This window comes from Adiantum capillus-veneris, chromosome 13 (genome assembly GCF_014529385.1).
Source record: "Adiantum capillus-veneris isolate H3 chromosome 13, ASM1452938v2, whole genome shotgun sequence".
NCBI classification, from domain to species: Eukaryota; Viridiplantae; Streptophyta; class Polypodiopsida; order Polypodiales; family Pteridaceae; genus Adiantum; species Adiantum capillus-veneris.
The window spans coordinates 157,113,062-157,185,150 of record NC_140943.1 but is presented as its reverse complement, the minus strand read 5'-3'; the positions used below and the strand labels follow the sequence as shown (position 1 = coordinate 157,185,150).

Sequence of the window (72,089 nt, the reverse complement as noted above, 5' to 3'; positions counted from 1 at the left end):
ATGCCATTTTCTTGCTATGTTTGCTACCATCGTCATGGGATACTTTTAACATAGCCATAAGTAATTCTACACCCAATGGCAAGCTAGATTTCAGTAGTGTTGTTGGTGCATTGTTCACTGAGGAGATTCAATGTCAATCTCTTGATGCAAGTGGGCATGGTGATGCATATGTGGCTAGTGGCAATCGTGACAAACAAAAGCAGCGTGGTCGTAGCCGCATTCGCTCATAGGATCGCAGGCAAGCTTGTAGCAAAAGTCACGACAAAGACATGCAAAATGTAGAGTGTTACTACTGCCATAAAAAGGGACACTTGAAGAAAGATTGCCGCACAATGCAGCGTGATAAGGGCAAAGAGAAAGCAAAGTCTGACAAACCTAAAAGCTGCGTGAAAATTGAAGAGCTTAATGTGGTTGAGTATCCAACCATTGAGATAGTTTCTAAATGTTGATCTTCACATCGGATTTGAGTCATGATGCATTGTTAGCTCATGATGAGTGTTATGCGCAGAATTGGATTGTGGACTCAAGTGCTAGCTTCCATGTGACTACTCACAAGGAGTGGTTTTCTACATACACCGCCACATGGCACGGTGAAGCTATGAAATTCTTACGAGCTTGATGTATGCGGTGTGGGGAACGTCAAGTTTTCTATGCGTAATGGCACTGAGTTTATGCTACACAATGTCAGACATGTACCCAAATTGATAAAGAGTTTGGACAGCTGGATGATTCGGGTTACACTACCATATTTGCTCATGGTTCTTGGATCATCAAGAAGGGAAATCTGGTCATGCTTAAAGGCCAAAATTTTGGCTCATTGTACTCACTTTATGTCTCTTTTGTGAAAGAGCATTCTATTTGTGTAGCCAAGCTGTCGTCTACAGCGTTGTGGCATAGCTGGCTAGCACATATGAGTCAAAAGGGAATGAAAATCTTGCAGCGTTCTGGTAATATCCTTGTGTTAGATTACTCTTTATGTGAGCATTGTATCTATGGAAAACAGACTAGGTTGACATCAACGCCTTGGGACAAGGAGTTAGGGAGTCCTCTAGATATCATTCATAGCGACTTGTGCGGACCTATGCTTATACTTCCTAACATTCGTAGACAACTCTACTAGAAAGGTGTGTGTTTATCTCTTGAAGCAAAAGAGCGACATCTTTAGTGTCTTTCAGAAGTTCTTAGCATTGGTAGAGAGCTAGTCGGGTAGAAAGCTTAAAGCTTTGCACAGTGGCAATGGAGGCGAGTACATCTCCTCTGAGTTCAAGGACTTTTGTAGTAAAAGAGGCATTACAAGATAGTTTATCACGCCTTACACACCCGCCTAAAATGATGTGGCTGAGAGAATGAATATAACCATTCAAGAACGGGTCAATTCTATGTTGTCTACGGCCAACTTACCTCAAGAATTTTGGGGAGAAGTTGTTACGACGGCTACTTACTTGATCAATCGGTCACCTAGCACACCACTAAAGTACAAGGTTCAGTAGGAGATGTGGACGGGCAAAGAGCCCAATCATGACAGATTATGTGTATTTGGGTGTGAGACATTCTCACATGTGCCAAAAGCGCTTAGACAAAAGTTGGACCCCAAATCACACAAGTGCATCTTCATTGGATATGGTGTAGACGGAGAGATGGAATATCGTCTCTGGCACCCAAAATCTAAGAAGGTTATATGCAGCTCACATGTGATATTCAACGAGTCTAAGATGCATAAAAAGCTCGTGAGAGACATTATTGCAGAGTACGGTTTGAGGATGCTTCCTCACCGCCAATTCCATAGAATGTTGGACGTGCTAGTGATGCACCTTCCACTAGTACACACACAAATGTTGCTCCAGAGAGAGCAGAATCTAGCAGTCAGGCACTTCATAGGTCTACTCGTACATCTCGTGCACCTAAGCGTTTTGAGCCAAGATTGAACTGCTTGCTAGTTCACTGATTGTGGTGAACCCACTTGCTACAAAGAGGCCATTCAAATGGACGATAGTGTGAAGTGGGAGGAGGCTATGCAATGTGATTATAACTCAATTTTAGCCAATGAAACGTGGGATTTGATAGAGTTACCTGCGGGTAAACAGGTATTGCCATGCAAATGGGTGTACAAGAAGAAGTATATCACAAATGATCTCGAGCCTAAGTATAAGGCCAGATTGTTTGCTAAAGGGTTCAAGCAAACTAAAGGCGTGGATTTGGATGAAATATTTTCTGTAGTAGCCATCGAGGATTTGGAATTAGTCTAAATGGATGTGAAGACATCGTTTCTTCATGGGAATCTTGAAGAGGATGTTTACATGAAACAGCCAGAGGGTTTTGCGATAAAGCCTGAGAAGCCAACACGGGCAGAACTGGTGTGTAGACTCAAGAAAGCTTTGTATGGATTAAAGCAAGGCTCACGGCAATGGTACATCAAGTTTGATAAGTACTTTTGGTCCCAAGGTTACGTAAGGAGCCAAGAGGATCACTGCTTGTACACGAAGAGGTTGACGATGGTTCCCTCATCATTCTGATTTTGTACGTGGATGATATGCTCACAGCCGGGAAGTCAAAAGATGAGATTGCACTTCTCAAGGATGCCTTAAGCAAGCAGTTTGCTATTAAAGATTTGGGCGATGCACATCACTTTCTTGGTATGTGTATCGCAAATGTGGTATACTTGAACTTTCGCAGAAGGAGTATATTCACAAAGTCTTGCAACGTTTTCATATGCAAGGAATGGCAGCATACAAAAAACTTAGCAAGCATGATTGTCCCAAATCGGATGTTGAAAAGCCAGAGATGGCAAAGGTGCCGTATTCTTCAGTAGTTGGCAGTCTTATGTTTGCCATGGTTAGCACGAACCAAACATTGCATATGCAATGGGAGTGGTCAGCAGGTTTTAGTAAATCCAAGTAGAAAGCATTGGAAAGCAGTGAAGCACATCTTGAGATATGTCAAGGGCTCAGCTGACAAGTGCTTACGCTTTGGGAACAGTGATGCATCCATAGTTGGATACACTGATTCAGATTATGCAGGTTGTGTGGACACTAGGTGATCCACATCTGGCTACGTTTTCTTCTTCGTTGGAGCGGTAATTTCTTGGAGATCATGTACCCAAAATTGCACTTTGTCTTCCACCATGAGACAGACTATGTTGCAGGTTCTAGTTCCAGTAAGGAAGCTGTGTGGTTATCTCGTCTCGTGGGAGATTTTGGTATACACCAGACTCCAATGCTACATTGTGACAGTCAGAGTGCGATTGCATTAGCAAAGAACCCCGTGTTTCACTTCAAGTCAAAACACATAGAGGTCAGGTATCATGTGGTACATGATATTTTGGTTAGCAAACGCATTGAGTTAGTCAAAGTTCACACGGATGAAAACCTAGCGGATGCTCTAACCAAGAGCCTAGCCTCAGAGCGGTTTGCACATTGCATAGAAATGATGGGAGTAGGGTGAAGCTACGGTCATGCTTCACGGTTTTCTACATTTGTGCATAATAGCCCCTACATTGTTTAGCCACTTGGGCCACGTTGGCCTTCAAGTGGGAGATTGTTGGGTTTCACGCCCGTGGCCGCGGGCGCCTGTTGACCGCTGGGTCAACAACACAACATAACTCAAGTTTCGTACCGAAGTCTTATCTTTTGCGAGTTATGAAATGCTGCGGATTATGGCTATAAACGTCATTTGTAATGAGTAGTTATTCTAGTTTCAGAAGCCGGGGTGCAATGGCACTTCTAGATTGTAAATACAAAGCCATTTGACCTTTTCAACCCCATTTTTGGTTAAACCTAAGGTAGCCTTAGTATATAAGGTACCTAGGTCATTTTGTAAAGGAGACTTTTATCATAATCAAACTTTAGCGCTGCCATCTACTGTGTGTGAGAGAGATAGAGAGTGAGTGTGAGCTTCATCCTCCCGCTACGCCCGGCTCGCTCAACACATTGGAGATCCGATTGCACCATTGCGGTAGGCTCGAGGAGAGCTACACGACAACGCCAAGCATTCCACGCGAGACGAAGCGCACACGCCGACGCATCTACGAGCTATTTGTGGCCGTAAGTGTATCAAACGATGTCTGTTTTCTGTGTGCTAGTAGTCTATAGAATCGTGGCGACATAAGCTACGCACAGGTACTCATAAATTTCACTTTCGGGCACTTTCGAAATTCAGCTCTGTCATCCTACGCGTTTTCCGCAGATGGGTTTAGAGTGAGGGTTTTGAGTGTAGAAGCTTAGGGATAGGTGTATCCTAGTGAGGGAATGGTGTTCCTTAAGTTTCGTATGAATCTGGCATGATTAGGTGAGTTACCTTCCGCATGTGTGTATGTGGCTAGGTGGTGTAGTTGAGAGCAGTGATGTCCTTGATTGTGGTTTAGTTGGCCTTCCAGAGTGTTGTATGTATAGGATGATCTCAGCCTGACAAGCTAAAGAGATTTCCTCTGTGTGCCTATCATGTCATCTGTGTCCTCGATTGACATTATGTTGATCTAGGTAGTGTTTACATGCACTTCATGGGTGTGTGAGTAGCTTCCCGTCCAACATTGGTGCCGTTGCCGGGGACACAAGGACCTAAGTAGGTTTCCTACTAACACTCGTGTGATGGTTGCTTGATTTAGTTTCGGCTAAAGAAAGCGTTTTTCTTAAGTGGGTCCGGAAGAGGATATTCCGTGATCAAGTGGATAGCCAGGAAGCGTGTGTCTTGCCGGGGTCTGCGACTAAATAGGTTTAGTTAGGATCTGTGGATTAGAGTAGTTGTTGGTGGTCGAGTGATTTGTGAGGTGATAAAAGCGTTTACTAGTCCGTGTGTGGCAGTGAAGCGTTTTTCTACTCATAGATGCAAAACCCCATATGATTTGTAGGAGTAGCTTTAGGTAAGTGACCCGATTCTGATCTAGAGCTATTCAACACTGAATTATTTGCTAAAGTGCTTGATTGCATTTGAAATCACGAAAAAGTGTGCTTTTGAGGGTAAAAATGCATTAAACAAGTTTTTCAGGACATTTTTGTATGACTAATTGATGTTGTGCATATAAAAGAGCATTTGCAAGGGTTCTGTGAAGAAAACCTACAATTCTGTAAACATAGACATCCTACGCGTATGTTGTCTCAAGGGGATTGTGGAGACCAAATTTGAAAATTCTGACTGAACCAGTGTGTTCAGAGGGTAGGTTTTACCCTATTTTCATATTGACTTGGGTGTTTTTCCCTATTTTTGTTGACCAAAAGCCAAAAGGCTGAGTCAAAAAACGTAAAATTTCAGAAAAAGCTTAAATTGAGTGATTTTTGCATGTTTTTGCAATTGTGAAGCGTGCTTGCGCTTGCTGAGAGCATAAGGAAGCATCAGGGACACTTCAGTCTAAAAAAATCAATAGTAGACATACTACGCGTAGGATGTCTACAGGGTGATCTGGTGAAAATTTTGAAAATCTGAGGTTACCAGTGTGTTTAGAAGGTAGGTTTTACCCTATTTTCACCTGGAAAGTGAAAATTTGACCAAATTTTGACAGATCAAAGCCAAAAGACGAGAATTGCCAGACATCCTACCCAAATTGTGCCCAAGGCATAATTTTAGAGACCAAACCATAGGATGACTTCATGTGCATATTATACATGATGTTTTGAGTGCCTGTGGGAGTTTTCAGCTCATTTGGGTGAGAAAATAGGGTTCAAAGCAGACTTTAGCACTTTTGACTGAAAAAGGAAAGAATAGCTAGTCTCAAGGCCATTTTTAAATCCAAACCAAAATCTAAGCATACCACTGGGTTGCTGACATCAAGGGGAAGCTTTGGGTCAAGTCTTGGGTCAAACAGGCTAAAAAGACATCCTACGCGTAGGATGTCATATGTGTGATTTTGCACTCCAAACATAATTTTGAGCATACCACAGTGATCAGCACCTTAAGGAGAGTCTGTGGTTCAAATTTGGGGCAATTCTGAGCAGTTAGACATCCTACGCGTAGGATGTCTAAGGCATGATTTAGAGGCCAAATTCAAAATGTGGACATAGCAGGGTGTTGTATAGCCTTAGGCAAGCCTCCTAGTCAAATTTGGTCCAATTTGGAGTTGATTTGACTTGGGAATTCATCAGAACAGACATCAGGCTTTTGGAACAGATTCTTGATCATTTGACCAACCTATAGGTGTCAGACAAAAAAATAAAAATAGTTGTGAGTTGAGCACATCAAGGGGAAGCTACAGTGCAAGTTTGAGCTGAAACAGAGCAAAAAGACATCCTACGCGTAGGATGTCTCCAGCTTGATTTAGGACTCCAAACCAACTTATGAGCACACCACTATGATCATCACATCAAGGAGAAGCTAGGGTGAAAATTTCAAGTCATTCTGAGCAAAAAGACATCCTACGCGTAGGATGTCTTAGGGCCATTTTTAGGCCCAAATGAAATTATGAGCATACCATTGTGTTGTTGGACTTAAGGGGAGTCTCTGGACCAAATTTTGTTAAATTTTGAGCATATAGACATACTACGCGTAGGATGTCTCTATGCCAGTTTTAGGGTCCAATTGTACTTTTGACCATACAGGAGTGTTCACACTCTCACAGAGATCCCAAATCTTTTTTCAAAATTGAATTTGGACTCATTTTGACCAGTCCAAACTGCATTTCACTATTTTGGCCATAACTTTCACAAACGGTATCGGATCGGAAAAGTATTTATATCAAAACGTAGCTTGAGAGCGGCTCTACAGATCTTAGAGCAAAACATGAACTAAATGTATGCCTATGGCAACCATTTTGTTCAATTTTGAAAAAAACATCGTTTAAGGCCTCAAAATTCATCCGGAAGTCAAGGGTGTCTGAAAGCGACAATTTGCGAGAATTGTGACGAAACGATTGCGGTTTTGGACATAGTTTCGACTTTTCCCTAACCAAAGAACTTGAACACAGTGGACTAAGTCTACTTGAACCAAGCAAAAGCTCTTAAGCCCAGAAATCATGTCTACCCTAGATTCAAACGCAGCTTACACAAGCTTGGAGATCCCGACGATAGAGGAATATCCTCCCACAATGGATCTTCCAAACTTGCAATTGATAAAGATCCATTTTGTTGAGAGAGTTTGGATGATTGGTCATGAGAGTGAAGGACTATATAGATACATTGACGACAATGAGGTCAATCTTTATAGGTGCTCAGATCCATACCTAGAAGAGATAACGGATTACAAGCTCTTATATGTCTACACATACGGAGTCGACTATCAATGGAGATCTATAGTTGTCGACAAGTATGGACGAGAATACAGAGTTGTAGAAAGCACAAATCCACAAAATGTACTAGAAAGAGGTGGATATTTGGTCAATGAAGGACCACAAATGCCTCCACCAAACACGAGAATTCCTATAGGAGTTCCTAGAAGCGAGCCACTAGGATTCCCTTCAAGAGCGATAACGAGAGAAGGATTGAGAGAGTCTCTGGTTAGACTTGTAGACAATCGACGAGTTAGACCATCCCAAGTCCAGAAATGGGTAAACAAAAAATACTCCGGAGATAAAGATCCGAGAGATCACGTAGCGGCTTTTAGAAGAGTGATTAGAGCAGAGGAAGTTTCAGATTTTGCGACACAGTTTGCATGATTTGGATTGACTCTAGAAGATGATGCAGCTACATGGTTCGACTCGGTGGAAATATGGAATTTTGAGACCCTAGATGAGCTGTTTGAGGAGTTTATTGAAGAATTCTCGCCAAAAGGCATTGCTCACAACACGGTCTCGCAAATCCATAGATTCAAATAGAAAGAGGATGAATCAGTACGCAAAGCATCATTACGGCTCAAGAGATATGTTAAGCTCTATTCGAGAGCGGAATTACCTACGCAAGCACGACTGATGCTGATCTTTATCCAGGGAATGAGACATGCGGGCCTTCAGAAGGATCTGCATATGATAAGGAGGATGGCGCTAAACGAGTTGATCAAAGAAGCTCTTTATCTAGTGGATAATTGTGAGGCATACAAAGAAACGGACTTAAAGAGTCAAGGAGATGACACATCCTCTCAGCACAGTGTTTCACAGATAAGTGAGTCCATTGCCGAGCCAACGGCACCTATTGATCAAGAAAAGCTTATCGACAACTTGGTCAAGAGGTTGATTCCTCTTGTAAGGTCTGATTCGGGAGAGCCGAAGTGGTGTGAAATTGAGAGAAAATGGACGAACCATACGGGGGAAGAGTGCTATTATAGCATGGAAAATGCTAGGGAGAGGTATGTACAACTTGTTCCAGAAGGACCTACTCCACCTAGATACATTACGAGGAATGCGCCAGGACCAGTAGGAGTTTTAAGGCCACAGCTTGTATTAGGACAACAACCTCCACTGCCAGGTGCTAGGATGCCGGTAGACATTAGATACATGCCAATGATGGAAGCATCAAATAAACCAACGCCAGTACCAGCTACAATGTGGTATAGAAACCAAAGTGAGTACTACCCTTCGGAGCAACAAAATGTGAGAGAAACACATGGAGTGGTGAGGCCGGTACAACCTCCCCCTCCTGGGTTTCAATCGAAAGAAAGAAGGTATGAAATGGACGAAAGGACGTTGCGATTCATTGCAAATAGCGGCTTATCTAGGTCAAAGCTTGCTTATAGCCAAGAGGAAATGCTAAAAGAATCTCCTCAACCAGAGACAGATTGTCACAAAAGTCGTGACAACCACTTGGTCAAACAATGTCCTCATACGGAGATCACTGAAGTAAATGCCTATTGTCTTGAGTGTGGCATCACTCACTTGATCCCCGATTGCCCAAAAAACCCAAACCAAATCAGGAAAATCATGACAAATGTATCAGGGATTGTTCACCTCCCTAGTAGCTCAGAAAATGAAAATGTTGTACCAGTTCAAGTGGTTACGAGAGCACAAGCTCAAAAGAAAGCTGATGAGAATCCAGAGACAAAGAACACGGAAAGTGACACCAGTCCAAAGACAGATGATGGACCAAAGACAGACGCACCTAGTCAGAAAACCAAGAGCAAACGAAATAGTTGGAAAGCTAAAAAGACTAGGATGAAAGCACGCAGGGAACGAGAGAAAAAATCCTTAGCTGAGAAGCTTACCGAAGCTCAGGAGAAGATAAAACAACATGAGGAAAAGGAGGCACCTTCTCTTACACAGATGGTTAAACCTCTAGAAGAACCATCCACGGATGAGAAACCGAGAAGGTCTAGTTCAGGAGGATCTGTGTTGATAGAGAAGGTTAATGAGACATTAGATGCCCTTTTGAAAGCCTATGATGCGAGGCTCAAAAACAACCAAACCCAAGAACACAGGTGGATGACATATCCCTATACGGAACTAGAAAAGCAAAGGTTTGAAATGTGCCATAAAATGATTCAAACAGCCCAAGCTTTACTAGAACCACCAGGTGCAAAACCTGAGGATGTGATCCATGTCATGCCTACACAAGCAATCCCACCAAACCAGGAACTAAAAGAGCCAGATTCTAGTCATGAGAACAGACCAAACCTCAAAGACCCAGCATTAGAACCAAGGATAGTACTGAATACCACGGATAACTCTTTCGAGTGATTTCACCAAGCTATACCTGAGGATTGTAAAGAGGTAGATGGTCTTGACGAATTGTCGAAACAAGTCAGAGAGTCCAATGAAGCTGATGACCTAAGAAGACGAGTAGACAAGACTGGTGATGAACGAGGAGTGTTTCTACCACCAATAGAGGAATTTGAGACTGGATCTCAAATGGATCTAGACGTACAATCGTGTTGGAGGGACAAAGGATCTGTACAATCTATGGATAGTCAACCCCATTCACTGAGAACACTACCGTCCTACATGGGAGAGTACGAGACTAAGTCAGATGTGGTTGCAGTCCCATCAAGGAGACTGTCTCCCAACAAGACCATCGATTCAAAGGGGCTAGTAGATATTCTATCTACCCCAGTCACCTGTACAATAATGTTAGCTGAGTTGCTCAGAATAAGACCACACATGTGGGCTAATGTGGGTAAATGTCTAGAGAAATTTGGTGTAAAAACTCCAATGACTCAAATCGAGGAAGGCATCAAAGAGCTTGAAATGCCTCAACTAAATACTAGGCCAGTGCCATTAAACAAGGTAGGCGAGTATTACGAGGGAGAAGATGGAAACACCACCCTTCCTGTGGAATTCAATGGTGTAAAAACCATGGCAATCCTTGACAGTGGAGCTGGTGTGGCCATTGCAACCAAAGAGGTTTGGAAAAAATGGGGAAAACATGCCTTGATATCCACACGAATGACCCTACAGCTTGCAGACGGACACAAGGAAAAGCCCCTAGGACTGCTAGAAAAAGTAATTGTTACTTCTTGTGGCATTGAATATGAACACACTTTTGCTGTTGTCGACTTTGGCAAGAAGAACAACTATGAAATCATTCTAGGAAGACCATTCATGCGACAATTGAAAATGGTCCAAGATTGGGGTTATGACCATATATACCTGAGACATATGGAAACCATAACAAAGATAAACTTGAGGGACCATAGCTATAGGGATGTAACGAGAACACCGGTTGAGGAGTTTGATTCCGCCACAGTAGCGGGATCAAAACTTCCAGCTTGGTTAGGTAAGCCTAAAGAATTGTGAATGTGTGGAGCTTCACAATGTGGTAGCTTGAAACGTGAGGAGTGTATCCTAGAGCGAGCCATGGAGGATAGGGACTATATCCCAGAACCATTTCCTGAAGAAGAGTTAGAGCCTTTTGGATGGGAACACATCTTGGCTACTCTGGACGTGTGCGCCGTGGTGGATGCTCCCACAACAAAGTTTTGTGATGAAAATGGCTATGATGTCGTTCCTTATTTTGCAGTGAGTGTAATCCAGGAAAACAAAGAGAACCAGAAATCAACAAGCTCTCGAAATAAGGAGCAAACAAAGAAATGTGGAGAATCAAAAGTTGAAGAAGACGACAAGTTCTATGGCTCTGTAGAACACTTCGAGCTTCAAGAAGATCAACGACCCTGGAATCAATGTCATCGCTACACGAATAAAGTGCATCAAAAGTGGATTCCAAAGTTCTCCGTGAAGGCACAGCCACCACAAGCATCCTCATACATGGCTCCTAATAAGGATGCAAAGACTCAGCTAGGAAGAATACGACCAGAGCAACGAGCTAACAATGCTCTAATCAATGGGCTAGAAAAGTCCTCCAAGAAACTACCACCCACGAGCAAACAGACAGTAACTTTCCACTACTAGCCAAAAAATCAAGGGAAAGTACAAGAAGTCAACCTTGTTGAGGATAGTAGCGATAGTGATGAATCTTACGACATCCCCTATCATCAACTCAGGCCATCACTATCACCAACCCCTTCAACAACAACCATGACAGGTCAAAAGAACGGGACAACAAGTCAAAGCCAAAAAGCTCGACAAATCTGGATACCAAAAAGCCAGATTGGCCAAAAACAGATATGGATCAAGAAGACAAAGATCTCTAATGACAAATCACAAGATCCAACACCAAAACAAAAACAAGGAAAGCGTGCACGAACGGGTAAGAATATCACAAAGTCGCAAGCTTTCACAAATCAGGTTTGGGCTCCAAAGAAGTTGATTCAAGCACAAAAAAAGTCAGGAATTCATTTGGATTCCAAAACAACCACAGTATCAACTTTCAAAGCCTGAATCCTGTCCCCAACCAAGTGTACAAGGGTTGAAGCAAAGACCACTATTGACTCACACAACAAAAAGGTGGATCCCAAAGAAGTCTCTTCAAACACAAATAAAGCACGGGCAAGTATGGGTTCCCAAACGAGCGTCAGCAACAAAACAACCAATAATCGCAAAGAAATGGGTCCCAAAGAAGAACAACAAAACTGTTGTCAGCGCATCTCCGCTTGAATTCTTACAATTCTTCCTACGATTACAGTACAGTTAGAAGAGAGCAAGTCGCTTCAATCAAGCAACGATACAGGAGCTTCAAAGACCATTACATTGCTTAGAATATGAAGCCTCACCAACAAATGCCAATAAGCAAATTGCTTATACCCACATCTTGCACAACATAAATCTATTCCATGTATTGACTGTGTATGCATAATAGGCTACATTACAAGGCCTGCATAGGCACAACTTTTAATTTCCCAAGCACAACACATACCCTTTGCGATACCCTGTCGTAAAGGATGACTCCAAATAGGAGGGGGGGGGGGGGGGGGGGGGGGGGGGTATTCTGAATGCGGACCTAACATTATGACTATTAGAGGGCAATGTTTTGTGAGATGCATTGAACTTTTGCGTTTTATTGTGATAATTTTTTGACGAAATTTAGAGTATATGCCCTCATAGTAGTGTTACAGAGGAGTATGGGGACAAAATCCATATATGAGCCCCTAGGGACATGTGTATAGTGTACATAGCATTTAGATTTCTATTTGAATGATTTTTCTTTTGTTGAGTTGTTTTAAGATTTTCTTTTTTTATTATTAAAAAAATAATAATCCATAATCCACATGAAGAAAAGAATGACGAAAGGCCTGAGCACTACAAAGAGAAGAAGGTACAGGAAAACGATGAAACTTCACAAAGTATGTCTCAGCAGCCACTACAACAGCCGAAGAGCTTGTCACAAAGCAGTGTCAACATGCAACCGACAAGTCATAAAAGTCAGAGTCGAGTAGCTAAGCCACAAAATGAGTGAGGTGTTAGTCCCAAAGCTTCAAGTAATATTCTCTGTGGTCTAAGCGTCTTAGCTATTCTAGGTACTGCCAAGCTGGAAGAGTTGAGCATATTTACGTTGTGTCGCTCATGCTGGTATAGGTGAGCAAAAGAGTTGAAGTCTAAGTACTTAAGTCTGGGGAAGTGAAGGAGAAGCTCCAAAAGACACTACCGTACTGAGCACTGTGAGATACGAGTGGAGAAACTTCTACATCGAAAACCCTTCTTGGAAAGGTGGAAGCTATTGAGACATCTTTTGATGTCACATGTGCTACATTTATTCCTCGAAACACCCATCATCTCCTTCTTTCACATTGCATGCTTTTGTTGACAAAATTCTCATATACATATAGAGTGTCCCATAATTGGCACTTGCATCAGGCACTCTTTCCGTGTTTCACCCAAGCACTCAAATTTCATGAACATGTACTTCACATTCAACTGATCAACTCCAATAAGAGCGTATACCAAAGGCATTTTTTTCCCACCGGGTTTTTTTCCCTTTGGTCATCCAGGTTTTAGACCCTAATCTTAGGACACTTATCACCATCCTCTTGTACATATTCCTTCTACATCAACAATAAGGAAATGCTACTCAAATCAATTGACAAATGAATTGGAGCACCAATTTCAGATCATAGCATACTTCTCCTCAATGGCGAGTCGAAGAATGGCCTACAATTACAAAGCTGCAGACAACACTAACAACATGATTGCACAGGAACAAAGAAGTCCCCAATGAAGAAGAGTAGACATAAAAGAAATCAGAGGATCTCAAAAGATGAATGGTTACGATGATAGACGTCCGCTCTAATGGATCATAGTTCTTGTTGTGGTTCGACAAAGATACAAGCAGTGCAACAGATGAAGCCAAAACAACAACAAAGTGTTGACCGCTGGGTCAACAACACAACATAACTCAAGAACAAAGAAGTCCTCAATGACAAAGAACAGACATAAGGGTAATCAGAGGATCACAAAAGCAAGTCCTGGATTCGGCCTGACAGATAGACTTTGCATTGGAGTGCAACTTGGCCTAACGAAGTTAAGGGTTTAGCCATACAATTTCTACAAAATCCTTACAAAGTTGTCATTGGCTCACAAGATCAGAAAGCCAATCACTCAATTCTACAGATTGTAGAAGTTGTTTCTGAGAATCACAAATACTCTGAATTGACAGATTTGCTGGAGCAAGTGATGGATGGAGCTTTCTCTCTCCATGATGATAAGAGTCAAGTTAAACGACATTGGGTTCTTTTGAATTTAGATCTGGTAGTAGACCTATAATGACAGAAACAGATGTTGCAGCTCGGAGCGTGGATGTGAAAGACATAAAGTTCGTCATCAATTATGATTTTCCTGAATCATGTGAAGACTATGTACATCGGATTGGACGAACAAGACAAGCTACTGCAAAGGCTATAGTCTAGACTTTCTTTCCAACAATAAAACGACAGCAAAGACCACATCGCCATCGACAATCAGGTCATGTCGGGGACGGCATGAACGCGAAAGGGGGGAATGTTGACCGCTGGGTCAACAACACAACATAACTCAAGTTTCGTACCAAAGTCTTATCTTTTGCGAGTTATGAAATGCTGCGGATTATGGCTATAAACGTCATTTGTAATGAGTAGTTATTCTAGTTTCAGAAGCCGGGGTGCAATGGCACTTCCAGATTGTAAATACAAAGCCATTTGACCTTTTCAACCCCATTTTTGGTTAAACCTAAGGTAGCCTTAGTATATAAGGTACCTAGGTCATTTTGTAAAGGAGACTTTTATCATAATCAAACTTTAGCGTTGCCGTCTAGTGTGTGTGAGAGAGAAAGAGAGTGAGTGTGAGCTTCATCCTCCCGCTACGCCCGGCTCGCTCAACACATTGGAGATCCAATTGCACCATTGAAGTAGGCTCGAGGAGAGCTACGCGACAACGCCAAGCATTCCACGCGAGATGAAGCGCACACGCCGACGCATCTATGAGCTATTTGTGGCCGTAAGTGTATCAAACGATGTCTGTTTTCTGTGTGCTAGTAGTCTATATAATCGTGGCGACATAAGCTACGCATAGGTACTCATAAATTTCACTTTCGGGCACTTTCGAAATTCAGCTCTGTCATCCTACGCATTTTCCGCAGATGGGTTTAGAGTGAGGGTTTTGAGTGTAGAAGCTTAGGGACAGGTGTATCCTAGTGAGGGAATGGTGTTCCTTAAGTTTCGTATGAATCTGGCATGATTAGGTGAGTTACCTTCCGCATGTGTGTATGTGGCTAGGTGGTGTAGTTGAGAGCAGTGAAGTCCTTGATTGTGGTTTAGTTGGCCTTCCAGAGTGTTGTATGTGTAGGATGATCTCGGCCTGACAAGCTAAAGAGATTTCCTCCGTGTGCCTATCATGTCATCTGTGTCCTCGATTGACATTATGTTGATCTAGGTAGTGTTTGCATGCACTTCATGGGTGTGTGAGTAGCTTCCCGTCCAACAGCGCCCGCCCATTACCTATTATTTGTTCATAATAGAAAATAAGGAGGAGAGAGTTATTACTCTCTCATGCTCCACCAAAGACATGCTCTCCTTCTCCTGTATCCCTTCCTCCCTTCTCTCCATTCCTTCCCTTGCACTCCGCCTCCGTTCCATCACTTGGGTTAGATATGAAACTAAGAGCACAATTGTGGACACAATTACAGATGGTTGCATAGCCACAATCCAAACAGGATGGAACACAATTGTCAATGTCGTGCGCCAAATGATGGAAGCTCAAGTCAGCAGAGAAAGTTATGAAATGGACCAACCAAGGCAATGCTTGGAACAAGAAACCCTTAATGCCAATAAGTGGAGGTCTGAAGTAATCAGGCCTAAAGAGATTTTGATAGATGAGAAAGTAGAAAATGAACAATAGAGAAAAACTATCAAAGAACTGGAGCAGCAAATTGAAGAACTGAAAGTAGAAAATGAACAATAGAGAAAAACTATCAAAGAACTCGAGCAACAAATTGAAGAACTGAAAATTATTAATTCCAATTTTAATGTTGAGAAATGGAACCTAGGGAAAGAGTTGAAAGAGTCACGGTCAATGAGACTAGAAGCAAGCGATGTAGATAGTTTAAATGAGGCCCACAATGTAATGAAGCAGTCCATTCTAGATAAGTATATCTACCAGTATCTGGTAGATATCACAAACTCTAACAACAATTTATCCATGAATCTGGAGGATCTACAAAATCTGGTTATAAACATGAAAGAGGACTTGGAGGATAAATCCACCAAGTATACGAGTGCTTTAGCCAATCAGATACTTCTTAGCCACCTCCAAACCAGCCAGGATGATGAAGAGGAGGAGGAGAATGACTAGGATGACACTACAAAGGTCGAAATAGATACTAAGAAAGATGATGATGATGACGATGATGAATATATAGATGTTCTAGATTAGAGCCAAGGAGTTGGTCAGCCAATCTAAGCAACCCAATTAGACTCTAGACAATCGGCCACATTAAACACCTAGAAGCCATGCAGATTAAACCCCATACCAAACCGATCCTAATCATTATGAGATGGTCTTTACATGTAGGAACAAGGGGAAAGCAGTCTAGGTGGAAACAAACTCAGACCATAACTCATACTTTTCAAATCAATGTCTTTGTCTAAGTAAGAAGTTACGAAAAGAAGAGCAACTCCAGACTAAACTTACCTCCAAGATGACGATGCTTATTTAGATCTGGAGAGGTATGAGATGCTATTTGTCGGTGCTAAAAGGATGGTGAAACAAAGGAAGGCTTTGACCTACCATGAGCAACAATACATGCCAATTTCCTCCTCATCCAAATGTGCTCCAAGTGCTCAGCTAAATGCCTGAATATATGCTTACACAGGCTAACATTGATAGAAATCCTTAGACACAGAAGATGACAATGATGAATGTGCAAAGTCTCGGCATTTAACTAGAAGTACTGCTAGGTAATAGACTAGCTTACAAATGTATGAAGGACATTAGGAATGAGGTCAAAGGGACACTTTTGAAATTATAGATTGCCAAAAGGGTCTTGTACCATAGAGTAGCTGCTTTCCCAAAAAACAATGCATTCAGAAGCAAAGGCAAGCTCACCATGATGACAATCAGAGAGCACGAACAAGCTTTAAAGACTCTATTTCATCTTGTCAGAGTTCTCAGGAAGATGATGTAGTAGGAAATTGAGATTAAGATGAACTATATTGAGGTTGTGTGAGACTCCTCTATTCTAATGTATGCCCTAACCATGAAGGAGGATGAACTACCCAGGTTCTATCCAGCTCTATAATCGATCTATAATGAACCTGTAGACAAAATGAGGTACATTAAAATAGTAGATTAGATTAAGAATGGTATGAGGAAGGCATTGCCTTATGGGTGGCATGGAAGTTAGTGCTTAGTAACACTAAAAAGAAAGACACAGTCTCATAGCTCAAAGATGACCTCATCAATTAGAACATTAGATTAGATTAGAGAATGGTATGAGAAAGGCATTGCCTTATGGGTGGCATGGAAGTTAGTGCTCAAAACACTAAAAAGAAAGACGCATTCTCAAAGCTCAAAGATGACCTCATCAATTTTAGAGGCATGATGAATCAATAAAGATCTCAGGTCAGCCAGCTGATAAGGTACATGAATGAATTGATTTAGTTGTCAGTGCAAGCTTTGAAAATTCTTGAAAACGGACTAGCAACAAAGGTAGCTCAAAGCCACAATTCAGAGAGGTGTTTAAAGTACTATTCGAAGCCTGAATCAAAGCCAACCAACCTTATCTAGTTGGGTGACTACAAACACCTCAAGTATGGCATAAGCTGGCTGAGGCAAGACTGACCAAGGAAAAGAAAACATTATATCATCGAGATACAAAGACGTGGCATGCCTTGACACCTTATGAAGTAGGGATATTAACAGAAAGGAAAGAGAAACTGGAACAAGAAGAAATTTATCAAATTATCATGAAGGAAAACACGACCTTTAGCACTCCCCAACAGCAAATGGTCGCCATACCTTCACAACTAGACAAACCCAAGCGTCAATGGAAAAGGTGATATCTAAAGAAATTTGTACATGGAAAAATTCAAGAAAGAAAAGGAGAATTGTAGGAGGTGGGAAGGTTTTACATAGAAACCATTAAAGTTACCTGGAGTAGTTACCACTAGATTGTTTGTGCGACCAATCTGACTCTAGTGCGGATACCTATAAATAGGACCCATTAGTCCCATTTTGGGGACTCTAGACTTTGACTCTTGACACTCTCACCGCTAGATCTACGCCATCTTCTTATAGCTCATAGAGCTTAGGAGCACTAAGTGCTGAGCTTTGTACCAGTTGTACTTTTCAGTTTAATCATTCCAGAGCTCTATTCTCTAAACTCTTGTACTTTGAATCACTATTTGAATCTAAAGACAATTCCATTTGTCATCTAAAGTCCAGTCATCTGAGTCTGTTATTCAAAGTCTATCATCTGAGTTTGTTATCTAAAGTCTATCATCTGAGTGTGTTATCTGAAGTTTGTCATCTGAATATGCATTCTAAAGTCCTCATCTGATCATCTGAATTTTGCCAGCTACTCTGATTCTAACTCTGGAATAGCTGTCAAGCGATCTAACTCATTCCAACAGCCACTCCAACATATGCATGCAAATAGATAAGTTCAGAATGCTTGGTGTAAGTGATGTGGGAGCCAAAACATAATCCACAATGCCAGCACCATGTGTATGAAAAACAAGTGAAGTTGCTTGAAGAGAAGTATCTATCAAGGCCATTCAAAATGGTGAATCCATGTGTTGTTCAGGTATCTCCCATACTTTGTAAACTCCTCAATATCCTTTGAGGTCTTGAAGAGCCCATCTCTTTGGAGTCTAGCTCTCTCAACATCTCCTCGGAACTGTCAAAGAAGGATTCCTGATGACATGCTGTCCTAGCATTGAAATCCCCGTATAGGATGACATCTCCATTCCTCAGTAACTCCCAAATATCCTCATCTAGTATCAGGTATGGTGATTGCCCCTTAGGCGAAGCATAGTGTGAAGTTCGAGGAGGGAAGTGACATATGGCAATGTAGAGAGCTTTGCCCTCCAATGCTCTAACTCTGACCCAAATATAGCGAGCACTCTCATCTCTACGAATGACCTGAATGATAGGGTGTAACTCCTCCCTAAATAACAGTGATACTCCTCACCATCCTCGGTTATTGTGCTCGTTATGAACCACCTGTCTGCAATCGCTCTCCCATCTTTATCGACTCACCCTCGGGAGTGTGCTCTTTGGGCTCTAATGTGTTGCTAAATAGAAAACGATGTCCCTCCCTCTAAAGGAATCCTCGAATGCTTTGACATCCAATCGTAGTGAGCTGTTGCAATGTGTGTGTGTGTGTGTGTGTGTGTGTGTGTGTGTGTGAGAGAGAGAGAGAGAGAGAGAGAGAGAGAGAGAGAGAGAGAGAGAGAGAGAGAGAGAGTGCCGTGTGAAGATGCTTGAGTGGGCTCAATCAACGAGGCAAGGGACTGCCAACAAATTTATGTAAGGCTGGTTACACAGAACGCCCAAGTTTGGGCATGCTTGCGTGGATTCCAGGTGGCAACGTCGAATTCGATGCGCAAAAAAGTGGAGTGCCCAAGACAAGGGACAGCCAAGCTCCCCTGTCCATTGATGGGCGGGGGTGGAGCTCGCGCCACGACAGCTGGAAGACTCTGACGCAACCAATAGCCTACGCACCAACTGTGCTATTGTGCAGCTTTTATTTTATTTTTATTTGAGGTTGGGCAGGCATGTGTGTAAAGCTCACCCGCCCACCCCAAATTGAACGTGAGGCGGTGCCCATTAGTGTGTAACGGCCTAAATCGCTAAAGCGAAGAGAGTATCTTTTCGGGAGAGGTGAGTTGGCGTGGGTGGGATCGAATGAAGGTACCAGCAAAGACGTGCCTCGTTGGCTCACAGTGCGATTGTATCCCAGGGGGACCAGATTGTCCGCAACCAATAGCCTACGCACCAACTGTGCTATTGTGCAGCTTTTATTTTATTGTTATTTGAGGCTGGGCAGGCATGTGTGTAAAGCTCACCCGCCCACCCCAAATTGACCGTGAGGCGGTGCCCATTAGTGTGTAAACGGCCTAAATCGCTAAAGCGAAGAGAGTATCTTTTCGGGAGAGATGAGTTGGCGTGGGTGGGATCGAATGAAGGTACCAGCAAAGACGTGCCTCGCCGGCTCACAGCGCGATTGTATCCCAGGGGGACCAGATTGTCCATGGCGTCTTGCACTCACTCAGGTAAGCCTCAGCCTCCGATCTGCTTCTATGCTGAGGACAATGGGCGAGATGCGCTTGAAGAAGCGGAAGTGTGTATTCTTTTTCGTGCCTTTCTCAAATTGAAATTACTTACACACAATGTTGGTCCCTTCCTTCATTGAAATCCTAAGACGAACGTCGGTTCAGACCTCTTTACGCAGCCAAAGCTTTAGAGAGGCAGAAAGACAGATTGAAATGGGTTTAAGGTCTCATTACCTGGACGATGACCCAAAAGATTTCTATATCAGCTGTCTGAATTATTGTCAATCTGCTCTTAAATGTGATAAGCCTATGTCCCATCGCTTCAGTTGGCTCCTTTTTTCGTATGGGAGGTACTGTACTTTCAATGTCCTGCTTCGAGGGAATGCAGCATACATACTGTGAAAGGTGATAAAAAGCACACACGATTAGGGTGCGGTACGTTTGCTAGAAAATCGTACAAATGTGCTGACAATGGTAAAAGACGTTCTTTCCAAGAAAATTTTACACATGTGCTTGGGGGACCGACCCTATATCATAGGTGTCATAAAGTGATGATGTGGCTACACCGATCGGATGGGCTGCTGATGTGGCACATAGAAAATGCACTGCATATCGAGTCGCATTTTCCGTCGCGAATCGTGGGCTGATGACGTGGCAGCACTGGGATGCTTTCTCAGCAATTTTGAAAGTAATTGACTTTCTGGGTGCCATGTTTTTAGCTTACGGTGCGAGTTTTTCATAGCTTTTGCTTTTGGGCCATGTGCCTTTAGAAGTGAACCTTGGCGGGCTCTTATGGTAGATTAGTGCATGGTTGCGCAGAGTCCTTCTGGAAGTTGTACTTTGTGACTTTATCTATATGGAAAGAAGTACTGAAAAGAGCGCCAATGCATGTATGGTTGCTCAGAGTCCTCCTGGAAGTTGTACTCTGTGACTTTATCTATATAGAAAGAAGTACCAAAAGGAGCGCCCGACTTAGGGGCCAATGCATGTAGGGTTGGAAATCTGCCACTCTATGTCTCTCTAAAGTTCAAGTGTTAACAATTTTTTTTCAAGTTCAGCCTCCAGTTTGCTTTAGATTCACGGCCTCGCTAGTGGCTTGTCCGGTCAGCTTTTGCGTGGGCGGCTTGAGACATTTTGGTCGGCTGCATTTGGACCTGGTGGTATCATGGAGGGGTATGTATGACTATTGCGGACTCTTGGCAGCACACCATTGTGGGCAGAGGTGTTATTGTGCTTGGCAGGTCTCAGTGGATTACTATGCAGGTTTAGGGCTACCTCTTGGGCTTCCTGAACATCTATGCGTCCGATGTGGCAAGTGCACGTGCAGAGTGTTGGCCTCACATTGTAGAGTCTGCTGCATACAAAGCAATGGTGCATTGGGGGTGGCTTCAACATGTTGGAGGATCCCTCTGACAAGATTGGAGGTAGCCATGCTAGTGTGCATGGAGCTGAGTTGGCAGCCTGGGAGAGACTATGTATGACTTTGGGGGTTTCAGATGTTTGGCAGCACTTTGGCTTTGTGAGGACCCCAGACAGCTTGGCCTTATCTCGCTCGGACCGCAGAGTGGGAGGAGTGAATCTATCTCGGATAGATGATAGATCGCTTCTACGCTACTGACCACATCTGCGACTTAGGTGGGTCAGTTTGCATCTTGATTGGGACATCTTTTTCGGACCATGTATCAGTGATTCACACGGTGATAGATAGACAGAGGATGGGAGCACGATGCTCTGCATCCTTGAGAGGATTTTGTTGGACTCTGAGATTAGAGAGCGAGTGGTGGCTCTTTGGACAGAGGGCTTGGACACGTAGGACTCTCCTGCTGATAGAGTGGCCTATGGACTTGCTCAACTTAGTCGTCTCTTTCTCTAGGAGTCTGCGGCCCGCCCGCCGGCTGCAACGAGGGAAGAGGAGTAGCGTCTCCGACGGGGCATTGCTTCCTTGCAGAGGATGTAGGTGCCACCAGGAGGTGTATTTTTCCTGTTGCCTTCCGTAAATAAGTATTAGATATATTTATTTTATTTTTACTTGTTTGTCTTAAAACCCTTGAAAAGGTGCAAGTGTACATTGCATGGCCAGTGTGAAACGGCTGCAGCCAAATGGGTTTCTCACATCGGGGATCTAGGTCGGTCAGACAGGGACTGCCCGGGCCAGTTAGCACTGAATTCTGATGAGTATGGAAGCTCGTGTGCGCCAAACTGGAATTTGGGCCACTCGTCAAGTCACTGCAACTTTATAAGTTGAAAGGGGCCAGTAAATTAACCCACATTGTAGATGTTGGTCAAATGGTAGTCTTCAATGATGGTCAGGAGACCGATAGGGACGCCATGGAAGCATCTCCTAAAATTTAGGGAACTGCTATTTTTGATCGGAAAATGTGTTCGCGTCATTAGCTCTGGAATGACAAGGGGAACATTTTATTGCTCTGCTTCCAAGTCAACTGACGCACCAGTTGAGATATTTTTAGCAGGGAAAGCCCAAACTCGGAAACTGGGCGACGTGTCAGCCTGTGAGCGATTCTGCCACTCTGGGAGGCAAAAACGAGTTGCATATCAACAAAGGGGGCGCCATTTTCAGCCTCAGGTGGATTGTAGCAGGTACAGAAGCTATAGAATGCTTACCTTGCCCTCTATGCACAGTATGGTGACGGGAGTGATGCCCCGCACGCTATATACTGCTCACTTTCTCCCCTACGTATAGTATGTTATGCCCCATGTAACCGGCCTGTTCAATCCAAAAAGGGCGGTAGACTTTACTTTAAACCTTGATTTAGCTTTCACCCATTATTAGTCGTCTATTATACCTGTACTTTCAAGACACAACAAAGGGGAGAGGGATATAGGCTGCTAGATTGCACCTGTATGAGTAGACCGACACCAGATTGGCCCCTAACTTAGGCGCCCCTTTCGGTATTCCTTTATTGTTCAAAAGAGGGAATAAATGTTGTGGATCCCTACAAGCTGCCCCGCACAAACTTGGCTGAATTTCAACTGTTCCGGCCTGATTTCGGCAGCATAACTGTACTAGGACCCTTCACAGTCAGTATTCCCACGCATTGACTGACTTTTCCGACGCATACAGGCACTTTGCAAAACCTGGCGAGAATCTGCAGCACGCTGAATTCTCTGTTTTCGGCCCTGAAAATGCACCAGATCGCCTGTTCAGCGGTCCCCTTGTGTCCCCGAACCTCTTGGGGGTATTAGGGTCCGTTTAGGGCCAAAACCCTAAACCTGCAAAAATACACCGCAGGCTGTAATTTACTGTTTCGGGCTCCGTTTCGCGTGCCGGTCGCATCCGTATCAAGTCCTCGAGCTCCCGCACCTGTAGGGCTACTTGCCCTTTGAATCGGACGAGATTTCTGGCGTGAAACCTCTTCGAATTCACCTGTACCTGCGAGGGGATTAGCCGCTAGCTAATCCAGTACCTGTGCAAGAGGCTCTTGCCTCGGCAATCGCGCATGAACCCACACAACTGTACATTGGTCAAATGAAGAGCCCACTAGAGGGGCATAACATACTGCCAAAGGGGAGAGAGAGGGCAGTGCGTAGCGTGCAGGGTATCACTCCTGGCACCGCACTGTGCATAAGAGGGAAAGCAAGCACTCCATAGCTCTTAACCTGTGACAAATTCTGCAAAAATAGCCCCTTTCCCCTTCAAATTCAGCGCCCCCTTCTCTTGCATGAGGAAAGTGCACAGAATTGTGCCACTTGGCACATTTACAAGCATTTTCCCGTTTCGGGGTTGCCGCTTAAAAATCTCCCAACCGGTTGCCCAGTTGACTTCACGGCAGAGTAAGAAAATGTTCCCTTTGTCATTCCGGAGGTAATGACGCCAACACATTTTCAGGTCCCAAAATAGTAGTTCCCTAAATTTTAGGAGATGCTGCCATTGTATCTGTCTAGGTCATCCGACCCTCTTTGTACACTGCGGCCACATCCAGAACTGAAATGTAGCCTCTGTAGCAAAGGATTCCACTTTGGCTAGTCAATGACCCCACTTGGCTAACCATAGTCCTTGTCCAACCTTAGTGCTCTCTTGCCCTCAGGCCTGGAGCCCCTCTGAACAGTTCCACACTAGCTATGCAATGCAGGGCAGTTAGATTTCCCGAGGGGTGTTTCCAAAAGGTGAAAGTAAATAAATAATAAGAAAGAAATCAACAAAAAGGATAGGTAGTAGTCACACGTTGGTGACATACCCCCCTCTTGAAATCTCAAACGTCCTCGTTTGCATCTATGTCGTACATGCTCCTAGTCAACACTGATGTATTCAACACCTGTCGACACATGTACGACACATACATGCTCATTGTCAACCCTGGTGTATTCAACACCTCGTCGACACATGTATTGCCGGCGTGTGAACCGTGTTCCAATGACATAGTGGTAGCTTCGCACTCTGCCATTGCTTTGAGTCACTAACTTTCCAATGACAAAATGGTAGCTGCACATTTTGCCACTGTCTTATAGTACACGTTGGATCCCGTAACACTTTCGAGCATACCCAAACCGACAGTTTAAGAATGCAGTTACACATGTACTCTTTAATAGAAGCAACTACTGTATCCTTGACAAACTGACAAGAAATACTCACTTCTATAGCACTAACCAAACTTTTGGACATTCCATAAGAGCAATTGTCAAACTGACAATCTGTACAGCTCTAACATTCATGTAACAGGTATTTCATTTGAGCTCACTTTAAATACCATGTACATCATTTGTTTCAGAAGCCATTGTCACACTGACAATCCATGTAGCTCTGAAACTCATGGGGTCAAGGTAGGTTGCAAACCGAAGGCTTCAAGGTAAAGTGATAACACAGTTGGTGACTCTGCAAGTTCACCTTCTTCCATCCACTTAGCATCCATTGGTGGATAGTTTCTGAACTTTACCAAGTAACGCCTAGCAACCTTGCCTTTCACTTTCCTTTCTTTGTGTGCCAAAATCTGTTCAGGGACCAAGATCTCGTCAAGTTCCTCGACTTCCGGCTGATCTTCAGCTGGCATATCTTCTGGCACATCACCCACATAGGGTCTGAGAAGACTCACATGAAACGCATTGTGAATCTTCCAACTGTCAGGCAATTTCAGCCTATATGCAACATTACTGATTATGTCGCATATTTGAAAAGGCCCATAGTAACGCATGCTGAGCTTTGGAAACAGTCTTTCCTTGCCTTTCATCTTCTTTAACCTTGCCTTTTCAAAGCGTAAAAGCACCCAATCACCAAGTGAATATACCACTTCACGACGGTGACGATCAGCTGCTTTCTTTTGCTTTGCCTGAGTCTTTTCCAAGGCCACTTTGACCTTCTTGTACATGTCTTCCATGTCCTGAACATACTTATCTGCTTCAAATATCTTGTCCTTTGTATGCAGTATGGGAGGAACTTTCTTGCCACCTTCAACTATCTCAAAAGGTGCCTTGCCAGTTGATGAATGCACTGTATTATTGTATGCATACTCCACCAATGGCAAATACTGCTCCCACTTTCCTTTATGCTCTGACACATAGCACTTCAGCAGATCTAGGACAATAGAATTTGCCTCTTCTGACTGCCCATCTGTTTGAGGATGAAATGACGAAGAGAATTTGAGCGTGGTGCCCATATTCTCAAACAAGCCTCTCCAGAACAAACTTGTCATGCGTGGATCACGGTCGTTAACAATCGACTGTTGCATGCCATGATACTTGAAAATATTGCTCATAAACAAGCGCGCCATCTGATCTGGCTTTATCTTCTTCCTGACAGGAATAAAATGAGCCTGTTTGCTGAATCTGCAAATAATGGTCCAAATACCATCGTTTCCTGTCTGCGTTCTCGGAAGATCAAAGATAAAATCCATAGCAATACTTTCCCATGGTTTATCTGGAATAGGTAGTGGTTGCAATAACCCTGGTGCCTTTTGCCTGTCAAACTTGACCTTTTGGCATATTAGGCATTCTCGCACAAAGGCATCCACATCTCTTCTCAATGTAGGCCAATAGAAGAATGTCTCAACCGCTTTAACTGTAGCATCGATACCACGATGCCCTACATACGGTGGGACATGACTCTCTTCCATAACTTTGCGTCGCTATGGCTTTGTGACACACAATTTGCCATGCATCATCATGAACCCGTCTTTAAGAAGATAGTGTTCATGACGTTGTCCACCCATTAGCTGCTCAAAGACCCTTGCAAAATCTTCATCATTTGCATATTGTTCTCTCATATCATCAAGTTCATGATGATAAGGAATTGACACAGCTGAAATTTGTGGCTTCCTTGACAAGGCATCAGCTACAACGTTCTTCTTGCCTTCCACATGGACAATCTGAAAATGGAACATGGACAAGATATTTGCCCATCGCATATGCTTCTCAGATAACTTTGTCTGTGTCAAGAAGTACCGCAAGGTTTGATGGTCCGTTTGGACAACAAAGTCTGCACCTAGCAGGTAGTGTTTCCAACTTAAGAGCGCATAAATCACAGCCAGTAACTCTTTCTCATAGACCTGCATGGTCATCTCTGGCCCTTGCAAAATTCTGCTCTCATAGGCTACTACCCTCCATCTTGCATTAGCACTGCACCAATGCTACTACCGCAGGCGTCACACTGGACCACAAATGACTTCCTAAGATCTGGCAACACAATGACTGGATCTAAAGTCATCTTTTCCTTTAAGAGATTAAAAGCTGAAATCTCTTTCTGTGTCCATCTAAAGGTGACTGCTTTCTTTTGAAGAGCATGTAAAGGTGAAGCAATCTCAGCGAAATTTCGGATAAACCTTCTGTAATAGGAGCATAGTCCCAAGAAGCTTCGGACATCATGCACCGTCTTCAAATCTGGCCATGACTTGATCGCTTCAACTTTTGCAGGATCCATTCTGACACCATCCTTTTAGACAATGTGTCGCAGAAAGTGGATCTCTTCCAGAAAAAATTCACTTTTCTTTGCATTGATGAGCAACCTATGACTGCGTAACTCTTTGAACACAATGGCCAAGTGATGCCTATGCTCCTCTTAATTCTTTGAGTAGACTATCATGTCATCAAAGAATGTACCAACAAACTGCTGGTGTGGACGGAAAATTCTGTCCATCATCCTATTGAACGTAGCAGGAGCATTTGTGAGACCAAAGGGCATCACTAAAAATTCGTAAAGGCCAAACGTCTTTCTAAAAGCAGTCTTGTGCACATCCTCTGATCTAATGCGGATCTGATGGTACCCACTCTTTAGATCTATCCTGCTAAACATAGCTGCTCCTAATTTGTCCATAATATCATCAATTCTAGGTATAGGGAACCTATTCTTGATGTTATTCTTGTTCAGTACACAATAGTCAATGCACATACACCAGGAGCCATCCTTTTTCTGCACCAACAACACTGGAGAACAGAATGGAGATAAACTGGGCTGAATCAGCCCCTTTTCTAACAGCTCCTGTACTTGGCCCATTATCTCTTTCTGCTGAGCTGCAGTAACCCTGTACGGAGGCTTATTTGGTGGGCTACTGCCTGGCACCAAATCTATCGCATGGTCCTCGGGTCTCTCTGGCGGTAATTGAGACTGTAATGAATCGGAAAAGCAGTCACTATACTGTTGTAAAAACATTGACCTTTCTTTATCTAGCACAGATAAATTTGATTCATCACAATCTGACACTTCACGTGCAAAAACCAAGTACGCAGAAAGATGCTTTTTCATTACAGAAGTAATAGCAGAAGCTGATACAGTGGGAATAGACTCCCCTTTAAGCTTTACATCCAGAATGTGAGTCTTTCCCCTGCTCTGTACAGTGACCTTTTTGTTGTAGGCATCCATGATTCCCTGTACACGAAACAACCAAGGAATACCTAGCAACACATCACATCCGTCCAATGGCATGATGTAAAATTCTTCAGCATCTACATAGGACTGGATATGTAGACGCAATTTTCCAATGATGGGTGTCACAGCCTCTGTATAGCCAGGACATGCCAAACGTGCTTCTGCTGTATACCCCATCTCTTCAGGTCTGATTCCCAACTTTGAAGCCAATTCTGGGGAAATGAAGTTGGCTTTGGCACCTGGATCAAAGAAGATAAGCACTGTTTGATCCTTGACCTTTCCCCATGCTCTGCAAAGCTCACTTGCATCTGAATTTGGCTTGTCGCCCACCATATCTGGCACTAGACTAGCCATGGGCTTCTTTCCTTTCCTGTCCTCCTTGTCTTCAGAATTAGCTGTCCTTTTCTTTGTAGGACAGTTGTAAGCAATGTGGCCAGGCTGCTCACAAATAAAGCATTTGTTCTCTGTCCTCAAGACTTTCTTTTGCTCTTCTGACTTGCGAGGAAACCGTCTTTTCCATTTCTTCGCTGGTCCCTTTTCTGATTCAGCCGTAGCTTTATCTTTCCCTACGTTGGCTGACTCCCGAGTCCCTTTAGGAGCCTCATTGGGAATGTGCTTCTTGGCTGAATTTTTCTTGCCTGATCTTGCCTTGACGCCAGTGTTAAATTCACAATCTTCTCCCTTGAGCAAACCATTGCCAGTGTTTGCTACCTCGATGAGCTGCGTCAAAGTAGTGACTTTTGTCTTCGTACAATACTTTCTCAATCCTTTAGGTAGGCCACAACAGTATTTTTCAATCTGTTCTGTCAATGGCACAAACCTATAGGAAGTAGAGCTTTCCAAAACTTCTGATTGTAATCATCCAGATTCTTACAAGTAGCAGCATTAAGCTGGTGCCATTCTGTCATGACATCTGCTTCAAAGTCATCAGATAACCATGCTGCTGCAAAAATCTGCTTGAAGTAAATCCATGTGGACGGAGCTTGCCCTTGAAGCAATAAAGTTGTCCACCATTGTCCCGCATTCCCTGTCAAGAAAGTGGCTGCCTTGCAGACCTTTGAAGCCTCTGTAAAGTTTCCCCCTGCATAGGCCTTGTCAAACTGCTGGAGGAATGAGATAGAGCCTTCTTCCTGTCATCAAACCCTGTAAAGGTCGTGAAAGACACACCTTTGCCACCTTCTTTGTACGGAGTTGGCCTCTCCAGCGGCGTTAAATTGTCATATGGAAGTGACTGAAACATGGGAACACTATTAGGGTTCATCTGTGTTCCTTGGCCGCTATTAACTCGACCTGGAAACGCCATATTTGGCTGCTGATTTGTAATTCCAGCCATACCAAAATTTGTCTGTGGCATCCCAAATTGGCCCTGAGTGCTCTGAAACCCTAGTAGCATGCCCGTGACACCATACATGGGGTTAGGCATCATCGTTTGAGCACCCCCGAACACTGTTCCTGGCGTGTAAAACTGATTTCCAGGTGCATGACTAGCCATGCTCTGGAATACCGATCCACCTCCAAAATAGCCAGGGTGTACTGAAGGTGGTGGGAAGACCTGTTACATAGCCTGTAGGTTGCTTCCCTGCCCATTAGAACCAGCTATAGGCTGCTGAAAGGTGGCGGGCTGAACTGGTACAGCTTGAAAGACTGGTACAGCTTGAAAGACTGGCATCTTAGCCACCTGTTCTTGCACCTTAGGCATAGGTTGTGGAGATTGCATGTTCTCCGTCAAGTGTACAGGTGTTTCCATTGACTGTGCAGTATGAATCACCTGTGCTCGAGCCTTAACAGGCTTTTGAATATGATCCAATGACCCAACTTGCTGAGACAGAACAGGAGGTTGCAAAAAGGCTAAAAACCTCAGATTTTGCATTACTTGTGTGAACATAGCCACAGCAGTAGCCAACTGGGTCCTGAATATATCATCATCCGTCTGTGGTGGTCTTGAGGACTCACCCACTTCATGTGTCTGTTGACTCTCTGAAGAGGAAACCTCTTCAGTCACATCATCTGGTCTGTCAGCCATAATTGCAATTCCCTGTGTCTGGTCTATGATCCCCTGTGTCTTCAAGCCCAAAACTGACCAAGGCTCACTTCTATGGGAAAAAGTGATTTAATCCCGTCGATGGAACCATGTAACCGGCCTGTTCAATCCAAAAAGGGCGGTAGACTTTACTTTAAACCTTGATTTAGCTTTCACCCATTATTAGTCGTCTATTATACCTGTACTTTCAAGACACAACAAAGGGGAGAGGGATACAGGCTGCTAGATTGCACCTGTATGAGTAGACCGACACCAGATTGGCCCCTAACTTAGGCGCCCTTTTCGGTATTTTTTTATTGTTCAAAAGAGGGAATAAATGTTGTGGATCCCTACAAGCTGCCCCGCACAAACTTGGCTGAATTTCAACTGTTCCGGCCTGATTTCGGCATCATAACTGTACTAGGACCCTTCACAGTAAGTATTCCCACGCATTGACCGACTTTCCCGACGCGTACGGGGACTTTGCAAAACCTGGCGAGAATCTGCAGCATGCTGAATTCTCTGTTTTCAGCCCTGAAAATGCGTCAGATCGCCTGTACAGCGGTCCCCTTGCGTCCCCGAACCTCCTGGGGGTATTAGGGTCCGTTTAGGACCAAAACCCTAAACCTGCAAAAATACACAGCAGGCTGTAATTTACTGTTTCGGGCTCCGTTTCGCGTGCCGGTCGCATCCGTAGCAAGTCCTCGAGCTCCCGCACCTGTAGGGCTACTTGCCCTTTGAATCGGACGAGATTTTGGCGTGAAACCTCTCCGAATTCACCTGTACCTGTGGGGGGATTAGCCGCTAGCTCATCCAGTACCTGTGCAAGAGGCTCTTGCCTCGGCAATCGCGCATGAACCCACACAACTGTACATTGGTCAAATGAAGAGCCCACTAGAGGGGCATAACATACTGCCAAAGGGGAGAGAGAGGGCAGTGCGTAGCGTGCAGGGTATCACTCCTGGCACCGCACTGTGCATAAGAGGGAAAGCAAGCACTCCATAGCTCTTAACCTGTGACAAATTCTGCAAAAACAACCCCTTTCCCCTTCAAATTCAGCGCCCCCTTCTCTTGCATGAGGAAAGTGCACAGAATTGTGCCACTTGGCACATTTACAAGCATTTTCCCGTTTCGGGGTTGCCGCCTAAAAATCTCCCAACCGGTTGCCCAGTTGACTTCACGGCAGAGTAAGAAAATGTTCCCCTTGTCATTCCGGAGGTAATGACGCCAACACATTTTCAGGTCCCAAAATAGCAGTTCCCTAAATTTTAGGAGATGCTGCCATTGTATCTGTCTAGGTCATCCGACCCTCTTTGTACACTGCGGCCACATCCAGAACTGAAATGTAGCCTCTGTAGCAAAGGATTCCACTTTGGCTAGTCAATGACCCCACTTGGCTAACCATAGTCCTTGTCCAACCTTAGTGCTCTCTTGCCCTCAGGCCTGGATTCCCTCTGAACAGTTCCACACTAGCTATGCAATGCAGGGCAGTTAGATTTTCCGAGGGGTGTTTCCAAAAGGTGAAAGTAAATAGATAATAAGAAAGAAATAAAAAAAAAGGATAGATAGTAGTCACACGTTGGTGACACCCCACTAGTGGGCTTCTCATTTGACCTATGTACAGTTCTGGGGGCTTATGCGCGTTTGCCGAGGCAAGAGCCTTCTGAACAGGAATCGGATTAGCTAATTGCTAATCCCCCACAGGTACGCACAGTTCCATCACGAAAGATTACGAGTTTGGAGAGTTTTCTCGCGTGAAAACTCGTCCAATTCACAGGGGAATTGTCCCATTGCGTGCGGGAGCCCTTGGGACACGCGTAGGCGTGTTCGCTCCGCTAAAAACGATCCGAAACAGGGAATTACAGCCTGCTGTGTTTTTCTGCAGGTTTAGGGTTTCGTACCTAAACTGCAAGGGAACATCGGGGGAGCCTCATGAGAGCCTTGGGATGCGTGTACAGGCTTTTGGGCTCCCGGCAGTGAAAAACAGAGAATTACAGCCCGCTGAATTTGTGTGACAGCTCACCAGAAAGCTTCCAGATATCGAGGGAATCCGTCCTAGACAGGTGTTTTTGACCTACAGGGGTTTTTGCACCGTTATGCTGTCGAAATCCGGTCGAAAACCTGCGTTTTCAGCCCTCGCCAGGTTTGGACAGCTTTGTGAAAGCTTGTGCTAAGTGGTCGGATCGTCTACCTTAATTTGAATAAAGAAATACCGAAAGGGGCGCGAGTCTTTGGGGCCTACAGGGTGTCGGTCTCGTGTGCGCAGTGACATTCTAGTTGCTGGACGCAACTGTGTTCTCTTCCCTTCTCAGTGCTCTGTGTAAAGTTAACAGGTAATTGAAATAGTACCGCCCTCTACGTTGTATAGGCCGGTTATAGTAGGAGCAGCATCCAAACAGTCCTTGGTTGGAGGAGCAGTTGCAGCAGGCTCGCTAGGAGCTTTCCAGCATAGAGGAGAGGCGTCATGAGTTTTCTTTCCATCGACAGGTATCTCAGTGGACTCAGTTGGGTGACAGGGTGCTTGGGTCTTTCTTTGAGGTAGTGGGACCTCGTCATGCGCACACCAATGTCAGCTAGTTGAGGAGACCTGACGAGTAAGTTGCTTCAAAGCCAGAGGATATGCGTGCAATTGCTACTGACTTTTACTAGTGACCTGGTGTGAGCAAAGCCTCACTCAGAGCGTCAGGATGCATGCAGAGAGCAAGTTAGGGCACAGATGCCTTGTCTTGTGACTGAGGAGATGCGCCAGAGGCTTGAGGTGCCTCTTCAGCTAGAGGAGCTCCATGCGGCCCTCAGAGCACCTCCCCGAGGTAGTTGTCTCGATGAGGATGGTTTTACTCCTAGTTTTTTCGTGGAGTACTGGGACTTGTTGGGCTCGGACCTTTCTAACACTTTTCAGTACATCTTGCACACAATAGAGATGCCTGACAGCATGAGTGAGGGCTTGATCTACCTCATTCCCAAGGAGGGTGGCTCCTTGGATGAGATTCGGTAGTGGCGGCCCGTCATCATCCTCAACTCAGCCTTCAAAATTCTAGCCAAGGCTCTGAGTTTGAGGATTCAGCCACTTCTAGAGAGCATTATACATGGGATCCAGACAGGTTTTTCCAAGGAACGCAGTATTCTTGACAACATCTTCACTTTTTGGGAGGCGTCTACCCTCGGGCGCCTCCGAGGTGAGGATCTGGTGATACTTCTTCTCGATCTTGAGAAGGCCTACGAAAGAGTTGACTTGGACTTCTTGGAGGGTACTCTACGTAGGATGGGCTTCTCAAATGCTTGGATCAGAGGTGTGTCAGCTCTCTATAGACGTGCACACAGTGAGGTGCTTTTGGCAGGAGGTAGAGGAGACCGTTTCATGCTCACACGCTTGGTCAGACAGGGCTGCCCTCTAGCCCCCTTCCTCTTTCTGTTCTATACTGAGGCGATGAGCAGATTCTTGGTTTCACAAGAGGTTGGTTTACGTGGCTTAGTGCTCCCTATTCGGGGCGATGAGCTATTGGATGCTGAGTTTGCAGATGACTCAGCTTTGTACTTGGAGGGCCAGGAGGCCAACGTGCACAGGTGTGAGCAGGCTCTTGAGACTTTTTGTTGTGCATCAAGCACACCGATCAATTGGAGGAAGACAATGGCTTTTTGGGTTGGCAGTGCTCCTACGTCTGATTGGCTACCAGGTGAGGGTTCTAGATGGATTCCCCCAGGGACTGCAGTTCGCTACTTGGGCTGTCAGGTTGGCCTGGACTTGTCTCTTGAGCAATAGATTGCTCCTCTCCTCCTGTCCATGAGGAGGAAGTTGCTACATTGGAGTTCGGCACGACTCTCTTTGGCAGGCAGAGTTGTAGTGGCCAACGAGGTGTTGTTGGCTACTATGTGGTACATTACATCTTGTTGGATCTTCTCGAGCTCCTGCATCAGCCAAGTAGAGAGACTGATTAGGAACTTTCTTTGGTCAGGGTGCGACACTCAGATAGCCCGAGCCAAAGTAGCATGGCAGGTCAACACTACCTTGTTCTCAGTATAGCAGAGCAGAGCCCTTCTTGGGAAGTTTGTGGTCAGAGGACTGCTTCCACGAGAGGAGCCTTGGAAGGAGTTTTTGCTTCAGCGGCTTAGAGCTGGAGTGCCTCAGGTAGGAGGCCCTTAGAGACCTTCCATCAGATGGATCTCTACAGAGATGTGCAGAGTTGGCCTGAGCAGGAGACTTGAGGATCGTTTCGCTGTGAGCTTGCTTCGCTCTTGGGAGCAGCTGCGGAGAGGCATGGAGCAGCACTAGCCCACCCGCACGGAGGAGCGCTTGAGATAGCCCCTTGTTTGGAACCCCATGGTCAGCACTCAGAGAGGCCACTTGGTTGGTAGTAGGCCTCATGTTTCTTGGGGTCCCATGGCAGAGGGTCCAGCACGCACTCTAGGTTGATTGGTTTCAGCTCTCAGGTTTGCCAAAGGAGTTACATAGCATCCAACTGCAAGGCATGAGAGGGGTGCAGAGCATGTGTCAGGACATATTAGAGGTAGTACGAGCTGAGTGGCTCACACCTCTAGAGACAGCAGCTCTGAGATGTATGGGGTCCTTCACGCGACTGGAGGTCCTCATCGCAGTTCGAGCTTGCTCAGAGACTGTACCCTCCATGTTCTTCGAGATAGAGGACGAGGGTCGACTACACAGAGTCTCGGTAGAGGCTCCACAGCTTGTAGAGTGTTGTTTTCAAAGGATCCGAATAGTGGGCATCTGCGGGAGGACTTGTGTCATCGCTCCTGACCCAACAGCTCTTGAGACAGGCCACTGAAGTCTTTGGGCTTGGGAGAGCTGTCCACTGGCACGAGTGCAGTGGGATCCTGAAGAATGGTTTTGGAGGGACCCTTTCTCCTCAACCGACCATCCAGGGGTCCCTTTCTTTCAGTACATTGTTCGATTGGGACATCACATACTGGCAGCATGGAGAGAGGCTCGTCCTACTGTAGCACCTCACTTTCACGAAAAGGGTCTCACAGCTTAGTTCTTGGCAGCCTTTTGGGCGAGGTTGTCGGACACCGACAGCCGCGGTGAGTCACTCTGTACCAGTGGCTAGTTGCACATAGAGCTACAGCAGTGGGGAGCTGGCTAGTACATAGTGGCCTTTCGGCAACATGCGCAACTTGTGACCATCCTTTGGAGAGTTAGTGTCATTGTTTGTGGGACTGCCCTATGGCACAACAGATTTGGCTTCGGGTCTTTCAGTTGATGCCAACTCTTTCCACAGCACGACAATACACATGGGGGACAGTTGCTTGGTCCACTCTCACGGGCCCTGCACTATAGTTTGAGCTATCCTCCACCAGCAGGATGTTAGTGATACAGGGGGTCGACCTACACTTTAGCCTGCTACAGAGCTTACCCCACAGGAGTGGTGCTGTGAGAGAGAGGTGTATTGGGAGCTCTTCTGTGGCCTGACACTCTGGTTCATTTGGCGGGCCCGTTGCTTCCGCATGTTCGAGGCTCGCCTTGTGCCACCAGCGAAGACTGTTCTAGATTTTTGGCTGGAGTTGATCCATACTCTCAAGGGACAATTCGAGAGACTTCAGGGAAGCTCCGGACGCATGCGGGAGTGCAGAGAGGAGTTCCTTCAACTCTGGCGCCTTGGGCCTTTCTTCACCATGGTCCCAGGTGAGCTCAAATGGTACTACCATCCATGTGCGTGGCTTTTCCCTCCTCCCATCTCTTGATTTAGCCCTCATTGTACATATGTTGTTTTTTCATTGGGAGAGTCTCCCCTTATGGTTGATGTAGCCCTCTCTAGTAGAGGTGTCTATGGGCAGTTTTATTAACTAATAGAAGAATTTGCTCGAAAAAAAAGATTATTATTGGGGTAAAGGCGACATGCCTTTTGCTCGGGGCCGGACATTCGGCGGACATTTGGTGTCTGGCCGCCCACTACCCATACTTACCCTTATACATGTACATATATATATATGAGTAAGGAGCACTCTCATCTTTCTCCTCCTGAGAGGCCTACTCCACCCACATTGTGCTCTTCTCTTCTCCTTCTTCCCCTTCCCTGCACGCACATGCACACGCGCATCTGTGCACCGTGCACTTTCAACTAGTATCAGAACCACTGTGGTCGATGAGCAATTGAGCACGTTTTTAATCCCCTCTCTTCTTTAAGAGTGTATACACACACACACTCGAGCAAGTGGAGAGGAAGCTACAGAGAGAAAGAGAGAGCTTGGGAGCTCTCTTGGTCGCAGAGAAAAGAGAGGACGCGTGTGCTCTCGGGGCGCGCACATACACACCCAGGCATTTTGTGTGAGCATCGGCGAATAAAGCCCGGGTATCCCTCAGCATGGGCCCAACATCCTCGGTCGCGACGGTCACACCTCGACATGTTGGAGGCGCATTTTTCCGATGACACCTTATCGGCTCCGGCATCGGTTTCAAGCATTGGTAGCTACGGCATCAACCATATTTTCTCGGCTTCAACAAAGCGAGAGCGGTTTTGGCTCTCCTCCAACGTAGCCTAGCCATCGATTCTCCTCCCATGCCCATTTCGGAGCGGTTTTGCTTCGACGGATCGGCAAGCACTTCCGTCCGGCGGCGGCGAAAAACGGCATCGACCATATTTTCTTGGCTTCAACAAAGCGAGAGCGAGAGAGAGCGGATTTGGATCTCCTCCAACGTAGCCTCGCCATCGACTTTCCTACCACGTCCATTTCAGAGCGGTTTTGCTTCGACGGTTCCCCCCCGCATCCCGGCCTCGACATGGACAGATCGAGAGAGAGCGGCATCGGCTCTCCACTAGTTCATATCCGGAGTGGCTCAACTCCGCGGTGTCTCCTCGGCGATTTGGCTTCGACGGGTTTCCACTTTCCAGCTTCAGCGACACACTTTAGACACATACGGCCGACGGACCATTCCGGAGCGGATTCCCCACGAGTGAGTTCGGCTCCTTGATAGCGTTTACGACCACAGATGGCTAGTTGTTTTGTGTGTCAGATTTTCGATTGGTGCAAGATTCTAGGCGTTTTGCTCACAGGTTGCACATTCCTTGCAGTGCAGACTATGTAGCACAGGCATTGTGCTCATGTATGCCTTTGTGGGTCATTCTAGAGAGTAGTTTGAGCACAGCTTTGTGTAGTTATGCTTTGCTAGGCTTTTGGCAGTTTATGTATGCCATATGTGGTTTTGCTATTAAGACACTGAGTGTCTGTTTATGGTTTACGTGGTTTTAATGACATTTTTGAGATTTTGCTTAAATTTCGGGGGAAACTGTGAGATTTTCCCTAGTTTCTCTCCATGCTTTCTGCGGTTTAGTGGTCGAGTGTGATTCCCACTTTGACAGTCATCAAGTTCAGACTCTGGCTTTGATAGGCTTTGTTAATTTGGACACAGATTGGTGTCCTTTGTACCCACTCTCGCAGGAGTGAGTTGCATATGCTTGTGTGGCTACAGGCAACCACGGCTTTGTGTAGTTATGCTATGCATGCACATGCGGATATGGTGTGAGCTAGTGACAACTCACATGTGGTAGATTCACAGGTTTACAGGGGATTTTGGATAGGTGCAATCATCCATAGAGCCACTCGTGGAGGAGAGCTAGATTGCCAGGCTTTTGGCAATTTATGTATGCCATATGTGGTTTTGCTACTGAGACACTGAGTGTCTGTTCATGGTTTACGCGGTTTTAATGACATTTTTGAGATTTTGCTTAAATTTCGGGGGAAACTCTGTGAGATTTTTCCTAGTTTCTCTCCATGCTTTGTGCGGTTTAGTGGTCGAGTGTGATTCCCACTTTGACAGTCATCAAGTTCAGACTCTTGGCTTTAATAGGCTTTGTTAATTTGGACACAGATTGGTGTCCTTTGTACCCACTCTCGCAAGAGTGAGTTGCATATGCTTGTGTGGCTACAGGCAGCCACAGGCTTTACAAGTTCTATAGGTTTTTATGCCGCTTAGAGACTTGTAGGAAGTTTTCTTGTGGGATGCGTTTTGAGCACTGTGTTTGCTCACTACATGTGTATATGGTTATGCGCTTTACGCTCGGTTGAGCTATTTGTCCCAGATTGGGCTCGCTTGGTTTAGTGACGTTGTTTATGCCTTCAGATTGTGAGCCATTTTACGCATATGCGAGCATCGGTTTTGATGCAGCTGATCATGGTTATGATCGTGTAGTGGTCAAAAAGTGATCTCCCACTTAGTTGCCATTTTGGCATGGTTTATGGTTGAGATTTTGCTTGAGCTTTTTGTTCAGTTTACAAGGGAAACTTTGTGAGATTTCTTCGAGGATTTCTCACCATAGTTTTGGTTTCTTAGCATCCACATAGCAGACGTGTGAGAGTTCAGTGTTGACTCGTTAGAGACAGCGGTCTCGTAGTTGTCCATATATACGACGTTGGCAGTGTGGTCACACAGGGCACATTAGGTGCTGCTGTTTCGGACGTATGAGGCAGCAACGAAGATGTATGCGTGATGCAAAGAGCAGTGGCTTCATATGCCAGTGACGGTGATGTCACGTTTACCTTTCTCATTTCTCCTGCTTACATGTCTTTGAGAGGTGGCTCTCCTCTCCGTTGGTTGCTAGATGAGGATGCAGTTTTCTACGTCACACCACATCGTGAGGGGTGAGAGAGAGAGAGAGAGAGAGAGAGAGAGAGAGAGAGAGAGAGAGAGAGAGAGAGAGAGAGAGAGAATGAAATGAAATGAAATGTTATATTAACGTCTTCAAAAGGCCAAAGTGACCTATGAGACCAGAAAGTTACAATGTGGTGGATCTGATACAAAGTCAGAGTATGACAAAAATGAAATGACAAATGTCACAATAAAATACTATGGAATCCTAAACTACTAGGTGTGAACTAAGCAGCTAGCTGGGATAGCTAGATCACAAGAGATTCAGCATCGGTCGCTGGTGGATCTCATCAATCTCCTCACTGGTCAGTAGTCTGACCGGGCGTCGTGCATGTCGAGCCAAAGTGATCCGAATCCTCTGATGCAGCCTCCGCCGATGCTGTGTAGTCCTCTGCAGTCGTGGGCGTCTGGATCTTCCCAGCTCAGTCGCTCGGTCGATCAGTGTGCCTCTGGTGTGAGACGACGAGCTCTGCTTTGGTAATAACTCCTCCGGGTGTCCAGTGGCAGCTCTAAAGAAATCTGTGATCTGTCTTTGGGACTGGCTAGCCTCTCCTCTCATCAGGCTCTCTCTGTGTTTGCGTAACTCGAGCAAAAACAAACCCAAGTATCTCTGATCCTCGTACTGCATGACTCTGGAGAATGGTCCAAAGCCCTCTCTGAACAAGCAATGGAAGCGGCCTCGTATCTCGTAGTAGACGGGGTAGTGGCATGTGTAGTGCAACTCTATCTCAGGCTCGATGTCACACAGGGGGCATGTCCTAGCCTCTGCTGGTAATCCGATGTATCTCCCAGTCTCGATCCGCAGCTGGTGTGAAGATGTACGTATCTGGCCGATAGTGCATCGTATCCCATGAGACAAGTGGGTGTCCATGTATCTGGGCCTCGTCACAAAACCATCAACCGTAAGCTGGAGGAGATGCTCTCTGTAGAAAGCCATCTTCGTGCCCAGCTCCTGTGCTGGTTGTATCCATGTCCCCCTGGTGTCTAGCTGAGTCAAGTCCTGGCGGATGAGCCCGGTGATCTCGGACTGTGTAATGTGAGAGAGAGAGAGAGAGAGAGAGAGAGAGAGAGAGAGAGAGAGAGAGAGAGAAATGAAATGTTATATTAACGTCTTCAAAAGGCCAGAATGACCTATGAGACCAAACTGATACAAAAGTGATGAATCTGTTACAATGTCTGGGTACCTTAGTACTAAAGTACTAAGTGTGAAAAGTGTGAAAGTGTGAAAATAAATGTGAAAAACCAAATACAAAGTATTAAATAAACTTCTTAGGAGCATTCTGGATGTCTGGCTAGAATGCTTCTAATCCTTTGTTGTAGTCTCCTCCGGTGAAGTGTGCTTCTGCATCTCGGTCGTGGTCGTCTCGATTTCCTAAGCTCAATCGCCCTGTCAATGAGGGTGCCTTTGGTATGAATGTGGGTACTCCTTTGTGCTGGCTGTTGGCCTCTTGCTTCTCCTTCCACTCCTGCTTCTCTCAATCCGAAGAAATCTGTGATCTGCCTTTGTGGCTGTAGTGCTCTTTGTCTTCTCATTAGATTATCCGTGTGCCGATGTAGTTCCAGTAGGTACAAGCCTAAGCATCTTTGATCTTGGTATTGCATGACTCTATCGAGAGGTCCAAAGCCTTCTTTAAATAGGCAATGGAAACGCCCACGTATCTCATAGTATACGGTGCAATGGCATATGTAGTGTAATTCTGTCTCCAGCTCCATTCTGCATAACTTGCAAATTCTGCTCTCAAGTGGGATTCCCGTAAATCTACCAAATTCAATTTCCAGCTGGTGTGAGGATTTACGAATCTAACCAATAGCACATCTCAAACCATGAGACAGGTGGGTATCCATGTAGCTCGGGCGAATCACAAATCCATCTTCAGATAGCTGTAGGAAGTTTTCTTTGTAGTCTGCCATCTTCGTGCCCAATTCTTGTGTAGGGTCTACCCATGTCCTCTTAGTACCCAACTGTATAATTCCTGACGGATGATTTTATTAATCTCCGTTCGTGTAATTGCCAGTGATGGAGCCTCAAGAGAGTATTGGAAGGGGGGTAATCTTTCCATACTGAACCCGTGTCTCTGAAACCACGAGGACAGTTGCGCATACCAGCATGATGTATCCCCTTTCATTGCTAATTGTCGAGAGGATTCGAGGGCCAGTCTAGTATATCGGCAATTATTTGTATCCCACAAACCATGTATAAAGGACACTGATCTGGTAAGAGCTTCAATTTCTATCGGAGGGGCAGCTAGTTCCGCTCGGGTAATCGCGTGTGGTACGGAGGCCTTGGCTCTAATCATTCGGGAAATCATAGATACCAAAGGTCTCTCCATTGACTTCCAATTATCCTGATCCACAGATGGTCCCCAAATCTGGACCCCATAAAGCATAGCCGAAGCCACCAGAGTATCAAAGAGCCAAAGTTTGTTCGTGGTTCCTGAAACTGCACTTGTGAACACATCCTCTCCAACCCTCCCAAGGCCGTAGAGGCTCTGGACAATCTAGCATCCGTTGCTTTCTTAAGAGTAAACTTCGGTCCTGCAAATACCACACCAAGGTATGTGTATGCATCTATGTACTCTACTGTATCCTGGCCATATGCAAATGTAGGTGCCGATCTCCTAACCCACTGCGGTGTGGTGTTAAACACTATAACTTTGGTTTTACCCAAGTTTACCGACAGTCCACTGTCCTCCGCGAATTTATGTAATGCAATACAATATCATCTGCATACAACAACAAAGGGATCCATGACCCTGCAAGTTGAGCACCTCTATCACCCTCTCTATCAATGTAATCTGATACCTCATCTATGTACATACCAAATAAAGTAGGGGAGAGTGGGCATCCCTGCTTTACTCCAACGGTGGAATGAACAATGTCGGAATCCCCTTCTGGAGTACGTACATAACCAGTTACTGACCCGTATATTGCTTCATAAAGGTACAACTCCCTGAGAGTCCAGCTCTTCAAGACTCTATGTCCATATGCTCTCTAGAGTGGCCCTCCAGAGGTCCTTATAAATAGTCAAGAGATGCCCAAAAGCTCTTCATCCAAAAGCATCTACTCCCAAAAGCATGCGCAAATGTGTCAGCTGTGTAGCCAACGCAAAACGCGGAAATTTGTATAGCAATGCCACGGGGTAGCAGCCCGGAAATGGCGGAAATTTCAGTCAGCCCTTACACTGTCTTTTTAGGGTTCATCCCCCTCAGCCGGTGTCCATAAGTTGGTTGGGTTATAGTTTTTAAACTCTAACCCCCATGATCCTCTCGAACCATCTTTTAAGTTGGGCATGCCACGTCACAAACTTGTGATATACCCCCCTCTTGAAAGAATTGTAATCGCCCTCGATTACGCTTGCAAAACAGACAAATGCCAATACTTTCTTCAGTAGACACTGGCTCTATGTACCCATGCACTAGATTGCACACATCTAGTACTTGCACAAAGACATGAGTCACTAATCAATAACATTTCTATGAAGGATACTAGATACAAATCATGATCATTGTAACATATTTAGCAATCACATCCAGACCGTGCTGATCTTTTCTTGATGTCTTGATCCACTAAATCTTGTTACTATTAGATTCATATCCTTTTTCACATTTCAAGAAAACCATGCCTATGATCATCCCCACAAGACAGTACATGCACAAGGCATGCATTTTACAAATCACACACTTAGTTCACAATGAATACCATGTTTCAATCATTCATTCTAGCCATCTCATCTAGTCGTGAACTCTTGATGCACCTAGATCCCTGGGGCCTGTGTAGCAATCTCATCCTTTCGAAACTCTTGATGCACTCACAACAATATCTAGTCATCTCATCCAGATAGAAATCTTGATGCCCTATCATATTTAGATCTCATTTATCTCTAACAGATGTCTAGATGCACTAAATTCATTACATCATTCATCAGACAAATGCTCCAGACATTTCATCTTTCTTTACATTACTAACAAAGAGCACATGTATTCAGATCAATCAAGGAAATTTCCAATTCAATGTACATATTTTCATAAATCATTCCACAGAATACTGTTAGACCATCAGTAACCCCAATACTGTCAAGGAGAAATTAGTGACTTTATTCAATCTAGGCAACTTGTGACAAGGGAGTGGAGTGGCTCCCCTTTTGTGCAGCACGCACTGCACCATATTCAATTGGCTGATTCGACGTGCACTTGAGGAATAGACACTGCTAAAAATTCAAGCTCAAAATTGAAGGGAATTTGCAAGGTTCTCATCCCCACCCAAACTTCTAATATGAGAAAAGGCTTTTATAATATTTTTAGCATAAGATTGCTATTTTAATGTATTGTTCTAAACAGTCATTTAGTTGTTATGGCTGGCAGCTAAGCAGGGAGACCTTCGTATCGATCTATTTTGCACTTGTATATGTGAGAGCTTAAAACTGTTTTTATATTCTTAATGCATAAGGATTAACTTTCGAGGTATGATTCTATGCATTCATTTAGTTGTCATGCTGGAAGCTAAGCAGGCTGACCGTTGTATGTGTATGCTTGCACGTGTTTGTGTGAGCGCTTAAATTTGTCGTCCAATTTTGCAGCTATCTGTAGGCACTGATAATGCTAGTTGGTTCAATGGTATTTTAGTCAAATGCATGCATGTAATATCTATTTGGTGACCACGAAGTGCACTTATTATATAGGGGAATTTAGACCATTTCTTGGTTATTTGTAGGTTTATGTAGTGAATTAAATGGCTACTAAACTATGAGCGGAACTTTGTATGTGTATGGTAGTGGCAATGCTGGACCAATTGACTTGAGTCAATATAAAAATTTAGAATTGCTCATAGAAACAAAGTGAAAGTACTAACACATATTCGGAAATTAAAGAAGTACGTTAGTTACCACGCATATCCTCTCATCCCATGCTAATGTGTGAATTAGACTGCTTTTATGTGCACATGATGCCCTTATTAGAAGTGATCTAGTAGTATTTAGTGGATTCTATGCATGATGGAACTGAAGGTTGTACTGTCTTGTAGATGACTACTTCAATACCTTGTACCATCGTCCAAAGGTGAATCTGGGCTTATCCTGAATTCATCTAGAGACATGCGTTCCATTTTACTGTTTTGTAATAGGTTGCTTTTGTAATATAAGGCTCCACTGTACAGGAAACCTTGAAGTTGAAGTGGAAAGGTGAAGGGAGTAAATTTGGGAGTCTTTACGTATTGATAGATGGGAAACAATCCTTTAAACTACAGAAAATGAGAGAGAAAAGTCTGGTGTTTAGGGAAGGTTCTTGTGTTTGTGGTGTGGTCATGATGCTAATTGAGAGGCAGTAGCCTTATCTTGTTATTGAAAATTGTAAAGCCTAACCTTTTAGCCATGGTTGACTGCAGAGAGCAAGGATCCATCTGTGGAACAGACAGAAAAAGCAACAGATGCCGGTCAAACAGGGCATCAAGATGGTCTTGATGGTTCAGGTTCCTTTGACTTCTCATCTATGTCAAGTTTGTTAAATGTAAGTGGACGTGAATCAGCAGCTCACTCTTAAGATTCTAGTCCTTTTGCGAGAGGGTTCATGTTAAAGAAACCATATTTCAGGATTCAACCATTAGGACACTGGTGGAGCAGATATCAAGTGATCCTGCTTTCAACAGTATGGCTAAACAACTCCAAAGTAGCATTAACATAAGTGGCAAAGAGAATCTGTCTCAACTGGACACACGGGAATATTTTGATGCCATGCAGATTATAATGCAAAATCCCCAGTTCATGCAAATGGCTGAGAGGCTAGGCATGGCTTTGATACAGGTAGAATAGAAGAATAATCAAAATTCTAACACGTGCTGTCCGCATAAGCCTAATCATTGCACATCTTTTCAGAAAACAAGTAAAACATGTTCCTCGTTTGTTTAGAATCCAGAGATAGCAAATGCAATTCAAACGCCGGCAAATTCACCTTGCAAAGATCAACATAAACCACACTTGGCTCAAATAAACGATGATCCCACCATACTGGCAATTTTGAATGAAATTGAAACCGGAGGTCCATCTGCAGTGGTCAAGTAAGAAGTAGCAACTCTGTGTATGAGAACGTTACTGCTTCCCATTATCTTCCTCAGTGGTCTGTGTGCTTTGGAATCACCTTGGTGGGGGCTTAGATGGGAGGGCTATTTACTGCAAAAGAGTTTGCGTGGGGAGCCAACCAGCAATACATTCGCTTTTATGTTATTTCTTTGTGTCTTTTGTCTTCTTCAAGTGGCTGGTGTGCTGGTCCATTTCTTGACTAGCCCCTAGGGTAACTGCATGGCAAAGCTAACTCATTCAGCCATTTTATGACATAGCATTTGATCGAAATGCAGGTATTGGAATGACCCTGTTGTGCTTAGCAAGCTTGGCCAAGCTATGGGCGTTGGAGCTACAGGAATTCTTAGCCCTGGTGAAGACATAGCTGCAGCAGTGGAAGAGCACGAGCATGAAGATGAATCAACTGTGCATTACTTTGCAAGCGTTGGCAAGCTAGAGGTAACCTGCTGTTGAAATATTGTGTTTGTTGTATTGCTTGCAATCCTTATTAGTAAACTTTTTAACCAGGATCAAAAGCTGAATCTGTTTGTTGTCTCTCTTGCTATCTGACAATTGGACTGATTCAATCAGGATCTAAAATCTGCTCTTAAAGGTGGAGTAAGCAAAGATGAGAAAGACTCCGAAGGTCGCACAGCGTTACACTTTGCTTGTGGATATGGAGAGGTAATTTAGTAATTAGTCTTCTACATGTATCGTCTCTTATATTACGAGGGAAATCACACTGCACCGGAACATTTCCGATGTGCTCTAGATGTGAATCAAATGCACAGAACTTTGTAGCATAACAAGATTTGAATGTTTAAAGAATAGGAAAATATTATCGTATGTGATGATTATGTGGCTTGTTTATTGCAGTCGTGAACAACAAACACTATCTTGCTTATGGTGAGTTCACTAAAGAGCATTGATTTTACTGCCTTCCGGTTTTGTCTGGGATCTGGTTGGTCTCTTAGAAAAGGATTATGAGAAAGCTTACTCTAGGGTAATACAGTTTCAGGCACTTCTGTGACTGGAGGATGGCTTTGCATTTCTAGCTTTAGTCCAAGCCTGCATTTTGTTGCTGCAAGGCTAGCTCACCCTCCGAAGGCATTCATACAGAATTCAATAACACATTCACCGAAAACATTTCACAAGACTCTCACATGCTGTCACAAAGGGATGGAACTACAAAGGGATAAACCTTAGTCAAAAGCATTGTGACCCTTTGGGACAACACTAAGATTTCGGCTCTGGATCTTTGTCTTAGAAGCTGCCTTTACTGTCCATGGCGGACTATTGAGATGCCATATCTTTTACAATTGTCTTTTTGTGGTGTATCTCTAATTGAAGGAGGATGAGGTGGTTTTGACAGCTGAATGCTGAACTGATGTGATGTTTTTCTTTGTACTCTTTAGTTGAAATGTGCGGAGGCGCTTTTGGTGGCTGGAGCGAGTGTGGATGCTCCAGATGAGGATCATAACACACCACTGCATTATGCTGCAAGTTATGGGCAATATGCATGTGTAGAGCTTCTGCTGAAGAAAGGGGCTAGTATGTAAGTGCTATCACTAAACAAAAACAGCTTGATGGAGAGGACATTTCATTCATGGTAAGTACGTTTACAAATATCCGCTTGTATTGATGTGTTGTGGTGTTGCAGCGTTGTACAGAATTTGGATGGGCATACACCTCTGGAGGTGGCCCAATCCAATAATCAGGATGAGGTGTCTTATCTTTTGGAGCAAGCTGCTGCCGTGTCTTGAGAGCTCTCGTACCAGACACCTGAACCAGTGCTTCATGAGCTTTATGGTTCACGGTCCACCACCAAAATTTTATTCAATTTCTTCTTTCCAAGAGTGGGATGGAGGAAAGGAAGCCACCCTTGATTAAAAATAGTTCTTTGTAGAATGAAGAGAGGGTGTATGAAAATCTACCCTGCAGTCGCTTTTCCTATTATCCCCAATTACATGCAATGGAATGTTGGTTTACTCATCAGCAATGCTCAGCAATGTACACATTTCAGATCTAATGATTGCATCAGATCTTGGTCCATAGTGTAGCTTGAAGAGGAAACACAACTGACAATTTGTTTGCATTTTTCATGCAAGAAAAGAGTTAAAACAGATGTGGACTTAAAAATTTTTAGGAGCGCGGTATTGAAAACGTGGGCTGATAAAATCAATTCAAATTTATTTCTCTCGGAGCAAGCTATGTGATCAACAGATGAACGTTACGATTCTCTCATACTTGCAATGCGATGCTATGGGCCATCAAGGAGAGCAGTGCTGAAGCCACATTAGAAGCAAGACCCAAACAGAAAAGACCAACTGAAGTGTTTTTTTGGTGGCATTTCTGAAGTCCAATATACTTATTGCCTGAAATCTTTAAAGCTGGCCAAGTCTCTATTGACATCAGTTTTGGTAAGTTGAAATACGAACCATTGTTCTGAAAAGATTTAAGCAGCTTAAACCGACTCCTAGAGCAAAGTATGTTGATGATTCAGACACAAATCATCAATCGTGTCGTAATATGTAAGTAGGAGTCACAAGATTCATAAATTGCTGCACAATCATCATAATGGAGATGTGACGCGAAGGGAGATTTTACAAAGGAAAATCTTGTAGAGGACAGGAATGGCATCGCAATCACACCAAAAAAGTGGGTTGTTGGGGGGGGGGGGGGGGGGGGGATCTTTGAGAGTATTAGGATTTTGTAAAAGTAGAGCATTAGGAATTAAGGTTGCTATTTGTGAAAAAAAGAAAAGAAAATATCATGTTGATCACATGTGCTTACAAAGGATGATCCACAATTATATTAATAGAAAGAGTATACATTAACCAAAAGGACGTGTGTGTTAACAAAAAAAAGACGCTACTTTTATTTGTGCTCCAAACTACCCATGTTCACTCAAGGTGTTTTGTATAGCTTTAAGCACCATCTAGATGGCCATAACACCTTGTCTGTCCTTTAAAAATCCCTTGTTTCAAGCACTCAATTAATCAATTTCTATTGACAAAAAGTGATCCAAAATAACACGTATGAAATTGCAATAGTGTTTCGAGTACCTTTCTTTGTAGTAGACTTGTGAGTTTTCATGCAACAAATGCTTTTATGAAACATTTCACATTAATGTGGACTACCCAAAGTTTTGTTGATTGCTCAATGTTAGCTAGCAAGTACACACTGCAACAACCCCTTAAAGTCAACCTTAGACCAAATTAAACTAGCATTAAAAAAATTGTACCTACAAGGTGTTTCAAATAGTCAATCTTCGCATGGGGTATTTTTGATAGCCACTAGTAGCACCTGAACTTTTGTTGAAGCTTATTAACAAAAGAAAATATTTGTAGTACCTGTCATTTTAACTATGACAAACAAAGGTCTTACTGCGCACAAATCGTAAAAATATGCTCAATAGGTTTTCCACCGGAACAACAAAGGAAATGGTACAATTTGCATAAGGAACAACTGTAGAGAGAGACTTTTGTTGCCATATTATAGTAGGTAGTGATGCACTGCTTGCAAAAAACCATTTTCTCGGCCATGGGGGCAAACTAGTGGAACAACCTAGATTTATGTCAAAATATAGGTATTTGCTCGGATTTACGACTAAAATGCCAAATTTCTTACCTTGAAATTCAAGGTTCCACTAATTTACAACTAGGATTTTTCATTATTAACCTGAAAATTTGATCTACAAATTGGGATATGTGAGCATTGTAGTCATGTCTATGAACACACTTAGGCTCTCTCGAACATTTTTTTCCCTCGTTAGAATGTTGTTTTTTCCCAACTTGTTTACACATCCATCACTCTAGGGAAAGCCTTATCTTTGCATTAGCACACTGAGTTATATTACTTTACGTGTTGTATGCTCTTGAGGTTCCTCTTCATCTTCGCCATCTACACATGAATTCTTGCAGTCATATTCCCAACGACTGGTCTCAAAGCATGCATTAACATCTCGGTCAAGATTGTGAGTATCCTATTGACTCACATTCTCAAATTGATTTGATTTTTGGTGAGCGTTTGTAGGGCAACATAACCTTCGAGTGTGCTCTTTGAGCTTGATATAGTCAAAATTTTGATTCAAGATCACTTCAACCTCTATTTCAACTATGCTAGTAATGCTTAGGCAATTTTGATCTTTGGTGTAAGTTCTTTAACCATCAATTTTTTTGCAAAATGAGCACTTTGTAGTCCTCTTTCAATTATGCTATATAGCACAAGTTGTTTTTGTGCATCTTTTCCTCTATAAAGGCAACTTTTCCATCAAGTGCAGTCATCATCCATGGCTGAGAACAATGATGTTTTTCTCATGCTGTTGACTAAGGAAAAATTGGATAGGGATAACTACCCACTTTGGGCACACATGATGAAACACCCTTGTTGCAAAGGGTGTTTGGAACATTGTGCATAGTTATGATGTAAGACCAAGTTTTGTGAAAATAGGTTTTATAGATGATGGTGCAGGTTCTAGCAATTTTAGTGCTAGAGTTGTTTTGCTTACTGCTTAGTAGCATGCTAGGATGCTAATGATGTGCAGACTCATATTAAGCATATTGTTAATCCACACCTTTGCTCAATGTGAACAAAAAACGAGGCATGTGATAGACTAGCTTCTTTGTATGTTGGTCAAAATCTGGTAAAAATTACTTACCTATGTAAGGAGCTAGACTCAAAGTTGTGCATGAGGAGGAAGATATGCACGTATTTCTTACAGAGATTAAAGATCTGAATCAACATCTAATTCCATTCGTGAGGTCATTCGTGAGATGGGACTCAAGGAAATAAGCCTAAAGCTTTGCAAACAGTTTTGAACTTCTCACATGGCAAAGCCTTTATCGGCAGATCACCAAGGTTGTCTTGTGTAGGCAATAAGCAAAAGTGACCTCTCCTACAGAGAAACTCTATCTAATATAACGAGAACGCACATTGATGTGCTGTGTGAGAGCATGGGACACATGTCTCTTTCCAAATGTCAAAGCACTCTATGTTTGTGAAGATCATGGTCACTAGCCAACACCTAAGTCAATCAAAGAACATCTGAGCCAAACACACTCAACATTAGTTGCGAAAGCTACCCTATGCTTAGACCCATTTCTCAAGCCCTCCATTGATACAACCATCACATTCACCCTCTACTCCAATACTCTAGCCTACTCCCACTTTCATAGCAACACCAAGATACTCTCCCTTTCCCCCCTTCCATTTCCACTCCAAGCCAAGTCATCCACCTTCCCTACCTCCACTGTAGCATCGAACAAGCTCCTCCTCCTTCTCTCTCCATCTCACCTCCAATTGACACACCAAGCAAGGTCATCCTCCTTCTGTCACCTACCCTAGAAAACCAAGCAAGATTATCCTCCTCTTCCTACTTTCCTTTACTCTGATAGAGCAAGCTCTTCTCCCGAAAGGCAACCAAAGAATCAACTTACTAGACTTTTATGCCACAACATAAGAGATGTAGACGGTGAGTGTGTGCCACAAGAGTTCATAAAAAGTGCTTGGGCACACATATAGTTATTTGCTATGGGCTCTCACCATGTTTTGAAACTATAGAAAGTTGGACCATCGGAAAGGAAAGATCCTTGGTGTCAAGAATCGCGAGAACAAGGGGACTATAGTTTTATAATGTGAAGTACGCACTTGCAACAACCTACTAAATTCCCACTACATTGTGAGTATCTTGTTTTATAATAGGGAGTTGGGTGTGCAGCCACATTAGAAGGTTTTTTGGGTTGCAAAATTATGTGTTTGCTTGCTATTGCAATCATATTTCCATCTACATTGGTGGAAGAGCAACCACGTCATAGCCTTTCGAAACACATTTAAAGTTGTACATGTGTACATTGGAGCAATAGTTTCCGCACACCTTTGTCTAACCAAGTTGGTTCAAAGTTAAAAAAAATTACTCTCCCTCTTATATTGTTTCTATTACCATGCATGGCTATGGAAATCTTGAAACCATCAAGGTATCTTATTTATTAAGTTTGGAGTGGTCACAACCAAATTTATGGTCAATAGCATCTTTGAAGCAAAAGATGGTATCAAATGTTCAAAACTCTTTGAAATATACTAAAGGTTTCAAATCTATGGACTTGAATTGGTGTTTTCTTGTTCATTTTTTTTTTATGTATAAATTTCCAGAGCTTGCATTTGTAGAGACTACCACTATGTTTGTATGCAAGGATGTGCACTATGAGGATTTGCTGAGACTATTAGAAGAGAATTGAGGTTTTGTGGAGGGCATGCATAATAGAGATAGATACCATTGTATGGATGGAGCATCAAGTATTGAGATGCACTATTTAAAATCCCGCAACTCTTTGTACATACATTTTTAATATGATCATTGGATGTGCAAGCTTGGGATGTGGATTCCGTTACAGTGTGTTGAGGGAGTTATTGCTCCCTTTGAAATTACGGCGAATATGCCCAATGATGTTTTGGAAGCTATCCAAGTGAATAAGCATTGGACTCTCTGCAATGGGGGATAGGTATAAAGCGAGCGAGCCTTTTTTTTGTGGCTTCACAATAAAAGCAAGCTTAGGAAGATCGCTCCATATATATATATATATATATATATATATATATATATATATATATATATATATATATATATATATAGAGAGAGAGAGAGAGAGAGAGAGAGAGAGAGAGAGAGTTGACGGACGAGCATCAACAACATGCATTGCGCTTCCATTGGTGTATACACACATGTGCATACATATATTTATTGTATCTAAGGGCTCCATAGTGAGTTCCAAGTCGTATACATGATGATCAGACGAGCCTAAATATATGTAGCATGTTTATGCACCTTTTGGCCGGCCGTCCAATTTTGAAAAGCCCTTTGTATATAAGTCAATTCACAACATGTGAAAGAGCATTCTTGGGAAAGCTTATTCATGAGAGTGAGAGGTGAGTGTGGAGAAGGAGAAGAGGAGTGGCTATGGAGCTTGGAGCCATCATTGAATGCAATTCAAGCTAAGTTCTCTCTACTTGCTCGTCTTTCAAGTTATGTGTGTTAATGATGCATGGTTAGTGCTAATCTTCTCTTCTCTCTCTAGTTTCCCTCTTGTTTGAGCATTCTTGCTTCACATGTGTGCTAGATTAGTGTGTGTGTGTGTGTGTGTGTGTGTGTGTGTGTGAATTGCATACATTACTCTAATTAGACTTCCATGTGCGAGCTCAATATGTTATTAGAGTATGTATGCTTGAGATTAGAGTGAGAGTAGCATCATTGTTTGCATGATTAGAGAGTTAGAGTGTGTACGTGTTTGTAGATATGGCTCATTGGGCTTTTCCTCTTTGCCTCTCTTGCTTTTCCCCTCTTCTTTGAGTCCTCATTCCATCACACTAGGTGCATACATGCCTCCATGCACTAGCCGGATTCCGATCCACCGGATTGACATTATGTCGATGGATTGTGCGCTATGCTATGAATGCCAACATTGGCGCCGCTGTTGGGGATCGAGTGCCTAAGCTAGAGGATTACCCCTGTGATAGTTTAAGTTGTAACTTCCATTAGGATTTCGTGTTGATTGAAGGAATGGCGATATGGTTTGTTTTGGGTAGCTTGCATACTAATTGTACATTTTTTTCCTCTTTGTACACGCTAATTTCACATTAATCTGCTAACTTTCACATTAATCTGCTAACAATTGGAGTGTTTTATATGTGTGTGCCTAATTAGAGGCTTGGTAATCACTCTTTTCAAATAAAATTGAAAAAAATTCATGTACAATTGAGTGATTTTTAGTATATGTAACTAACGGAATTTTGAGTAATTATCCCCTCTAATTACTCACTAATTGCATGTGCGTTTAATGCTACACATTGATAAATATTTAATTGAATGTGTGCTTATTGATCTTATGCATTTATTTATTTTGAAATGGAAGCTACACATAAGATTTTGTGTTGGTGTGTAGGTCAAACGGGTTTTTGGGAGCGCACACATACACACGCACGCACGCACACGTTGGAGTCATCACTTGCAATGGAAATTCGACGCGATTCTTGACGTAAATGTGAGTGCATCAACCTAATTAATTTTTGATTTAATGTGCAGGTTCAATTGAAGTTTCATTGCGCAAAAAAATCGTGCAAATCTAGGTGCAATTTGTGTGCCTATGTGTAGGCAAAGTGCGCACATTCAAGTGAAAATTTATGGCTTAATTGGTGCCAATTTGATTTGTGAGAAGAAATGAGTTGCTTGATTTTGTATGGTGATCATGGGTCAGTTTTTTTATCGCCAAAATTGCACCAAAAATGCTATCTAATTTTTGGTAGAATTATGTGTGTGCAGTGCTTAATTGTGCTAGTGTGTGCACACATAATTGAACTAGTAATTGGTGGAAATTTGTTGTGTAGTTAGTTGCATTGCAAAGTCCAAGTTGTGGTAGTCAAGTGTATGTGTAGAGATTTGCCTAATTGCATTGTTAATTTTAGTTACTTTTTGGATCAAAAATCATACAAAAAAGAGGTAAAATTTGATCACATTGTCATTGATTTTATTGTCAAAGAAAATTATTTGACTTGTGATCTTGATGTTTTAAGTGCAAAAAAATTGAGTAGAACAAGCTGGAAGTTATTACTTTTTTTATGGCTAATTTTTGGCATTTTTAGCATATTTTTGCTAGTTTAGTGCTTAAAATTGTGAAGAATCAGATGTAAGTAATCAATTTGGAATGTGCAAAGCAAAACGGTTATTTTTTATCACATATTTTGTCTATTTTTGTTATTTCTGGACAATTTTTGCATATTTTTTGAGTCTCGGTAAATTTTCTTTAACTTTTTTGCATGTGTGCATATTTAAATATAAATATATATATATATATATATATATATATATATATATATATATATATATATATATATATATATATATATATATATATATATATATATATATATATAAAATTGAAAAAATCACCCTCCACAACACCTCCCTCATCCCACCTCTTTTGCGCATATTTTGGTAATTTTTTTGCTATGTTTTTTTTCTACACTTTTTTTATTGTTCTTTTAATTTTGGCTTTTTTGTGTCTTTTTTAATTAGTTTGCACCTTTCTTTTATTTATTTTAGTTTTCTTTAAAAAATCAAGAAGAAAAAAAACTTCCCGCTTAAAAAAGTCATTTTCAAATAAAATTAAAAAATATACACAAAGAAAAAAATACACACACACACATTCACACCCCACACACGCGGTTTGCGCACACACACACACACACACACACACACACGCACTCATGAACTCACTTACACACATAAACTCACTAACCTACAAGAAGACAAAAAACAAAGGTGCCTCTCTCTCTCTCTCTCTCTCTCTCTCTCTCTCTCTCTCTCTCTCTCTCTCTCTCTCCCCTTCCTTCTTTCTCTCCTTAATCACGGGTGCGAGCTACAACCTTTTTTTGTGTCATTGACTTTTTATAATTGTATTGCATTTCATTTTATTATTATTTCATTTCATTTTCATTTTAATTCCATTTTGATTACATTTCATTTCAATTTTATTCCCTTTTAATTTCATTTCATTTTATTTTGACTTATTTCATTTTCAATTAATTTATTTGTATTTTTGCCAAAAAACCAAAAAAAAAGAAAAAAAATACATTTCATTTGAATTTTATTCCCTTTTAATTTCATTTCATTTTCAACTAATTTATTTGTATTTTAGCAAAATAAAAATAAAAAAGACAAAAACAATAAAAATTCACAAGAAATTCAAAATTTTCAAAAAAAGGGGAATAAAAATTTTTCAATAAAAAATAAAAAGAGAAAAAATTAAAAATTCAAAAAAAAGAGAAAAATCAAATAAAAGACAAAACAATTCAAAAAAATAGAAAAAGAAAATAAAATCAAAGTTTTTATTTAAAAAATCACAAAAATTCTAGAAAAAACTCTACATCAAGAAAAACTCATTAAAAAATCATAAAACTCAAAGAAATTCTCAAAAACACTAGAAATTTTTTTAAAAAGAAAAAAATCATAAAAATAAAAAGAAAAAGAAAAAAGAAAAGAAAATCATTTTTGTTTTCTTTATTTGTTCTTTTTTTAGTGTTTTCTACTTTTTCTTTTTGTTTTGAATGTTTTTTCTACTTTTTTGTGTTATTTAGTATTTTTAAAGATTTTTTTGCATTTGCTTGTTTCTTTTTTTGTGCATATTTTATTTTACTTTATTATTCAAAAATAATAATAAATAATAAAATTTGCACTTCTCTTTCCTGACCCTTCTCCTTGCCTCCTCCACACACCCCACACTTTGTACATGTCCCATTCACGCACATTTAGGCACAATTAGACACACTTAGAGTAAGTACACGCCCAGAGAATAGTTTTGCCTAGATTCACCCGATTCGATAGAGCACGCAACACTTGTGAGTGACTATTGTTATGTAGGATTGACCATAGGTCACCAACGTGGCGGTTTTGTTTAGATTAGCCACGTTGAGCATTCGTGCATACCAACGTTGACTTAGATGATGACCATGGCCCCTAGCCGCTTCGATTAGTATTGTTACGGTTGGTAGGAGAGTACGACAGACTTTTATGATATCATGATCAACCTATTTGTCGCTATCATGACATTGCTCTATATTATATGAGGTTGAGCAAGAAGAAACCTACTGTGGACACTTCTAGTTGTGAGGCTGAGTACAAGGTAGTCTTCACAGCTACGGTTGAATGTGTATGGCTAAGACGCCTTATGGATGATTTCGGTGTTGGACAGGACACTGCCAACACTATCTACACTAACAGTCATAGTGCATTGGCAGTTGCGAGGAACCCAGTTTTTCATGCTCGCACAAAGCACATTGAGGTGCATTACTGAGGGCTCTCAGCAGGGGAGATCAGCTTGGCTTATGTGCCAACACAAGACAACCTTGCAGATCTTTTGACAAAGGTGTTGTCTCGTGAGAAGTTTGAAGCTTTCCACAAAGTTTTAGGCTTACTCCCCTTTGTGGATTGATCATGTCCTCAGGGCATGGCACTTCCCTTTACTTATGTGCCAGCTCCCGTTCACCACATCACTCCATGGGAGATTTGTTACCATATACATGTGGTAGTGATGTGTGTGAACACACTTTGGACCTTGCATTGTATATACGCCCATCACTCTATGGCTATCTATCTTTCCATTGCACACTAACTAATACACTCTCTATTGTGTGGCTTGAGCTTCCTTCGTCTTCTCCAATGGGCTGGGGGTTGAGGAGAGGATTATGCAGTGGGCTCCTCGACCTCTACAAAATCGGGTATAACAAAAAGACTAGAGGTGGAATGATTAGAGAGACAAGGAGAGGCAACTTCAGGAGCTTGCTCTGTGAGGCTTGAGGCATCCGATCATACCTCCCAGGTCAATTCCGTGGTTGTAGCCGTGGTTGTGGTAGGACAAATGCATCAGGGACTCCTTTAGACGTGTCTCCACAAGATTGATCATACTTTGGATCATCGCCCACTAAGAATCAACATGTCTTTCCAGATATTTTCCTGGGTCAACGCTTCCCATGCAGTCATAAGTTTCTGAACATATTTGCAGGAACATAGCAGATTTTGATGACATGTTGCCTTTGATTATTTTCATGAAACTCGTGAATAGAGTTTTCAAGGTAGCACCGCTTGTGCTTGATGTCAAGTCCAATAAGACTCCAATGTGATCTATTTGCAAATAATTAGGAATTATGTTGCTATTCATTGTAGACAAAAATATAAAACAATGATAAAATAGAGAAGACTCACTCTTCATTGTAAGCTAGAAGTAAAACCTTGAATGCATCCATGTTGATTGATTGAAACCAATCAATGACATCAATTAAGGAAGTGGCCTCCAAGGTTAGCACCACTAAAAGCTATGCGTCTAACACAACTACCTCGGATTGGCAATCCCTAGGCAGATTAGAGAAGAGTATGCTGGGAATTTGTAAAAACTAATGAGTATCCCAAACATTTATAATTTGGTCCGTCAACTCCCTCATACAATCTCTCAATATGATTATCTCTTGAGGGCGAAAAGCAAAATACACCATCCGTCCCCATACGAGCAATGCAACATTGAATCTAGGACCTAGGAAGAGGAGGGATTCATTTTTGGCTTCATCAATAGCCACTACTATTGCCAAGTTGTTTGACTCTGCCAAGACCACTTCCTCTTCCTCCATCTATCCATGGACCTGTTCCACATTGAGTTGTGTGCTATATGTGTGTTGGGTGGTGCTAACATCCATCACCTTCACTTTGCTAATCGGCCAGAATGTCAAAATGGTGTCCATTCTCTTATCAATAAGAGGGATTGGTACTAGTGTCCCATTGTATTCGAAGCGTAGCAATCTGAGTGTGTTGATATCATGGGGCATGATTGTCATTCTTTGGGCATGCACTATAAAGACGTAGCTATCTTGGAATAGCTCAATCAAAAAATCTTCAGCTGCCTCATGAAGGAAACCATTGTGCTTTTGGCCCACCGAATATCCAGGTCTCACATATCTTGTGCACAACCCTCCTGAAAGGTATCTTAGGGATAGCTAGAGATATGTGCCTTTGTAGCTTTTGCAGCTCAAGTAGTACGATTCACTTTGATCGTACCTTTGACTCCGCATAATTGCCCATAAATTGGGTATGGTTTTACTTGGAGCTGATGGTTGGCCGCCTTGTGGGTATACCTTCCTAGCTATTTGTTTCGTGCGAGCCATGAAAAACACAATTTTGTGTGGAAAACAAAAGGCTGCAGGAAAAGATGAAAAAACAGGCAATCAGGCAGCAGAATTGGGTACGTTGGCTTTGAGAGGTGAGGAGAGAGCTCAAACAATAGTGGGCTCTATGATAAATAGAAACATTATATATTGGGGTAGACATCCTCATCATTACTAGTTGTGCAATTTCTGTTAGGGTGACCCCACAATTAAGTACATGTCATTGGAAAGTGTATATCACCGCATGAGCGACACATGGGATGGTTGTGCGTAGTAGAGACGTTGGGGGGGAGAGGGATTATGTGTTTGCTGCGGAGCAATGCGATATGGGGGGGCCTTCACAAAGCGCACCTACCATCTCACATTGTCGTAATATTTATCTTGTTCGTGCCAAAACACAAATAATGTGAGAGGCTTCTACTCACACGTGCATATCCCGTTATGGCACGACATTTACCACTGTCGCTCCACTTCGTGATATGGAGATGTGACTGTTATCTACATTCCTTGATATCGCATTCTGGTCCGATGTGGAGGTTTATGTTGCGCCACAGTGCAATATGGGGTGTCACTACGATGGACTCCCCCCCCCCCCCCCCCCCCCCCCCCCCCATGTTGCGTAGTCGCCCCACAATGCGACATGGAGGGTGACTACAATGGATATCCCTCCATATCCTGTTGTGGAGGTAAGTTTTTTACTTTTCTAGCTGCAGGGAAATGAACTCAAAGCTTTAGGAGTAAGCATTGGGCGACAGGTAAAGCACTATCTCAGAAGCAGTTAAAATGGGTAGTTTTAAAGACTTAAGCACGACAAACCTATAGCTAGGAACTCTCAAAATTGAATTCGGGTAAAAATTGATACCGCTATCCTCTCTGGAAGATTTGCTGCCACTTTAAATTGAAAAAATAATTGGATGGTTTTTAGTAATCTTTAAAGATTAAGAATTTCATTATAACCCTTAGATATTTTTCCATATATTTATCAAAAGAGCAAAAATAGCACAAAAATTTAGCAGGCTTGATTTTCAAAGTAGCCAAGTACTAGGAGAGAGTATTTGCACTTTCCCATGTTGTATTTAGCAGCAGACAATGCCTTCTTGAGCCTGGGGGCTGCTTGAGCTGCAAGTACTTGCGAGATTCAGCATGTGAGGGTGTGCGTGTACCAGAAAAAACTATAAGTAGGACCCTATGTTTCACAAACTCCCTCAAACTCGGAGTCCTAGCCAGAAAATTCTCACACGTAAGAGAGACTTCACAAAAATCACTAAGAGAGAAAAATCTAAGTGATTAAGCGAGGTAATTATGCTAATCTCAATTAATTAGTAATTTAATCTATTAATTAAATAAGATTAGACTATCTCCTACTATTAATCACTCTTTTATATATTATTAAACTAATTATCACTTAATCTTAATTATGATTAATAATCTACTTAATTATTAATCCTAATTAGAACTAAAATTGATTAATTTTGACCTTAAATAATGTAAATTAGATTAAACAAGATTATTTAATTCTAAGATAATTAATAGAGCTTAATTATACTATTAGAAAGCTAGAAAAATTATATCATAAATTTTTTGATTATTTTTTGTAATTAATTAGGTAAAAATTAGATGTTTTAAACTGTAAAACTAATGAAAACTTAGTAAACCAACTTAACAAATCACAAGATAATTATCAAAGTTAGAAAACATTGTTAAGATCACGACGTAATTATCTTATTAACAAAAAATTAGTGAAGTTATTTAATTAAGATAAAATTTAATTAATTTTAGTTGTAACGTAAAGAGAAAAATTAGTTAACTAATTTGAATAATTACAAGGTAATTATCAGAGTTAAAAAAAATTATTCAGTAGACATGATAATTATTTCATTAACAAAAAAATTAGTTTAGTTACTTAATCAAGCTAAAGTTGACTGATTTTAGTTGTAAACTAAAAAGGAAAATTAGCTAGTTAGCTTGGATAATTATATGGTAATTATCAATCAAAAAATATCAATAGCTAGTTGGGATAATTAGGATATTAATAGAAAAATAGTTTAGCTATTGAATTGAGCTAAAATTAATTGATTTTAATTATAAATTAAGAGAAAAATTAGCTCGCTAGCTTAGATAATTATGAGATAATTATCAAAGTGAGAAAATATTATTATCTAATTGAGATAATTAGCTCATTAACCAAAAATTAGTTTAGCTATTTAATTAAGCTAAAATTAACCAATTTTATTTCTAAATTAAAGAGAAAAATTATCTAATTAGCTTAGATAATTACAAGATAATTATGAGAGTTAAAAATTATCATTAGCAAGTCAAAATAATTATGTCATAATTAGTGAATTAGTTTAAGTAATTAAATAGATCAAAAACCTTATTTGAAGCTAAAATTTAATTATGATAAATAGAAATTCCAATTAAAAATTTCTAAGAAAATTAGTGAAAGTATAAACCACTAATAAAATGCTAAAAAAATTCAATCTTTAGGAGATAATGAATTTAATAAATATTAATCCAAAAATAAACAAATCTCAAGCTTGATAAAGAAGGAAAAATTTTTATAAAAAATTATAAGAAAATTAAAGGAGCTTAGAAAATCCTTAAGGAAGCTAAAATAAAATTATCTTATTTATATAAGCAAATAAGAAATTACGAGGTCAAGAAATTACCATTTATGATTATAAATTTAACCTTAGTCAGAGTGAAAAGAGGAAATAGATTCAACACGAAGGTAAAGTCAATTTTTTTATGATTTACCTAATAAACAGACGTCCTTTTTATAAGAATAGAAGTCATGGCACCAAAGAGGACTTGAGAAAACCCTCAATGTGATGAGGAGGGCAATGGTCCCAAAAGGGCTAGAGCGTCATAGACCATGAGGCTAGGCCTAGTAGTAGGCCTACAAATGAAAGCATTAGTTCTTCTTTGAGTATTAACATTGCATACGTAAAAGAGAGTGTAAGGAATTAGTAAAAGTAAAACTGGCTAAAAACAAAAGACATCTTTCAAGAAATCAACGTGCATTGTTTTTAAATTAGGAAAGAAGTGTTTTGATTAAGCATGGTTGACTTAGGAAAGAATGATTGGTCATCCTTAAGACAGCTTGTCTCAAGATACCTCTGATTCCTTGAAATATTTTCACTTCAGGTGATGAGTAATGATGGCTTGTCAGCCATGGATGAGTCGGTTTCCCCCGGGTACGTGGAGTCTTTAGCTCGTACATGTGTATGTTTATGGATACTACTTAGGATTTCGTTTTTATCCTGGGAACCGCCCGGTTCGGTTTCCACCTGGATTGTAAATAAGGAAGGGTGTTGTTGTTTCACCCATGTATAGGTGTGCTTGAGACAAGTGGAGTACGTGTTAGGGTTGTTAGGAAATATTATAAGTGATTGTACTTTGTCTTAAGTCTAAAGATGTTTGTTTTTTGAAAGACTATTTTTTATGCTAATTTTCATGACTAACGAATTATTGTAAGGGAAAGTTAAAAAGGAAGCCATTATTTTAAATGTCAAAAGAATGTGGTAGTAATTAGAAAACAAAAGAATCGTATGTGAGTGCGGGGTGGTAAGTGGGAATTGACTAAGGTTGTCAATCATGTACTGGTGGATCTGATTCCATCTCCACGCGCTAAAAACGTTTAGAAAACTTCTCCACTTGGAAGAGGACTCCACCAACGGCTGTGCCCTCACATCTATTAGGGAGAAAAAAGCATTGGTTGAGGATACCTTAGCTCAATTTGTGAAATTTATAGGGCCAAAAAAGTTTTGGAATCTTAAGATGTTGTCCCGTTTTTGCTGTGAGATAGGACTAGGTCTTCTTCTAGAGCTATAGACCCAGGCCATTGTCAATGTTAAAGGTCTATTCCATGGACCCTTCTTACTTAGAGACTCTGGCTTTTAATAGGCCTAGAGACCTGTCAAGGACCCCATCTCAATTTTGGTGTTGGTGGGTTGGGGACCTCTCATGGAGGGACACGAATAAAGTGATATGGGGGTGACTACGATGGACACCCCTCCATATTGCATTGTGGCGTGACACTTTGTCGCACCACAACATGATATAGGGTGACAATGATGGACGCCCCTCCATATCGCATTGTGGCATGACACTAATAAGGTGTCGCGTTGTGGAGGGTGACTAGAAAGTACATCCCTCCATATCACATTGTGGCCCGACACTAGTTAAGTGTTGCACCACAACGTGATACAGGGGGTGACTACGATCGACGTCCCACCATATCGGGTTGTTGTGCAACACTTTGTCGCGCCATAACGCGATATTGGGGGTGACAATGATGGGCATCCCTCCATATCGTGTTGTGGTGTGATACTTCATTGCCCGACACTAATAAAGTGTCGTGCCACAACGCAATATGGAGGGACGACTAGTAGCCCCATGCACTATTCGCGTTATAGCGCAATATTTAACTCTCTCACAGGCACAACATAGTCTTGCATTTTGGCACAAAAATAGTTGTCGTACCACAACGCGAGGTAGTGAGCGGTTGTGGAACGTAGACCTCCTCCTTGCGTTGTGTCGCGACACTCATTGACACTAAGTTTATTATTATTACCAAGCATCAAAACATGAAACACAGAGGTGCAGATAAAGTAACAAGATAGTATATAGTATGACAATTACATAATTTCAAAGAAAAATCTACAATGAATCCTCCATTAGACAAGTCCAAGAGGTGACCTATACACTATTTTGTTTATTCCTTCCTACTATTCTCCCTCTTCCTTTGTCTTCAATGGTTTCTTATTTGCACTTCTTTCTCTTGAAGCTTTCTCCTTCTTGTTTGCTTTGTTTTTGTATTTCACCTCCTTTTGAATTGATTTTGCTTCCGCCAGCGTTTTCTCTCCCTCCTTCATATCCGCCATCATCTTTTGAGAGAGCTTTGCTTTGCTGCTCTTCTTGTTTCCCATACCTATGATGTGTAAATATGGGCGAGTCTAGGATTTTGCGGTTTATATAACCACAACACTCGCCCAACCCGGATAGGTGTCATGGTGTGGTTGAGGTGGTTGAGCTTGCCTCGAGCTATGTGTCGTTTTCAATGCACCGATATTATTGCAATCATTAGGGCGGCTAAAATGACATCATGGAATTTCTATAAATATGAGATCTTCTTTTCCCTCTTTGTACTCCTAAGTCCTAGCTAGAGCCTTCTTACTCCCACCCTAGCCTTTGAAGATTTTTGTGCCTCCTTTCACAAATGGATCCCTTCCAAATCAAGATAGAGGAGGAGTTGCTTTGCTCAAAGGAGGCACCTAAGGACAAGCTCTTCCACTTTCTCTATCAAATTGGGCTTGAGCAATGGGAGCAATAAATGAAGGCAATATTTAACCCTACCTTCTCAAGAGTGGTTGGCTTCTACAAGACATTTCCTTGTAGAGTTTCCTCAAACATACGAGCAACAGACAGTCAACACATTTGAGTTCAAGGATTCCCGACATGTTCATATGAAGGACACAAGACCTAACAGTTCTAAGAAAGATGTTTTCTATAGGAGCATTCTCAAGCTCCCAGTGCATTTGCATAGAAATGACATCAAATTTCCTGTACATAATTGAAAGTGTCTTGTGGTGGAATTTTATGTTGGGCTCATTGTTTTTGAATGTCACTCTAGATGACCACCATGACACAATGGAGGAGGCTGAGAGTAGTCAGCCTGGGGTCACTAGCAATGAGTTGTTGCAACCAAAGGTGCTGCCTAACGTGTATCAGAAGGTGTTCAGCTGCCAGAAGGAGCTTTGCCAACAAATATCCTCCCTATCGTCCCCATCGATGATCATCACTATGTAATTCTTCATGACATCATGGAACTATTTAACTTGAGAAAGGACTATTGCCTTGTTATAATTGCTTAGAATCTACTAGAGGATGGCAATATTATCAACCTTACCGATGTCAAGTACTCTGTTATGGATGCTCATGTAACAACATCTGAGTTTGTCGAACCAGTAGAGGCACTAGCAATGGTTTACAGGGAAGTAGTTGCATGTGCCGCGACACTCCCAATGGAGTTCTACTTGCAAGTGGTTCATACAAGTTTTAACTGGTCCTTGAAACCTTCTAGAAGTGGTTGCCAAAACACTCTTATATATATAATATAATCTCAAAGACCACTTGAAAGAGCTTTCTCAACCACTTGCAAGTGGTCCCCAGTTTACATGTGGTTTTCTAGAACACTCTTAAACAAATAAGTATAATCTCATACACCACTTGCAAATGCTTGTTCAACCACTTGTAAATGGTTCTTGGCCACACTTGCAAGAGATTTTCAACCACTTGCATGTGGTCCTTAGTTCACATGTGATTGATTGAACACTCTTATCCATATATTTCTAATCTCATACACCACTTGCAACCTTTTGCAAGTGATTTTCAACCACTTCCAAAGTGGTTCTCAACCATTTGCAAGTGGTCCCCAGTTCACATGTGGTTTATTCAACACTCATTTCCAAATAGTTCTAATCTCATACACCACTTGCAAAAGCTTTCATAACCACTTGTGGATGGTTCTCAACTGAGTAGTCCCCAGTTCACATGTGTTTGATTGAACACTCTTATCTAGATAGTTTTAATCTCATACACTGCTTGCAAAAGCTTTCTCGACCACTTGTAAATGGTTCTCAACCACTTGCAGGTGGTCCCCAATTTACAAGTGGTACAACTTACACTTATTCCCACTGACATGTGGTTTTAAATCAACTACAAAAGCCCGACAAACAATCTGAAACCAACTTATAATCAGACAACTTGTAAGGCACAATGAAAAAGTCGACTGGGTAGAAAATTGGGTTTTGCATAACAAATTAGTGTATAATTCTGATATACAATGTCAAATTCATTTACATTTTGAAATGTCAAATCCATTTACATTTTGAAATGTCAAATCCATTTACATTTTGAAATGTCAAATCCATTTACATTTTGAAATGTCAAATTTTCCATGATGAGTTACACTATCAAACCCATCATGGATATTTGCATACATAGTCTTAGGTATCTAGCTCTTAAGACTTTTGCTGAGAATCATAGGTCCTGATACTACTAGTGGGCCTTTTGTAACATGGTGCTGGAGGTAGGACATGGCCCCCACTTGACATGTTTTCCCTCACTGTTTCAGCTAACTGAGACTACTCTCGATTTGTTCTTACATCCAGTGCACATGTAGTGACTGTCTCCAATAAATTTTTTGATATCTTCCATTCATAGAAAATTGGAAAAATCTCATGATATAGGAAACTCTTCCATTGATCCTCTATCTTGTCCTCTAGAGAAGGCAAGATAACATAGGAGTCTTTGTCATTCAAGCAGTACCTGTAATATTTGTCATCTAGCACGAGGGTGTTATCCTTGTTGAGTTGTAAAAAATCTTCCCAAAAAGGGCTCAAGTCTAAAAAGAGCATCTGTTCAGAGTGCTGCTTGAAAAGCCATGAGCTTTTACTACACGCCTCTTTTGGAATCCACCCACTCAAGCACATGCGGGACTAAGGCAAGCACATTTCTAATCTTTTGTTCCACTTCTCTCCCATTGCATGTGTTCCAAATGTACACTTCAGTGATTTGGCTAGCCCCAAGAACCAACCATTGTGCAAAGTGGGATCATAGCAAAGCTTAGGGTAAAACAATAGAAAGCTTGTCCAACAAGTAGGGATATAACATCAATGTTATTTTTTACCTTCTTGGTTGTCGGTTGAGAGCTTGCTGGAGTCATCCACAATTGTAGCCTTGCCATGGTTCTCTTTAACCACTATTGGTTCAGCCTCGGGGTTCATCAGGCTATCCACAGTTTTTGATTCTGGGATCACATCAAGATTTAGGGTAAAACAATAGAAAGTTGGTCCAACAAAATGAAACGTTACAACAATGTTCTTTTTCACCTTCCTAATTGTGGATCGAGAGCTTGCTGGAGTCATCCACAATAGCAGCGTTACCATTGTTCTCCTCAATAACTATTGTTGCAGCATACATTTTGCAAGGAGGGTTGTCATCGATGGCTATGTCCTTGAACAACTGAAAACCATCAGATAGTTTTGTGTTGTTTTCATCAAATGCAAGCAAGGAAGAACTTTTCTCAGCATTGGTTTCTGTGAAGGAATGATCATGTTAGACTCTTGACGGACTAATCTTTTGGCAAGTGGAATTAAGCTAAGTATAGTGAACTCACCCCCATGGTCTGTGTATGCAGTTCCGAGCGCCCAACACTTGGCAATATCTAGAATCTTTACTGTGCACATTGTGTAGGTGTGAGGTCCCCAACACCAGGAAGATTGGGGCGACTTTGATAGATGGCCTTCCTTTATTCTCCTTTTCCATTGATGACACCCTACTCTGTTTCCACAAAGTAGAGATACGCGCAACAAAAGAGAGGAAGTCCTCTATCCATCATTTACGTGGTTATAAGGGTCATACACCACAAGTCAGGTCGATAATCTAGGATTCTAACGAAACTGTTTCCTAACATAAAGATGAAATCCCATTAACATGTTTACAATCCATAAACAATGCCTTTTTCCCCACGTTTAAGAGGCACGGCCGCCATCCATAAACCATAAATATAATATGAGACTCAGTCTAAACTAAATAGTAATTTTTGTGTCAGGTAGATTTGGGCCATCTTGACTCTTGGCATAATAAGTCTCTAATTTCACTTCTCTTAATAAGAGGGAGTGGAGAGTTTCTTGACTAATCGAGACCACCCATCCTTGACTGGCAACCTGAGCCAACTCCCACTTTCCACCCCACACTCACACTTTTTTACCACACTGTTTTACATATACAAATAGTGTTCCTTAAATAATTACAAACACAGGTTCTTTTATACAGCCCTTCAAACAATACCAAACAACTCAAACAAGCCCTAATGAGCACAGCCCTATTATTCAACAAAAATAACTTTTCCAATTTCTCATGAGTTGCCGCTACCCGCCACGGACTTTCTCTGTCTAACCAACAGAGCATTTGCAACTTATTTATTCGCTAACTGTGAATTGCGCAACCTTTGCCAGGCATCCAGCTAACCGCCAGGTATCCCGCTAACCACGAGACATCTTGCTAACCGCCAGGCATCCCGCTACCCGCGAAGCATCCCGCTAATCGCGAGGAACAAAAGAGAGCCGATAACCTTAGCTTAATCTCCTCTAACCGCGGAATCATCTCGCTCCCGCGAGGAACAATAGATATTCTTTCAACAATTCTTCTCTTCACATGATTCTTCAAACATAATCAATCAATTCTTCATATCAATCAGAATCCACTTATCAACAATAACAATTTATTAAGCAATAACAATTCAACAAACAGTTATAATTTATCAAACAGTTCTTTTACTAATCTATGAAAACATATGCTTGTTTCTTGTGATAGAATCACATTTCTCGGATAGTTTAGAGGGTTCCCTATGCTTAGCTTCCCAGGTCAAACATGAATAGCAATGCAGAACTATAAATTTGTCTTACCGGATTTGGAGCGCGTGCGGCTAACTCCTCTGCTGGAGATTGGACGGCTTCGACTTCTTCTTCGGTTGATGCTTCCGCATGAGATACGTTCGGAGTAGACACCTTTCTTCCCACCTTCCTAGGTGAAGCAAGGGCATGGCCGTCCTTAGAACTTCACGTTACACACTTTGGAGCTATAGCTTCGGAATAGAGAAAAGAAAAGCACGTTGTTGGAGAGAGAGAGAGTGTTCACAAACCGGAAGACGGCACGTCAATGATTGGAGATGGAGATGGCTTGAAGGTGAGAGGTTTAGGGAGAGAGGCTTCCTCCCGGCGCGTCGTTGCAAGAGAGCTTCTGCTTCTGTAGATGTGTGTGTTCAAGTGAGAGGAGAAGGGTCCTTTATATAGTCCCTACGGGGGTGCTAAGAATACTGAGAGGGTTTCAAGAATAGGAGAAGAAAAAGCTCGCATATCGTCGCGGCTCTATAAATATTTTTTTTAAAAAAATTTAAAAAAACGTACGCGAATCCTATGCGCGATTTTTAAAAAGCTCTATACTTACAAGTTCCCATTCTATCTTGAGAGAGAGAAAGAAAGAAGTATCATAATTTTGACTCACCTCTCTTTCTTTCCTAAAAATACTATCTCTAAGCTTTTTCTTCACACATAGATTAGGTTCCCACATAAACCTATTGTTCCACATAAAAGAAAGATCATAAATAAATAGATTCTAAACCCGATTTTTAATTCGATTGCTCTGATAAACTCATGATGAGTCACAAAATTGAGAATCTCAATTACTTTGCAAAATAACTAAAATGGCTTATATGGTTTAATGTTGGGTACATTACAGTAGGTGCACTCTAACCTAGTGCTACACAATATTGCAAAGCAAAATGGGTTTTCCACATGCAACACATTTGCCACCAATACGTGTAACCGGTTTCAGAAAAGAGGCCATTGTAGGTGAAGCTCTACTCTCTTGCTGCATATATTGAATTTTGGTTTAAAACCCAAATAAATTTAAAGGATTGTAAAGATTGTTTGGCAATGATCCTTCAAGAATATGATTCTTCTTTAAGGTATCATAAAGGCTGCTACGATGTGGTATCCAACGCTTTAGGTCGCATGCCCAAAATAAACACTCTTTCATAGAAATTAAGAGTGAACCCTTGGCCTATCTGCAAGGGAATTGCAAGTATGCTTCGTCATATAGTCAAGTTTGGAGTAATATAGTAATGAGAGAGTGGATTCTTCTAACTTTGATTAATCACAAGAGCACCACCTTAGTCACTCACCTCTTCTACAACAAGTTTGGAAACATCTTGGTAGCAACAAAAAAGGGGTGGACTTCTCACCAAGCCGTCTCCACTAGCATTTCCAAACTCTTTGCAAAAGGCCATGGTGAGTGGATCACTACGCATTTAGTACTCACCAAGCCCACTCTTCTTAACAAGCCCTCTTGAGTAGCGTTTCCAAATGCTTTGCAAAAGGCCACGATGAGTAGATCCCTACACACTTAGTACTCACCAAGCACACTCTGCTCACCAAGGCCTCTCGAGTAGCGTTTGCAAACTTTTTGCAAAATTCCATGGTGAACAGATCACTATGTAGTACTAAGTACTCACCATGTGCACTCTTCTCACCAAGCCCTCTAGAGTAGCATTTACAAACGCTTCACAATCCATTATGGTGAGTAAAATATTACTCACTCAATTTTTGAAAACAAAATGCATTGCCCCTCTTCTCACCAAGTCCTCTACACAAGTGTTTCCAAATGCTTCCCAACAAGCTATGGTGAGGGATGGAGTACCCACTCAGTGTGAGCATGGAGTTGTAACAATTCTTTTTTATTTGATTTAATATAATCACCACCCACTCTTGTTGGAGTGAATATATAGTGGAACAATTTTACATATAGTGAACACCCCATGGACTTAGAGGTCTAGAAACGTCGATATTAGCATGTGGATTTTATAGGCCACTTTGCTAGCAACATCAACAAAAGCTACATCAAACTAGAAGGGTCATAACAACTAAAATTGAGTAATATTGTGCATATCAAAAAGATATCCTAATATATCTAACAATGTGTCCTTGTATTGTCATCTCCTTGATGCTACGAGCTTGGCATTGTGAGCATTCATCGTTTCATGGGTGGTGAGCTATGACCATGCATAAAATCTGAGAGTTTTCTTGGTTCTAAAGTTGTACACTAATATTATCTTGTCTCTTGAGCAACTAAAATCTTTAGCAACTAACATATCTAGAAGAAAGCACGTTCTCAAAAGGTATCACCATATGAACAAATGCACGCGATATAAAAAAATGTAATAATGCAAAGCCACTTTGAATGCATGTACTTCATCTTGCACAAGATGTTATACAAGCAGGCATGCAAGTAGGACAGCTAAGATAGATTATGGGAAGGGAATGAAAAACATGTTTTAATTAGGACAACATGATATTTGTACAAAAACAAGTTTACCTTTTACAAATATTTGTGTTAAAAGTGGAAGAAGTTAGAATAGAACTAATTTCATGGAGTTTTTGCGTTTCCAGTGGAAAGGGGCAACAAATTACATGAAGTTGGAATAAAGAAAATAAGCCATAAGCCATAAGCAATTAGGTGACAGCTCCCCTACATCAATGTAAAAATTATAGAGTTTTTGTTGGTGGCTAGCATACTGGGTTTGAACATATCATATTGAAACAATTAGTTTCTCACATGCATTGTCATATAGCCATTGAATTACTAGTTGATGGATGGTCATACTTGTCATCCATGGAGAAGAAAGTAAATGGTTTTAAGCTCACAAGACCTCTTATTTTAACCAAGATACTATTAATGTATATTATAGGAAATTGGATTCATTACCTTAATCCTTTGGGACAACCATAAACTCAGATTTAATATTGTCATGACCATTAAATTCATTTCTAAAATGAAAACCCTTCAAATCTCATTTATCACAAGGGTCTGAAGTGGTAGATTCCAACTTACTTAGACAAAGACTCACTTGCAAAAATAAATTTACCTACAACTTTGAGAAACTTGCAAAGGTGGGTAAGGTAAAGATGCCTTTTTTTTCTTTTTTTTTCTTTTTTTCATTCTATCATCTTGGTTAAAGGAAGTGAGAGGTGAGGATGAAACATCAATAAGCAAAAAATAGCTTACTATTGCAAGACTTGATTCTGCTTTTCACTTTTTCCTTTGCCACTTCATGTAGGCATAGTATTCCCTTGTTGCAAAAACTAGCATCTATAACACTTTTTAGCCCACTTAATATGTGATGAGAGTACACTACTTGCTACGTGCCATTAAACATATTGGTAATAAGGTGTAGGGTCCACATTAATACCATAAGATTTGATCCAAATAAAAACGGCATCCTAATGTAGTGACTTTCAATACTATCCTTCTCTTGAACGCAAAATTAGCTACTATTGCTTCTTAGAGTAGAAAACAAAAAACACTTGTCTACAAACTCATTGTGTATTTGGACCTTTCATTGCTATGATTTATCTTGATTTTGTTTTTCTCTTGCTCTCTTTTTGTCACTCGCCCCTTGCTCGATAAACAAAAGCACCCACCTACGTAGGGTGCACCCACCTTATGAGAAGAATATGTGGCTATGGCGAGAACTCTATTGAGTAATGTGTGGAGAGTAAGAAGCAAATGTTTTGTGTGCTAATCTTGAAGAACCAAGGTGAAAAATTGAAAGTTGCTCACAACACTAGGGACCTCCCCTTTGGTATCAAACATGCTGCAAATGGTGCAGGTTGATGGTCATTGTTTTTCCTTGCAAGAGATGACTCCCACCTCTCTTTTTCCATGAAAAGTGTGGCACTAGTGCTAAAAATAGCACCAATGACCCTTCCCACACTGAGAGAAACTCCATTGAGCTTCGATACCACTAAAAGGCCTAGAGACGGTTTGTGTGTGTTCTCCACCCAACCTAATCCTTTTCGACATAACATTCCTTACTATCTTTAGGACGCCTTTCTATCATAGTCGTAAGCAGGAGTTGACAAATCCTACAATCAACTCTCTAGGACCTTGTGTCATAATAACTAATGTGTAATTCTCCTAAATGATTTTCTCATGTTAAATTGATCATTTAATATGGGGAAGTGCCAAGGGAGAAAAAGCTAGAATATTGGTTAAGCTGGCAGACCGGCCACAGTCGGGATCCAAAGGGGGGGGGGGGGGGGGGCCATCTGCAAAAGATCAATGTGCAACAATGGGCTTAAAATACCCTAAGGTTAAGCCCATTAAGACTTCCAAAATGCTAAGGTTCCAAAATTCAAAGGTTGTGTCCAAAGGTCAAACACTAGGAAAATTGGATGCTTAGTGTGTGTAAATAAAGTTTTCATAATCCCTACATAGGAGGGGGTGAGCCTTGCAAATAGGGGATGAGAGAGAAACTCACACACACACTCACAAGCCTCCTTTACACAAAGGGAATGAGGGGCACATGTCAGCTCCCTAGCCCAGATGCCCCACAAGGTGTACCCAAATCCTATTGGATGGCCATGGAGGTGGACCGATGAGAATTAGGCTAGAGTAAATCTAGTTTAATTAATTTAAAAACACTTAATAAAAGAACCAATAGGAATTAAGCTCTCTAGAAGACTATTGGACAATCTCCCAAGGGATTCAATGAGCATTCATCAGTCCAATGGCTTGCCTGATTCCTATTAGCCAGGAGACAAAGGGGTCCAATGAGAGTTTAGTTGCATTAATTAATTACCTAGAGCTCTCACAAAAGGGGAAAGGGGGCACATGTCAGAAGGCTATCACTTATGCTCTTGAAATTCCATTGGCTGAGCCTAGAGAGGTCCAATAGGGTGTGAGCATGAGCAAATAGCAAGGGGGGTCGACCAAGAGAGAGGGCGGGCTGGTTTTCTCAAGGAATTATTGCATACACACTCACACTAGTCCATGTGTGGAGTAAGAAGACTCTCTCTCTCCTTCTCAAGCTTTAATGAAAAGCTTATCACCTAATCCAAGATTGTGAGAAGGGAGGCCTACACCAACAACTCTTGGCTTTGTGATGCAAATCCAACCAAGAGCCAAGCTTCAATGCATGCTCATCTCCTCTACCATGCTACTTACTAAGCTAAGCTATGCTAATATGAGTGGAGACTCACCTCGGCGGAGATGGCTCCACGAAGACGGCGGGCTAAACGCTCTCCATCACCTCCAAAACGGAGAGAAAACCATTGCACACTTCTTCACACCATAATTCAAAGAGGGATGACAAAAGGCAAGAAAGAAGACACCCTCTCATCCATCTTCTTCATACTCTTCCTCTTATGAAAGTGATGGTGCAGACAAAGAAGATCAAGGCAAGAAAAAGGCGAGAAAGAGGTCACCCTCTTCTCCATCTTTCTTAATTTCTTCATCTTCTGAAGAAAGTGATGGTGCAACTTTTGAACCATCAAAAAGAAGAGGCCATAGGAAATCCTATGCCGCGTGGAAGAAGTCGTCCAAGCTCAAGAAGTTCAAAGAGGGAGGAAAGAGC

At 42.0% G+C, this 72,089-nt stretch overlaps 1 protein-coding gene across 1 annotated transcript; it reads left to right on the top strand.

The window, feature by feature from the left end:
• The first annotated feature begins 19,791 nt into the window (after nt 1-19,791).
• On the top strand, nt 19,792-46,459 carry LOC147445152 (ankyrin repeat domain-containing protein 2A-like). The gene is made up of 8 exons (XM_086527609.1): nt 19,792-19,926; nt 43,738-43,859; nt 43,943-44,152; nt 44,258-44,406; nt 44,704-44,866; nt 44,999-45,091; nt 45,823-45,962; nt 46,068-46,459. The coding sequence occupies exons 1-8, from the start codon at nt 19,905-19,907 to the stop codon at nt 46,168-46,170; spliced, it is 1,002 nt and encodes a 333-aa protein (XP_086383735.1). The 5' UTR covers nt 19,792-19,904; the 3' UTR covers nt 46,171-46,459.
• The last annotated feature ends 25,630 nt before the right edge of the window (nt 46,460-72,089 follow it).

Coding starts and splice junctions, on each gene's coding strand:
- LOC147445152 (XM_086527609.1), top strand. CDS start 19,905: ATGGCGTCTTGCACTCACTCAG. Junction 43,860..43,942: donor CTATGTCAAGTTTGTTAAAT/GTAAGTGGACGT, acceptor ACCATATTTCAG/GATTCAACCATTAGGACACT. Junction 45,092..45,822: donor TTGCTTGTGGATATGGAGAG/GTAATTTAGTAA, acceptor TGTACTCTTTAG/TTGAAATGTGCGGAGGCGCT.